The following is a 52,239-nucleotide window of genomic DNA, read 5'->3' on the forward strand; positions in this document are numbered from 1 at the left end:
CTTATATAGCTGTTCTTTTTTTTTTTTTTTTTTTTTTTTTTATGGTCTATTCCGAATATATGGATTGTGCTTAAGATTCAAAACTATTTTTTCTTTTTTTTTTTCAGACAACTTTTAAAAGCGGTGGGTGGATGTGTGGTTGAGTTGTAAATTCAGAGTATTGGGGCAATGATGAGTACAAATTTCAAAGACTTCAGTCATTTGCAAATGCATTGTGTTTGTTAAACAGTAAACACTGTCCAAAACCCAAAGCCCAAAATTGTTAGAGCTTGTGGAAATCCAATGGCCATCTTCAACTAAAAGCCTTTTTATTCAAAATAGCTCCATTAAGACCCTTAACATGGTTATTGACAAGCAACCCGTACAAGCTGGTGAAAAATCAACCAAACTAGAATTAACAGAGCAGTGGAATAATACCCTGTGCGCCTAACTAACTTCAAATTTCTTCCAAGTAAAATGCTCAAGTGCTGAGGTTTTCCTGTCAACTCAACTAAAAACAGTTAAGCCTGAAATTTTTACACCACTCGTACATCCTTCACAAAGCCCTTGCGTTCGGACCAATTATTACTGAAAGAAAATGATACAGCACTCCTCCAAATCTCAAGATGAAGCTACTTTCTTGCAGTGATTTTCAATCCATTCCATTGTAACACTTTTTGGCCTTTCAAGAGGCAAACCAAGAGCTCGGTCCCATATCAACTGAACCAAAACAAAGGAATATATTAAAAAAGTTGAAAAAAAAAGGTAACAATTAAGTGTTAAACTAGGAGGGGAGAGAAAGAGGAGAACCTGAGAACCAATCCCAATACTCCTTGATACACCAAAAAGAACAGTGAAATATCTGTCCACAATTGATTATGAAGAACATTATCATCTCAAAATAGTAACAGCTTCAGTATATCATGGACAGTCACAAGAAACAACATAATAAAGAAGAACATGAATTATCATACCTTGCCTCAGTCAAACCAAAATAGTTCAACAGAACTCCACTGTGAGCATCTACGTTGGGCCAGGGGTTTTTAACCTACAAGCATGGCAAATCCCCAGATACAATCAGCATTAGATTGCTCTTTGGCTTGATAAGAGAAGACAGATATAATAATTGTGTGACATCCTCAGTTTCTCACTTGGATTTAATGACAAAGATCCTAGTTTCCAGCAGAACAAAAGATTTTTCACTTTTGGTAAATGAAACGTCAATTTTTCAGAGCAATATAAATGATAGCAGCATATTTCCGTGAGGGATAAAAACTAAAGATTAAGTAATCCTCAACCACCAACACTAGTGAAATATTTTATGCACATAGATTAAGCTTATTAAATTACCTTGCCCAGTTCAGTAAGTATGGGAGGCACAACTTGATAAAGCTTGGATACCTGTTAAAGTAATTGCTAAGTTAGCTCATAAAGGATTCAATTACAATTATGATCAACAATGTGCCAGATAAAGGCACACCCTCACTGTGTGATCAGGGTTATTCCTACCAGCTGGAACAGCGGATCATCAGGCAAGTGCTTCAATGCAAACTCCCTCTGACATTCGTATCGTGGATCTGTTTTACGCAAAACTCCGTGTCCGAAACCAGGAACAACCTGAAATATGAGAAAAAGAGGGGACAATTAGAGACGAGAGTATTAACAGTTCATCAAACAAAGTTTTAAAACTAATTTGAAATAGTGAAGATTCAAGAGGTGAAAGCTCATTTTGCTTAGGGAATGAAAACACAAGCTAAACCAATATATGGGGTCCAAAGAGGTAACTTCCTTAGCAAGTTTAAGAGTTCTGCAAGGATCACAGGGCAAAACAGTCAAACTACCTATTTTATGTATCTATTCGATGACAGTGCTGAGTTCAGTAGACAAGTTTTGACAGGATTGAACGATTTAACCATTTTCTGGCAGAAGATGGCAATGAGCAAAGATGCATCAATGCTACTAGATAGTAGCAAATTGTAGAAGGAAAAGAATAATTAAATTCATGGGTAAGAACCAACCATGTATGTTAAGTTCAAGAAAAAGAGAGAAATAATTATTAAGATTAAACTAAATGTGGGTCAAATTTCAATTCATTATTAGGTTACAATTGGTGGCATTACCTTCCCACTGTTTAAGGTTTTCCAGACATAATCTTTCAACTCCTCAGTAGTTATGTTCTCTCCACATTCATCTACCACAGATTTTATCCAAAGCAAAACTTCCTGCAACCAAAATAGTGCAATATTGTAAGGGCAAAAAAAAAAAAAAAACTAATAAGACATCATTGAGCCAACAAAAAAAGTTAAGAAATTACAATTTTGAACTCCACAGTTGCTAAATTGAACAGTCTACTAAAATTTCAACACCCAAAGACTAGCGGAAGAAAAATTAATCTTTTTTATTTTGAAGTAGGTTGTGTAAACAGTAGATTCGTGACAACAATAGCAAGAGAACTATTGGATGGCTGATTTGACAAGGAAGTCTATCACCAATGCGAGCTTCATTAACAGAACTCCAGAAAGAGTTCACATTGGTTGCTCTTCAATCTGTATCATGCAAAGTCCACTTACACTGAGAATATTACTATTCTGCCATCAGTGAACTACCAGTATGATAAAATAGAAAACAGATAAACACCATTCTTCTGGGCATTTAAAGAATATAGATCTGCACAACTTCGAGTTAAATCCAATATTAATATAATTGGATATTACCACACAAACACGCATTAATCAGCAATGCATGCATAAACATACATGTGCATGTGCACATGTGTGCTTCTACATTCCCACTGCAGCACCAAGTTGAGTGCTAAACCCAAATGATTGGACCTCCCATAAAGTGGCTGAGGTTTGGTAAAGCTCAGTTTACTTCAATACCATCATTGACTATAAAGCACAAAATGTTTTGGATACCATAATGTAAATTAAATCTTCAGTACGGACTCATTTCACATTAATCTTTAGAAGCATACATCATCTCAATACAATAAACTTAATCAGATGAACAAATCATAGCTATTTTTTTCTTTTATAAGAAACAAATCATAGCTAATGCTTTTAGAATAATAGACACATGGAAACAACAGAACAATTGAAGATGTAATACCTGATTAGCCAAACCATGGAGTGGGCCAGCCAAACCATTTAATGCAGCTGCAAATGAAAGATAAGGATCTGAAAGTGCACTAGCAACCTGTATTCAGGGTATCGGTTAAAGAACATAAATATCAGCATTTAATGGGAAGAAATATCAAGTTATGGATCAAATAGTCACATCTTTCAAGACCAAATGATGTTTAATAGAATTCTCATCACTGAAATAAAATAATAATTATATGAGAAACCAAAGAGCTGATCAAAGTGCTTAAAAAAAATATAGGGTAACTTACTAGGTGTCCAGTGTGAGCACTGACATTTCCACCTTCATGATCACTGTGATGCATTATTACTTAAAAGTCATATAACTCGAAATCAAAGTAACAAATTATTTATGGTCCTAGGAAGAGAAATTTATACAAACCTATGGATGGTGACATAAAGCCTCATAAGCTCATGCATTTTGTGGTCGTCAAAACCCAACATGTGTGCAAAATTTGCACCATAATCCAGAGAGTCATCAATGGGTACTACTTTTCCATCCTTATATATCCTTCAGAAAGACAAGAATGAATTAATCCCAATATTAGTTAAGACAACTCAAACAAAATCTTATATAAGGAGCAACTACAAAAAAACAGATATGGACATCTATTGGTGTCAACAGACTGGTAGCTGCAAACCACAGGGGAAAGGAGAGAAATAATGCCAACAGTCAGTTGTCGATATTGTACATAAACTTAAAAGAAAGTTTCACAAATTTAGATTAAATGCTGTTCTAAAACATGCACAAATCACAATGTTAAACATATAGCTATAAGTAACATGTAATATGCTTTACCAACCTTCGATAAACATAGGAAGCTACTACTGGCAATTGTGCAATCAAACTAAGTGAATCCTCATAAGTTGGCTCCCAGTACCTAAAAATAAATAAAGTTAGGATGCCTAAAAACTAATGCCAGATTGAGTTATACAAAAAAATAAAATGCCAGATATAGTTCCAAAAGCAGAACCAGTACATAACTTACATTGATTTTGGTATCCCCTTATCATATGCCTTCTGGAATTCACTCTGAACCTGAAAACAGTATTAAATAATTGGAAATTGTTAGTTGCATCCACCGGCAGAAACTCAACAAAGCCAGTAAATGAGTATAGCCACCCTTTTAATGCATTATTTAATTATTTTATTTATGTAGACAAGATTTCATTTTCCAAAGAAAGAAATACAGTCGATAAAACCCAAAAGAACACTCAAGCTGCATTGATGCTCCAACAGAAAATAGTGATTTATAAAATGTCTTTCAAGTTATTTTCTTATGCAAATACATCCTTATCTAAGGAAAAGGTTAAAAAATTTGTCCCACTCCTTTCCTATTTCACACCTAGAAGCCCAAGGTTCTACTAAAGACAAACCAAAAGGTGCAAAACTAAATGCATGAACACAGTCACACCAAAATCTGATTTATCGACAGACATGACTATTCCAAAAAGCAACTGCAGAATGACTGAAATATATGACTATAAACAACAATGCTAAGTAGTCCATTTACCAACCTGGAGGGCCATAACACCAGTTGTAAACTGAGTCATTGGATGTGCTGTAACAGGCAGAGCATCAATGGCCTTATACACATAATCTGCAGCCAAGAATGAAAACTATCTGATGAGCAATATTGCAGTAATAATCCTAAGAGTAAAAATTGAGTGACTACTAACAGAAGTGGTTCAATAAACCTTATGCACATAAAAACTTTTACGCTACAAGCATAAAAATAGTAAGTGAAACAAAATCTGCAGTATGGTAAGATTCTCACATATGTGTTGTGATTTTGGCTCGCTGGAACTTCCAGAGGGTGGTGGCTGACTGGTCGCCTAAAGGCAGCGAGCATCAGTTATTTTTCTGGGGCAGTTTTTGGCTTTCCTAGTTGGGTACGGAGATTGAAGGGCAAAAGGGAACATGCGCATAACCTTTCCTAAGTCCGGAAGGAGTTCTATTGTTTTTCTTTTATCTTTACCTAATTCTATTAGGACTAGGAATCCTACTGTAAGCAGCAAACCTATGTCTATATAAAGGTTGCTACAGCTCTAGAGAAAGTGTTAGAATACTGAAAATACTAGAAACAGTGTGAGACTAGAGAGAGAGGGTGCGGCAACACTAGGAGGCTAGGGTTAGGGTTTCAACAAGTTCTTGTAATCCAATTCTAAATATAGTGAAGCTGTGATTCTCTACGGATCACACGGGGACGTAGGCAAAGTTCGCCGAACCTCGAGAACAAACTTTTGGTGTTCCTTGTGCTTTCTTTTGCTGCTATATATATTGTGTGTTTGTTTGCTAATTAGTCTAACTCTAGAATACATCTAAGACAAGGCTAGAAGGTGTTTTTCACTACAATTGGTATCAGAGCCAGGTTGGCTAGAAGGCTTGTGCGATGTCTAGAGGGGGTAATCGAAGCATGGACTTAGGGGATATAAGGCCTGCTTTGAAGCCATATGATGGCAAGGAGGATTTTACCGATTGGCAACGGATGATGAGAAACGTTTTGGTTCAGCAGGATCTTGATGATGCACTACTTGATGCGAGGCCTGCAACTACACCAGAAAATTTGTGGAGCAAGATTCTCAAGAAGGCCAAGAGTTCAATTGAGATTCATCTCACAAGATCCGTGAGATCTCACATCACAGAAGAGATGACAGCAAAAGAAGCTTGGGAAAAGTTGGAGAGTGTTTATATGGGCAAAACAGTGTCTAATAAGCTCTTTCTAAAGGATGAACTATTCGGACTTCGACTAGAAGAAGGGGGAGATGTAGCTGATCATATATGCAAATTTCAGAATTGCTTAGCTAATCTCACCAAGGTAGGAGAAGTGTATAAAGATGATGACAAGGCGATCATCTTGCTGCGATCTCTACCACCATCATTCAAGCACTTCCGAACAACCCTAATGTTTGGAAAGGAGACTCTGAAGCTTGATGATGTTGTGCAAGCCCTTCAGTCATATGCCAAGCTAGATGACTTAACCGATGGCTCTCAGACACAAGGGCTTTATGCCAAGGGCAATGAGAGGGGTCGGTCAAACAAGAAGGGAGAGAAAAACAGCAACAAAGGTAGATCAAAATCCAAGGGAAAACCAAAAGAAGGTTGCTTCGTGTGCGGTTCAATGGATCATTGGAAGAAAAACTGCAAGACTTGGAAAGATAGGAAAGCTAAGATGGAAAGAGACTCAGGTTCAGCTAGTACAGTCACCAAAGAAGAGAGTGATGGGGAGTTACTTTCGGTTACATCAGGCTCTAAGGCTTTCACAAGTTGGATTTTGGATACCGGGTGCACATTCCATATGTGTGCAATAAAGGAATGGTTCGACACTTACAAGGACAGCAGCTGCGGAGATGTATTAATGGGAGATGATTCATCATGTCCTATAATTGGGATTGGCACTATTAAGATCCGGATGCATGATGGAATAATAAGGACTTTGGGGAATGTCAGATACGTTCCTAGGCTAAGGAAGAATTTGATTTCTTTGGGAACCTTAGACAAGGCTGGGTTTAGTTTTTGTTCTGAAGGTGGAAGACTCAAGATAATCAAAGGGTCACTTGTGGTAATGAAGGCTGACATTCAACAGAATAACCTTTACAGGCTCATGGGAACTACAATAACAGGTGGAGCAGCTATTTCCACAAAGAAGAATGCGGAAGATAAAACTGAGCTTTGGCATCATCGACTAGGGCATATCAGTGAGAGGGGTTTGCAAGAATTGCACAAGAAGGGTCTTCTAGACGGTGCAAATTATTGTAAGTTAGATTTCTGCAAGTATTGTGTTCTCGGAAAGCAAGGTAGGGTTTCCTTCAAATTTACAAAGTCAGATAACAAAAGCAAAGGAGTACTCGATTATATTCACTCGGATGTGTGGGGTCCGGCTCCTACAAGATCGAAAGGAGGATCCAGGTATTTTGTTACTTTCATGGATGATTTTTCTAGGAAGGTTTGGGTCTATTTCATGAGGGAGAAATCTGAAGTTTTCACAAAGTTCAAGGAGTGGAAAGCTGAAGTTGAAAACCAAACAGGGAGAAAGATCAAGTACATGAGAAGTGACAATGGGGGTGAATACAAGAGCGATGAATTCTTAAGTTTTTGCAAAGAAGAAGGTATTACAAGACACTTCACAGTTAAGAAGACTCCGCAACAAAACGGGGCTGCTGAAAGGATGAACAGAACTCTCATGGAGAGAGAAAGAAGCATGAGATTTCATGCGGGTTTGCCTGATAGTTTTTGGGCTGAAGCCGTTAATCATGCAAGTTACTTGATTAACCGGTCGCCATCAAGGGTTCTCGAATTTAAGTGTGCAGAAGAGGTGTGGTCTGAAAAGCAAGTGAATTACTCTAATCTTAGGGTATTTGGCTGCAGCGCCTATGCTCATATTCCAAGTGATGAGAGATCAAAACTCAAGCCAAAGTCTACACATTGTGTATTCTTGGGGTTTGAGAAAGGAGTGAAGGGTTTCAAGCTTTGGGATATTGTTGCTAACAAGAAGATAATCAGCCGAGATGTTGTTTTTGATGAGAAAACTATGCCTCTAAATAAAGAAGAGAACAAAACAGATGGGAAATTGTTTGGTGCTGAAACAGAAGCAACTGAAGTACCTCTCACCAAATCGGTCGTTGATGAAGACATTCAAGCTCGGGTGGAGCCAATTGAGCAAGAAGAAGATGGTTATGGTGATGAGGAAGAAGAAGAGCAGCAGCATCAAACACCAATTAGAAATCCGGTGGAGCAGATTGTGCACTCCCCAATCCGCAATCCATCCCCACGAGTTCAAGCATCTACTCAAGTACCACCTGGATTTCAAAGGAGCATAGCACTTGACAAACCTAAGAGGGTTACAAAACCACCACAGAAATATGGTTTTGAAACGGAAGAGGTTAATTATGCTCTAAACATTAGTCAAGGAGATCCAACTACGTATCAAGAAGCTATAGCAAGTGAAGAACGGGAAAGTTGGATAGGTGCTATGTCGGAAGAGATGGAGTCTATGTATAAGAACTCTGTCTGGGAGCTGGTTCCTAAACCCAAAGATCGAAAGCTAGTTGGATGCAAGTGGGTGTTTAGGAAGAAAGATGGAATACATGAGCTAGAGGCCGTGAGGTTTAAAGCAAGACTCGTGGCCAAAGGGTACTCACAAAAGGAAGGAGTCGATTATGATGAGATTTTTTCACCAGTGGTTAAGCATACTTCAATAAGATTGCTCTTAGCAATGGCGGTTCAGCATGACATGGAAATTGAGCAAATGGATGTGAAGACGGCTTTTCTCCATGGGAATCTAGAGGAGACAATTTACATGGCTCAACCAGAAGGCTTTGTCGAGACTGGAAAAGAAGATTTAGTTTGCAGGCTTAGGAAGTCTTTGTATGGTTTGAAGCAATCTCCAAGGCAGTGGTACAAGAGGTTTGATTCTTATATGCTGAAAATTAATTTTAGAAGGTGCTTATATGATTGTTGTGTGTACTATCATGTATCCAAAGATGGGGTTATCATATTGCTATTGCTATATGTGGACGACATGTTAATAGCTTGTCAAGACAAGTCAAGGATTAAAGACTTGAAGGCTATGTTGAGTAAGGAATTCGACATGAAGGATCTAGGGGCTGCACAAAAGATCCTTGGCATGGAAATTAAAAGGGATAGAGCTGCAAATCAGATTCGGCTGTCACAAGCCAAGTATATTCAGAAAATTCTGGAAAAATTCAACATGCAAGACGCAAAGGCGGTCTCTACACCTTTGGCAGCTCATTTTAAAATAAGTGGGCAGCAGTGTCCTAAATCTGAAGAAGAAATTGAAGAGATGAAGAAGGTGCCCTATGCTAGTGCCGTGGGTTGCCTTATGTATGCAATGGTTTGCACACGACCCGACCTAGCTCAAGCAATAAGTGTAGTATCCAAGTATATGTCAAAACCGGGAAAGCAACATTGGGCTGCAATCAAGTGGATTTTTCGATACTTAAAGGGTACAAAGAGTCATGGTATTTTGTTTGAGAAGCAAAAAGAAGAAACATGTGTGTTGGGGTACGTGGATGCGGACTATGCAGGAGATTTGGACAAGAGTAGGTCTACAACGGGCTACGTGTTTACATGTGCAGGTGGACCAATCAGTTGGAGAGCTCTATTGCAGCCAATTACAGCTTTGTCAACTACAGAGGCAGAGTACATTGCTTTGGCTGAAGCTGGAAAGGAAGCTATTTGGCTCAGTGGTTTGGCAAACCAAATGGGAATCACTCAAGAGTCTGTGAAAATAAAATGTGATAGCCAAAGTGCCATTTATTTGGCAAAGAACCAAGTTTTTCATGGAAGATCCAAACACATTGATGTGAGGTACCATAGGATCAGAGATTGGGTGGATTCAAAGGAGATTTGTATAGAAAAGGTGCACACAAGCAACAACGCTGCAGATTTTCTTACAAAGCCAGTGCCGACAGAAAAGTTCAAGCATTGCTAGAGCTTAATCAATCTTGTCACTTGTTAAAGGTTGAGATGGAGCACCTTCTCACTTGAGGTGCGTTAAGGCAAGGAGTTTTGCCAAGGTGAAGGGTTCTTGGAGGTTTGTTCGAGGTTACTTTCAAGACTATAGGATATCTCGAAGGTGCAGCATTCATGGCTTTGGTTCCAACTCACCAAGGTGGAGATTGTTGTGATTTTGGCTCGCTGGAACTTCCAGAGGGTGGTGGCTGACTGGTCGCCCAAAGGCAGCGAGCATCAGTTATTTTTCTGGGGCAGTTTTTGGCTTTCCTAGTTGGGTACGGAGATTGAAGGGCAAAAGGGAACATGCGCATAACCTTTCCTAAGTCCGGAAGGAGTTCTATTGTTTTTCTTTTATCTTTACCTAATTCTATTAGGACTAGGAATCCTACTGTAAGCAGCAAACCTATGTCTATATAAAGGTTGCTACAGCTCTAGAGAAAGTGTTAGAATACTGAAAATACTAGAAACAGTGTGAGACTAGAGAGAGAGGGTGCGGCAACACTAGGAGGCTAGGGTTAGGGTTTCAACAAGTTCTTGTAATCCAATTCTAAATATAGTGAAGCTGTGATTCTCTACGGATCACACGGGGACGTAGGCAAAGTTCGCCGAACCTCGAGAACAAACTTTTGGTGTTCCTTGTGCTTTCTTTTGCTGCTATATATATTGTGTGTTTGTTTGCTAATTAGTCTAACTCTAGAATACATCTAAGACAAGGCTAGAAGGTGTTTTTCACTACAATATGATCATTCTAATAAGTAACCAACTGAAGCAAACAAAACCACGTCATAACCACTTGGTCTTTCTTATTAAACAATATAATATGATTCTGAAACTATTACTCAGTTAATCAAATTATGGCCAGTGAAATAGAGTAATATAACTATATAAGCTATTGAACCTGGAACTATGGCACGACTCCTCAATTCCTTGGATAACGCATCCACTTGCTCTTTGCTTGGTACCTATGGCACATAGGCAAGGCAAAAGGTGTGTTTAATTTTAGGATACACCAAAACTACCATACACAAATTAAAAAATAATAATAATGACAATAATAAATAAATATAAATAGTATGCTGGTACATGTTACAGCCTTATAGGCAATTTATATTCCTCCAGGTTTAACTGTGACATTCAACTGAGTCTACATCTTCTAGAAGGACCAGAAGGTTTATACAGAGTCACAGATATCTTTTATGGCTACAGATTACGTTAAATTGACACTTTGTTTTCTTTTTTAAAAGTTCATTGTCAAAGTACCATGTAATGGCATATCCCTCAAACGAAAAAACATACCTTTCCTGTTAAGAGTAGCCACAGAAGGCCCTCAGGCAAAGGTTCACCACCAGGCTTTGCAGCTGGCAATACTTTCTGGCATTCTGGAATTGACAAACCCCTAAAGCGAATTCCCTACAAAACAGCAGCCAATATATCATATTACCATAATTATGTCAACTAATTGGTAGAGTGATGAAAGAAATTCCCTTATTCATAATAATTCATGGAATTTCAAGACTGAGTAACTCAAATATATTCAGACCATTATAATTCAAATATATACCTCATCTGGGTCAAGTAAGGAGGTTTCCCACAGCAACCCTGCCATTCCTCTCATTCCGCCAATTACCTATGCAGTAAAATGTGAATCCAACAAAAATAACACAATATGATTACATCACATGTTAGTTCAAAATTACAAGTTTACTATATTTAAAAAGAAATAAGAAAGATCAGACTGAGATTCACTTCTTTTCCCAGTACTACAAGCGTCAACTTCTTCCATTCATAACAAAGAGGAATATCTCATAAATATAATTCAAAAGAAAAAGAAAAAGAAAAGATACTTTACCATATCAACAGTGATATTGCCCAATTGAACTTTTCCATGTTCTGCCTTCAGTTTCTTCAGACGTTCCTGTAATTACGAAATATATTGTGATAGTATACAAAATAAACTTATAACACATTCAATATTTAAGTATAAGATTTCCTTCATTTCGATCTTGCAATTCAAATTTCTAACTGTTTGAACTGAAATAGACACGACACAGAACCTCTTATCTGAACTTTCACCCACAACTTATTCCTATTGTGAAATGCAACTTATTCCTATTTTGAAATGCACTACTTTTGCAGCAGATAGAAGGCACTGATTCACTAACCCATTAAGCCCAGTCATCTCAACAAGCAAAGAATGCACCAAAAGGAACTAGCTCAAAGTACATAGACATATTGCATTATTTGTATTGATGAAACACAATAAGCAACACTCCGCATCAACAACATAACCTAGTGCTCTTGGCGCATGAGAAGGGGTGGCAGGAAAAACAATATAAGAAAAAGAAGTTCTTGGTACTTTAATTTTATGAATACTAGTAGAACAAACCTGTTGTTCTGGAATCAATTCCTTCAACTGAGAACGAAGGTCCTGCAGGGCAACACAATGATGGTCATAAAGAAGCTTTGATGTAGCTTAAACTGTAATTTATTTGTATGCATGATTCATCATATTCACACACTAGTAAATTTACATAAATGTAGCTAAAAAATATGACATAGGCTGCAACATGTTTAGGAAAAAACATCGAGTGGCATGCGGATATATTATAATGCATGATAGCTACAAAACCAAAATAGCAGGCTAATAATAGGACCAGCCAAAAGCAGATTATAAGGCAATAAATATATAAAAATACAAAATCTATAGAGAGAGAGAGAGAGAGATAAGAACTCACAAGATCTGAGGAGGTCTGCGTTTGAAGCCATCTGACGGAATCTCTGAGACTAGACTGTTGGCCCTGCAACATACATATATACATACACAGTAACATGCATTAGCAAGCAAAAGCAATCACAATCACAATCGGTTCCACAGAAAGAAAGAATTGCGCTGAATCTAGAAACATCCATATCTCTGAATTGCGATAAAACACAGAAAACTTACAAGACGAGAACGGAGCTTGGAAAGCGCGGTGACACTCCTGAAAAACACCATCGCCAACTGCAGCAATGTGGTATCACAATCACAATCCCGTATTAAAATTCCAAGAATACAAGAAAAGAGATCAAAGCCTAAAGCCTAGGGTTTGCTGAGAGAATGTACAGAAAGAGATTCCAATAAAATCGCTGAAAAGGGACGCACAGAGTCAAAGTCAGAGAAATAAGGCCGTGATGTAAACAAGTACAGGTGGTACTCAACGGAACAACTCCAACAACCAATTAACCAAATCAAACGGAATATATACCAAGCAAAGTCAGAGCTAAACAAGTATTAAAATAACAATTATATGCTTTAAAATAATTAATCCCAAATCCTAAGCTCTAAACTCTCTGAAAAATTTGTTTCCTTTTTTTTGGTCGAAAAATTGAATTGTTTCAAAAGTGGAAAATAAATGGGAAAAGTTGGGGCCATGAAAGAGTTTGACATCGGCTCGGACTATTCAATAAAATTTTATTTTATTTATTGCTTGGTCATTCTATTTATATTATATTTCAAAATAAAACTTATTAGTTTTAAAAGATTTATTTCCAAACGTGAACAAACTAACAACAATCTAAATTTAAATAAATAAAAGACTAATATATTATTGGATCATTTACAAATAAATTAATAAAATTGATGAAAATTTTAATATGTATTAAATACTCATACACCTGACTAAGAAAACAAATAATAATACTTATAAAGATACATTATAGTATTAAAAAGTGTTATTTTACAAAATTTTCTAATAAAAACAACAATTAAAAGGGGAAGCCTTTCTTTGTTGACGAATGACGACATATTCTAGTGGTGGATGCAAATGCCAGGTGTTAAAATTCTTGCTTTCTGGACACATGGGCGTTGCGCGTGCACTGCCAACCACGTGTGGCATGCCGTTTCAAGTGTTTAGCTATCAATATTAGATTATCAGCAGTAGGTGTCTGATGTCTTCTCTGCTGTCGGAGCATTCAACCCCATCAGCCACCTTCTATGATTTTATGCTTCCAATTCTTTATGATAAATACTTCATTACGTCTTTATGCTTATTGGCTATCATAAGCTCTAGACCATGTTATTCACCCAAAAAAGAAAAAGGAAGCTCAAAATCATGGGATATTTATTGCATGGGAAAAAAACATTTAAATGAGCCATTTACCTATTTAATTTCCAAAAGTGTAGAACTACGTGTGGTTAATTTGATCTCACAAAGGGTACGTAGGCAATCTAGAACCAAGTCTAGACACAACATCATCCCAAATCAACTCCCTCGTTCAATTCAACAAATTCACCAAACACTTTATTCAAATTAGTCCCAATTTTCTAATAGGTCAGTCACTCATTGGAAATCTCAAATCTAGAACTACAAGTTGGCTTGATCCTGCCAGGGGTACGTAGGCCACTTGGGATCTATCTAAGTGAAGTCACAAATCCATACACTCACACATTTCATTAAATGATTTCAGTTTCATTATAATTGGAATCAAAGAGTCTTCACTTGTACCAAGAGATTGTAACTAAGAGATGCACTCTATCTTAAATTGATTGTACCCTATATAATAAAACTTTATTCCCTAAATGAGTACAATGAAATTATGTTAGGTAATATAATTATAAATATATATATCAAATTTTTATTCAACAGTCTTATTTAAAGTTACAAAAGGAATTAAATTTTTATTTAATATTAATTAAGTGACAAATTTCTTCCTCATTAAGTGGTCATGTGATGGGCATGTGATAATTTTTGGACGAAAATAGCAACAAACATGATGGAATGAACCACTAAGACACAAAATAAAAGTTAAGGGTGTAGAATGACCAAAAATAGAATTCCTATCTTGAACAACACGGCTCAAAATTCACGTCATTTTGACACAAAAATCCTTAGATTAATTTTTGGAAAGGCTTAGATTAATATTCTTTAAATTGCTAGGATTAAATATGAGGTAACCATTTATAAAACAAACATTAGGAAGCAGTGGCGGATCCAGAAATCGAACATCATGGGGTCAAGATATTTCTGCAAACACCTTGAAAGGAATCACTATCTTTTCTCCTTCTCTCTTTTTTCAGACATTTCTTCAAAAATCTTGCCCCTGCAACTCCACCAACATCCATGAGTTCAAGGGGTCAACCAATTTCCTCAAGCTTAGGATTTTTGGGTTCATGGGATCAATTGACCCTGTTAATTTCTAGGATTTGTTATATTGGCTATTTTCCTTGTCAAAACCTTTGTATTTAATTTTATTAATCACTCACAAGCTCTAGGCTAGATTAAGGACAAGTTCAGCTATATTGAAGAAGTCAAGAATGAACAAGACTCAAGGTATACTGCACTTCATTCAATTCATGAAAATATCATTTTTGTGTCCATTTGACTAGTCATAAAGAACAATGTTTTTCACGTACAGTGGTTGATACAGTGACAGACACTGCAGTGGGGCCATTTCGGGTTTTTCTTTTAAAGCCCATTTCATTGAAAGCTCATTCTCTGTTTTTTACTAAACATACATGTGCATTGCACATGACTTGGTTCCCCCACTGTATCAATCAGATCTGATTGCATCTTAGTCATTCACGCCACACACTTACACACACCTCAGCACTATTCATCATCTTCTCCATTTCTGATTTTTGCAAAATAAAGCAAAATTCGTTTTTACAGCTCCTCATTCCTATCCTTAGTAATACTAGGATACCCCTCTAGGACAAAAGGAATATGCCCCTTATTCGTCTCTTGTGGACATCCATTGATTAGCTTCCACGTGGCTCGGGCAAACATGGAAATGGTGTGTGTGTGTACGGGTATAAGAGATATTTGGTTCAGACTTTTTGGTGGGTGTCTATGAGCATTTTTAGTGGGTATTTTCGTGTGTTTATGCCTGGGTATTTTCGGGGTGAGTGCTCATTTTTATCAAGTTAGAAAATGTTCATTTAATTAAAAATCAAAATGATTTTCTGAACTTGTTTGTTTCATCTAAAATTCTGAATGGGCTTGAGTGTTTAAATCTTTTTATATATTTTTCAAACACATTCATTCTAGATTTTAGTTGAAGGATTCAGTATCAACCTTTTCATGCCTCTAGCTTGAGAAGGTTGATCTTCTTTTTAAGAATCCAACATTGGCATATCATGTTTATACATTGATGAATCTACTGGGCTTGGTGTGAATTGGTGTCATGGGTTGATGATCTTGGAGTTGGAGCTGCCTTCTTCATGAATGACCAATTGCCTTGCTTATGGAAGTTGCACAAAGGGGTAAGAAAGCTGTCACTTAGTCTAGGACTTAGTGATTGAGCTTGTGTGCTGTGTGCTCCCTTTGTATTGAACTTCTTCTTTAGTGGATTGCTTGGTCAGCTGGAAAGACCCCCAGTTTTTAACCGTTAGTGGTTTTCTGGGTGAACAATCGTGTGGCTTGTTTGTGATTTGTTTCCTATGTGTTGCTGATTATTGATTCGAAAATATCTTCACAAGATCACACACTTCACTTTAGCATGTTAACTTAGACCATGAATGCTAAATGAAAGTTTGTTAAATCTGTCCACACACCACTTTAGTTGTTGATAGCACTGAGATGCCTACATTGATGGATCCTTTGAGTGCATAGGGTGTCACTCAATTCCCTGGTGTGTTCTGACTTGTGGTATTTACTGAAGTTGGTTTGATTTTACAAGTAAATATGGAGTTTCAGATTTTAGTTACTGTATCGTCAGAGTTGTGTCTGTTTGACTAGTTCCTGAATAATCATATAAAATAAAAATTGAGGTCCGATCACTGAAAGTGAATTTAATCAAGTTAATTGAGTGAATAGATCACCTAAATTAAACTCTTAGATCCCATTGTGGATCTGCCAGTATTAGGAAGTATAATATGACAACATTTCAATACTATTTTTCATTCTCTCTCCTTTCTTTTAAAATTCTTTTTTCTTTCATTCTCTGCTTGATTTGGGGTTTTTATCCCCTTTCTCTCTCCCTGTACACAAGCGTATTTCTTTGGTGAAATGAGGCATGTTTCTCTCCATTTCATTTTCATTTCATGTTATTGTCTTCCTAACTTAATTGTGGAAATCATGTCAACACAAGAATCCTACAGACAAATACATACCGCAAAACCAAATTAATCAAGGATCACATCTTCAGCATAATAAGTTACCACACATGCTATTAAATTTGAAACTATTAACTATGGGAAGTTTGACCTTCTTCCTCTTAAATTTCAAAAGGAAAAAACCGAACAAATGCATGAACTCTGTAAACATTTTCAAAGAAATAACATTAATAGATGTGATCACTACATCAACAAAGTTGTGTTGTATGCTAATCCTTGTTTGTTTCCTAATGAATATGAAGTTGTGGTAAACTTTGGGGTTGCTGGAAGCAAATTAAATATGCTATTTAAGTTAGGGAATGATGCTTGGACTCACACTAAAAGCATCAGGCAAGATATGATACAATTCAACATTCTTGCTAGCATTTGAGGCTTTATTTATTGCTTATGCATCATCTTAACATTTACTAGAGTGATCCAAAATCGCAAAATTTGTTCTCATCTCTAATTTTCCTAAAACATTGATGATGACTTCCTTATCAAGATAGAAGTTAATTAAACAAAGTTTTGCAATAGTTATAAAAATAGTTCAATACTTAATTTCTCCACTTGGAATTGTTCAACTCTAGATCTTCTCCTTTTAAATACTGATTCATATATGTAGGTCACTACATTTCTCACGTACTCCAATTCATCTTCTGGTTCATTTGCATATCATTCTTAACTAACTTCTTTATCATGAAAAACTTCATAAAAGTATTCTCTATTATCCATATTTTTTTAATGTTAATTTTTGTTTTGTAAGAAAGTACTTCATAAGTGATATCTTTCATTTTGTAATTGGAGGATTGGAGGGAATGATAATTGCATAAATTTTATAATCTATTCCATTTTATGTTCATCTAGTTCAGCTAGTGTAAAAAAATATTATAGGAAAGGCATCTAGTTCATCATTGCTAGATATTTCTTTGAATATCAATAAAAATAGAGATTCGAATTTTTGAATATATGAAATCTGCTAGATTCTATAATTTTTTTAAAATTTATTAAAATCTTAATTGAATACTCTTTTTTGATTTTTTTTTGAGTTGGAAGAGGGATATTAAATATATTGTGAGTAAATATAAGGCCCAATCCTCGTTTAAGCTCGGGCATACGAGAATCAGCCATCCATTTTGTATTTGTCTGCTTGCTACTGGCAGTTGCCAACCGGCCTTTCGATGTTTCGAAAAGAGAGAAAAGATCATGGCCAAAAAAAAAAAGAAAAGAGAGAAAAAAAAATGGAAAGCTTCCAACAGACAAATTTAATAGAAGCCCAAGAGGCAAGAACAAGGTCGGTTCGGTTTTCATTTATATCTTATGCTCTCCTTTCTTTTTCATCAGAACTTGAACTTGTGCTCTCTGCTTTCACCACCCATTACCACATAATCCGTCTTCTGCTTTCAATTGCTTTATGCTTTTGTGGTTTCAAAGACAACCATGATGAAGCGTCATCTATTCAATTTTGCCCACTGCCGTATCGGCTTTAGAAATTTCAATTCTTTCTTGGTATCTCTTTCTCTCTCTCTTTCTCTCTCTCTCTCTCTCTCTCTCTCTCTCTCTCTCTCTCTCTCTCTCTTATTTTTTGTTTCTGATAATGAATGAATATATAATGTTTGCGTGTTGGGTGCTCGATTTATTTGATCAACGAGGCAGGCCACCCCACATATATTTGCATTTGTATGACATTTTACATTTCGCATGAACTTTAGCTTTGTTCCATGTTTGCCAATATAGATAGCTTTGTGAATATTGAAAATGAAGTTCCCAACTCAAAAGATTTCTCTCACCAGATTTGTATTTTCTATTTGATACTACTATAAAGTTTCATGAAACAAGTCCAGAATTTTCATGTATTAAGTTGATCCCCATTGGGGGGTTTCCCTTACCCAAACGGGTCTTGAAATAAAATAGGATTTCAGCTTTATATATAAATATAAGTGGACATTTTCTCCAAAAAACTTTTTGCTAAATTCCTCCCTTTTTAGCACTTTACTTCTGTAAGAACCAGTCTTGTTGAACAATGATTGATTTCAAGTTCATCATGTCTCTTGCGTTCAATCTTGGGGTGAGTATCACCTTCTCGTGGAATTATATTTGATTAGCAATGTTCATACTTTTTCTTAGGTCGACTTTGAAACTGGGTCGTGTTCCACATCCAGAAATAGTGATGCTAAGAGTTTACTTCGTCATCAACTGAATGGATTCACACCAAGGATGTATGCAACCTCTTGTGCTAAGTTGTCAGAAGATCTTCAGATATATAACCCTGTTTCTGAGATGTTAATTGATTCATTTGGAAGGCTACACACTTTCTTGAGGATCTCCTTGACAGAGCGATGCAATCTGCGATGTCAGTACTGTATGCCAGCAGATGGTGTGGAACTTACTCCCAGCCCTAAAATTCTCTCGCAGAATGAGATTGTACGGTTGGCAAATCTGTTTGTAAGCTCCGGAGTTAATAAAATCCGTTTGACTGGAGGGGAGCCAACCATAAGGAAAGACATTGAAGACATATGCTTACAGTTATCTAACTTGGATGGATTAAAAACACTGGGGATGACCACCAATGGAATTACTCTTGCAAGAAAACTTCCCAAGCTGAAAGACTGCGGGCTTACTTCTTTGAATATTAGTTTAGACACATTGGTCCCTGCAAAGTTTGAATTTATGACCAGGCGTAAAGGGCATGAAAGGGTTATGGAATCAATTAATGCTGCTGTAGACCTTGGATATAATCCTGTTAAAGTATGTTTCTTCTTCTCAAATTTATACTAGTATATTCTCACTTCTGGAATGTTTCTTTTGATTATTTGTTTATGCAATTTATAATGTTCTCTATTCTCTGTTGATGGGGTTATGATTTTCATACTATTATTTAAGGCTTTTGTTAATGAGAGGTTATAATAATGGTATAGAGATAAATGCATGCTTACATTAACACATTCTCATGCACAAGTACGATTCATATGGGAATATACATGTCTGTATCTTTATAAGTTTTCTGTGCCGTTATTCAGGTAAATTGCGTTGTGATGCGTGGGTTCAATGATGATGAGATATGCGATTTTGTAGAGCTGACACGTGAAAAACCGATTAACATTCGATTCATTGAATTCATGCCTTTTGATGGAAATGTTTGGAACGTTAAAAAACTTGTACCCTACTCAGAAATGTTGGATAAAGTGGTAAGGTAGAATTCTGACCGGTAATCCTACTACTGGATTTCTGAATGCTCCTTGTATATAACTTAAGTCACTTATTATTAATGAACAGGTAAAACAGTTTCCAAGCCTAAAGAGACTTCAGGATCACCCAACAGACACAGCCAAGAATTTCAGGATAGATGAGCATCTTGGTGTTGTTTCTTTTATCACATCAATGACCGAGCATTTCTGTGCTGGTTGCAATAGATTGCGACTCTTAGCTGATGGGAACTTCAAAGTTTGCTTATTTGGTCCTTCAGAGGTGAGTAATCTGCCTGTTTGTACTTTGGCTTATTAGTTTTTAGTGGAATTTGAGTGAGATATACGTTGTCACTTCACATCGTCATTTCCAGTTCTGATCATGCATGCTGTCATGGACTATTAAGACATGCTTACTTTCTGAGGATCTATGCATTCATTATCTTGGTTCAAGTTATCTAAGTCTTGGATAAATTTATGTTTATATTTCTTCAATATGTCAAGTGCTAAGTTTGGGATAGAGCACCATTGATGCAGGACTAGACCAGGGAAAAAAAGAGATTATTTTGCTGGGTAGCTGTTCACACACAGTACCACTGCAGTAGCATTTTTAATTAGGATTTTGTGTATTTTGTGTTTTTTGACTGTTGACATTATATTTATTTTAAGGGATAGGAATTAATTTTATTATGGATTCAGGTTCTATCCTCTTTTAATAAAGACCTAGTATTAGACTCTTTTGCTTTTCTATTTCTTTTGAGAGTTTCCTCTAAGAGTTTTTTTCATTGTTTCCCTTTAAGAAACATGAGCTTTAACAACATCAAAGCATGAATGTGTGTCATCACACTCTCCTGCAAATCAATTGAAAATTTCAGAACAATATGCTGAGAAACACGAAAGTAGAGAGTCTGGGTCTTTGTGCAAGATTCATCTATCTGTCTGCTATATTCCTAAATCTTATCTTCAATCTTCAAGGCTTATTATTATCTCCTTTATTTTTTTAGTTTGTTTATTCATGTTTGCTTTAAGTTAGAGCATGAATGTATGGGAGCTTGTTCCTTGTGTCTTCTCAAGGTTTACGTATAAATCTTTTGTACTTTGTCCCATCAATTTGGTATTTAAAACAATTTTTGATGCAATACAGAATTTTTAGCCAAAAAAAAGGTATTTACATGTATATATATGTATGTTGTACATGAGTAAGTGGGTCAGGGAGGGTCCTGTCCATATAAATAGGGTTGGGCATGTATGGGTAACAGTTCTTTGCTCCCTACGCAGCTATGTGCTGGGGAGCAGCCTCCATGGGTAACAAGCTCATATCTTTTTTGGCCATAACAAGCTCATAGCTTAAGTGAGTAAGAAATGCGTAAATTGATAATTGTGATTTATGGAGCATTCCCATTTATGACCCACCTTAACCTGCCCAGTTTCCACCCATATTCTAGTTGGCCACTTATTCACGTATGTGCTTATAAAGGAGGTTTAAGTAGACCAGAATGTTTAGTATTAAATAAGCTTTCCTTGAAGTCTTGTGGATTATATTTGAAATAGAAATTTTGGACAATGCTTTCTTGTTATTCATATTAGATGTTTACTTTGCAGGTCAGCTTAAGAGATCCCCTTCGTTGTGGTGCTGACGATCATGAGCTCAGGGAAATAATTGGGTCAGCGGTATGTGTATCACATTTTTTTCATAATGCCCTATGCTTCAAACATGTAATTGCTTAGTGTTGTATATGATTAAGTTACATGTCCTGATGCAAATTTAGCTTTCAAGCTTTCCTTGTATATATTTTGAGGATTTCTCTCATGTGTGCTTTAGGTGAAGAGGAAGAAAGCTTCACATGCTGGAATGTTTGATATTGCAAAGACAGCAAATAGGCCTATGATACATATTGGTGGCTAATGCTTGGTATTCCCTCTTTTTATGAAAATTTTTATTATCAAGCTGTTTGAACAAATTATTTATAGTCTGTTTACTTCATTATTATGGTGATAAAAATGTGTCCTGCATTAATCTAGTGAGATATAATCTAGTAAGTGGTCTCTGCAGGTTCTGGGAGTATATGCATGTGGAGAGCACAAACAGGGCTATCGTGTATATTGTTTTGTCCTTGCTATCTCATTACAGAGGGATCAGAACATGTTGCTGCCTATTAATGCTGTGTGTAAGCGAGCAATGAGATATCACAGCCAAATCTTTGATTGACCACATAAAAGCTCTTATTGTTGTACTTTGTATCCTTCTGATCCAAGTGTTAAATTCATGCTGAGAGAAACACTTCCTTTGTAACCTATTTAATATTGGAGGAATAAATAAACAATTTTTACTACAACCTATGCTCATACTATGATTTAAACTTGTATGTTATAAACCATATGTGCCAAATTCAATTCATTGGCTGAGTTATAGCTTCTTTTTGAACTTGCCAATAAGGAGAACTCACTTTCTGGTTAAAGCAATAGGCTTTTTGTGGTTTGCCAATATCGTCTTTTACTGCAAGACATGTGAAGACAAATTACATACTTTTGAGACACTTCTTAACAGAGCAAGTCATTGACTTCTCCAGCCTATGCATTTGTGGAGCAAATGGGACTTGTTTGTTATATAGGTAGTTTTTTGAGTTTTTTGAGAAATTACGGAGAGAGAGGAAAACAAATTTAAACCTCTAGCCAATATACTACCATGAAACAAACATTAAATTAGAATGAAACTTTAACAATCCAGTTAGAGAACCCCTACACCAATGGCCACTTCCCATAAATGGTCAGAACGACAAAAAAGTTCAAAATTGACCAAATATTCTTCTTCTCGTAGTACTAGAGTAAGCTAATCCCCACAAATAAACCAAATCACACTACCCTAATTCCTCCAAATCTCCACTCTCGGATCATTCTAGTGCATTGGGATGTGCTGTGAGCAAAAGAGTGAGGAAAAAGTGTGACCGAATAAATGCACTATATATTAAAACTTATTTGGGTGTTCAACCTTCCATCCTACAAGTCTACTGCAGTTAGTATAAGATGGTAACTCTAATCTCAACTTGTTGAGCCTTCCCGTCCACCAGTATCTCCCCTATGTCCGCTGCAACAATAAAAGTGTGGCAGCTTGACTCGACCACAACCCCTGCAACCAAATATCGTTAGACATCAAAATGATGTTTTTCTGTGTATCAATATTTGAAGATTTTTATTTCTATATACACACAATTATACAACATGCTGGGTTTAAAACAGGGCATTAAGTGCTGGATTTACATAAACAGGAAGAGAACAAAAGAACACAGGAATTCTCACATTTTTCTGACATGCGATGATATAATTGTTCTTTATTTAATAATGAAAAAAATGAGCCAAAGCTTTAGAATACCTCTGTAATAAAACGTAAACATCTAAATTTGTTCAATTTCATGCTTTTTTAGTCAATTTGGGTATTATCATTTTTCAATGATTTCGTAATTTTTTTGTATTCTATAGAAGCCCCTAACAAAACCCTCTTATCCAATGCTCTATCACCCCACTAATACAATGGACATAAGCTTGACAATCAGAATTATTTCATCTGCTCACCACATTAACCACAAACTTCAATTGTTATAGAAGTGCCAGAATACAAGTCTTTTTTCTATTGTAGCCCAAAAGAGGATAAAAAATAATTAATGAAGTAGTCCACCAAGATTCAGTTGTTTCTTTAACACAATAATCCAAAACTAAATTATCAGTAACAATTTAAACATTCAGCTAATTGCTGAACAATACTCATTATAGAAATGGAGAAACATTTTCGGAATAATATCTTGACTTCCCCATCAAAATGATAACATAACTTAGAAAACACTTACTTGCATCGGATTATCACCGGAACAGGTTTCAAGGCCTTTGGACCATTTCTTATGCCTCTCTTGTGGGGAGAAGTCTGCACGGTATACAATTTACAGCTTGTAAATGTAAGATATAATAGCACAACTAAAACAAAAGAGGAGATATTAACACAATGAAAACAGAAAAGGGAACCAAATTTCAGAATAACGGTGAAAATGAGCCAGGTGATGAAAAACATATGCAAAAGATGAGCCACAACTGTATGGAGCATTCAGGCAGTTGACAATTACCTCCAAGAAAAACTATGATAATCACAATGGTCAAAGAGAATAATCCAAAAATGATCATCCATACCAGAAATTCAGAAAGTGGAAGTCCCTAATGTAAATAAAAGAAATGTTTATAAAGAAAAAAACCAATTGCAGACAGTAAATAAAAGCTACTTGATAAAAAAAATAGAAAAAATAAGTAAATTTTAGTATTTTTTTGGTAAACCCTAAACCCTAAAACAACCATATACCTTTCTCTTGGGGACAGCCATGAGGTCCATGGATCCACCAAATGAGAAACTGGGGAACCCGAATCCGACGCTATTATCCTTCTCTGGCACCCGATCAAACTCGGGCAGAATGAACGGTGCCGATGCGTTCTTGCGTTCAATGGCCCCAGCCAACGGCGGAGGCATGGCAGCTATGTGGGTGTGGGCCCACCTCCTGATGCCCAAAATGCAGTCCATGTTCCCTCTGCCGCTCCTTAGCATTGCCATCCTCCACGCCATTTGCTGCTATCACTTCAGCTCAGACCAAAATACAAACACCATATAGTGAGTGAAAAAGAAGTGTTGTTAGAGTGAGATAAAATGGGGTGCGCACGGGCCGGAAACATAATTAATTGAAGGCTTATTGAGGTCGGGGTGGGAGAATTTTACTTTTAGGGGCAAGTGAAAAAAAAAGAAGTTAGTTTTAAAGACCAAATCTACGGATAAGCCCTAATTGAACATGACGTATAATTATTAAGATTTCACAATATTATATTGAGAAATTTTATTTCATAATTTTTTTAAATACTAACTAAATTTTTTTTGACTCTCTCTTCAAAGTTTACTTTTATCACAATTTTTAGTGTGAAAGGACAATTATACCCTCATATACATACCAAAATTCAAATTTTTTTCACACTCTCTCCTTTTCTCCTTCCTTCCTCTGTATCTCATTCTCTCTGCACCACCTACGATGTCGTTGCCAGCCAACCAGTCAAATAGCCTTTAGCGATGCCTTCTCTCCTTCTCTCTCCCCTATCTCCTTGTGCCAGCAGTGCCGCTAACCAAACCCCTCCTCATCTCTATATCTTCTCTTTTCTCTATCCTCCCACCATTTTCTCTCTTTCTTCTCTGTTATCTCTCGAATTTGTTGGGAAATTGGGGGATGATTAAAATCCAAAGCTTGAAATGTGCAACAACCCAAGATCTGCCGCCACCTCCGTCTCCAATTTCGAGAATCTGATATGAAATTTCAATTCAGATATAATACCACAGAGAAATTGGAAGAACTTACATTTTATCTCTAATTTTTCTGCATTTGATTGGACAATTATACCCTCATATACATACCAAAATTCAAATTTTTTTCACACTTTCTCTCCTTTTCTCCTTCCTCCCTCTGTATCTCATTCTCTCTGCATCACCTCCGACGTCGTTGCCAGTCAAGGTATTAAATTTCAAAATTTGCGGCAAAATTTTGCCGAAAATTTCATTTTTTTAGAGTTCCGAAATCGAAACACATGTTTAACAATTTTTCGTGAAGATTTCGCCGAAATTTTCGAAATTTACCGAAATTTATCAAAATTATCGAAATTTTCCTATTTTTTATTTTCTCAAACTTTACAAATTCACCAAAAATAGCTCAAGACTCTAAATAATTCACCGAAAAATTATACGGACTCGTATTGATGAGCACTAATTTCCTATGACCTCAAAATAGTCAAGTTGATTTAAAAAAAATTATGAAAAATCCTACTCTCATAATTTAATTCTAAAAAAAATAATAATCGCCAAATTCTTGAATTTTCATTTTCTAAAATTCATTTTCACACAACTAAGCTCTAGAACCACAACCAGAGGTCTAAGTTAGTTAAAATAAACTTAAAGAAATTTCTAATTCCTTTAAACAAACTTTAAAACAAGTTTGAAAAATTTAAGTAACAAAATTACCGTAAGCCAAAATTTAGGTTGTTACACTTAGTGAAGACAAAGCTTGGCTGGATGAGAGGCACGAGAAAAATGGAAGGAAAGATAAAAATAAAAAGACTGAAGAGAGAGGCACGGGGAAAAAAAGTAAAGAAAAAAAAAAAAGAGAAAAAAGGAGGGGGGGGGGTTTGGGGCCTTTGGGCAATTGAAAAAAAAAAGTTTGAGATTTCGTTGAGTTATTTTAAACCTTAAATGGTCTAAAACCTAATATCCTAAAGAATATAGAGTATATAGGATTTAATGTATAAATTATAGAGTATAAAGAGTATTAGGGTATATATAGTATATTGAGTATTAGGGTTTAGATTTTAGTGCATAATTAAATTATACAATATAAAGAATATACTAATTTTATTTAACAGTATTTGCTCCAGAGCGTATTATATTCACCTTATATCACATGAAACTTACAATATAATTTGGTTTCTTCAATGTTTTTTAATTAAAGTAAAAAGTAATATATGTAATACATTCAGTAACTATAATATTAATTGTGATTAATATTATGGTATTTGAGCCTAATTATATGGGTTTTAATAAAGCCCAAATAAGATATAGAATTAGGTGAAGAGGTATCATGTACATGGCAGGAAATCTTTGATGGATAGGTTTCTAGCACGTGACCTCTATGTAAGACAAGGTCCTTGCTCTCACAAGTCACAACTTAATCAGTTCAATTGTCTTGCCCCCACTACTACAATTGTATAAATAGACAACAGTCAATAGACAACGGTTCTTATTTTGTCCGTTATCTTAATTTAATACACAACGGATTTTAATAAACTGTTATATGAAGGTATCATATCCAATGCTATTTGGTCGGATGAATTTTCTTAAATTATTAAACACAATAGTTTTAAGTAAAACCGTTGTGTTGGACAAGTTACAGAAAAATAAAAAAATTTGCGGGTCTTTGTATTTGACAAAATACACGCCCGCGTTAATGAAAAAAACCATCGCGCCTTTAACCCTTCAGACAGAACACAGACCTCCTCCTCCTCGTGCCCTCAAACCCAGACTTGCTTCTTCCCAAAACCCAGACCTCCCGCACTCTCACTTTGCTCACTCTTTCTCTTTCTCTCTTCTGATTATGGCCATCACCCATCACCGTCCCTCACCACCATTGTGTCGCCCTTTCACCACCATGTACGCACTCGTCTTCTCATCACCGTCGCCATGGCTGCACACATCTTCTTATCATGTCGACTCTCAGTCGTTTATGCCTTCTGAAATCACTGGATTTATGCTATCCTCCAACCAAATCACACAAAGATTTGGGAAAGCTTGAAACCCTAACCCTAATCTGGACCATTGACTTCGCTGAGCTCACACTGGGCTTTCAGGTGCTTTTTCCCTCACTTTACTCTTTTGTTTTTCCTCTGTGCTAGGGTTCTCACATGAAGTTCTTGATTATTTCCTCTACGTTGCTGAATTTGTGTTTTGTTATCTTTTTTTTTTTTCTTTTTTTTGTAATTTTTTTGTGGGTTTACTTTGGAGGGATTTGAGGTTAGATTCGTTTGTTTTTTGAGGTTGATTCCTTTCATGTCATCTCTTTTTAAAATTTTCTTGCTTGGTTTAATCTCATGAACTAGGATTTTTAATAGGAATTTTTGTTCTTAATTATTATTAATTTTGTTCATTAACTGTTCTTAATTTGTATGATTTTTCTCTGTCATTTTGTAGAATAACAACATAAATGTCATTGTGTAATATGTGTAATATCGATCTCTCTGTCTCGGTCTCTGTTTCATTTGATTTGTATTCCTTGATGGGTTTTGATTGATTTGTTGTAATTGAAGTTGAATCATAGCAATACCCATCTTTCCGGGTTACTATAGATTTAGCCACTTTCTGAAATGTTTAACTGTGTCATTCCCCATCCTTTGCTTGTCGGAATTAGAGAGGCAAAATGGATTCAGAATTTTAGTTCTCCAAGAGTTGAAGAAAGATTTCTGGTCAACTAAGTCATATAGTTATGATGAACTCTATGTTGAGTTAATTATTGAATTCAAGACTCTTTTGTTATCCTTTCCCTCTTGAATTCAATAGTTATAATTTCTCTTTAGGGGTATTCATCAGTCATCACTCTAAAAGAGTTGTATAGAGTTCTAGTGGAGCTCATGTATAAATTTAAATAAATTTAGATCATGTATAGATTGAGATGAAGTTGACATTGTTTATTTACAATGAATAAATTTGAGCATTTATTTACAGGGCTTCCTTCTCTTTTGCTTTATGTAGGAGAAATTTCCAGGAGGGGGAGGAAGAGATACCTTAGAAAATGCCAAGATTTCAAAGGAGGGCCTTGTTACCTCTGCTAAGAAGAATGGTGGGCCTTGGGAAAATGGTGGCGAAGAGTTAAAACCATGTTGGTCTAAGCCAGCTTTGGGTAAGATTGCTTTACATTTTGAAGTGACTGATAGTTTCATGTATTGTTTATCACAGTCCTGTGTTGCCTAATTCCTTTCTGTAAATTCTTACATGTTACCTGGTTGGCAGATGATGTTGACCAGACGGAGGGGTTTGTCCTTTTCTCATTAACAAATGGCCCTGAATACCATGTTTCACAGGTATTTAAATTAAAAGTCCATTTAGTTGATGGAGTTATTTGGCTTTTATTTTTCTGGGTCCTCTAAACTGGAACTTAATCTTCCTGAATATAGTCTAATTTTTTTTTTCCCTAAATTGCAACAAATTCAGTCATTTCATCCTTTTGTCCATTGGTGGATCAAATGGTTGTTAAATATGATAGGAAATGTGTAGTGCTACTCTATGGATGTTGCATATCTTTGTAGGAAATGTGTAGGATGCCAACAGCACAGAATTTGATCCTAACACTAAGAATCCCTGTGTTATACTAATGCCTGAGGTCTGCATTCTGTGTTTTGAGATTTATGTTTCCGTGAACTGAACTCAGCGTCTTGCTTATTCATCTGATCTCTGTACTGTGTAAGTAGGGCTCGAAAACACACATGGGAGGCACCATGCGCCTTGGATCCAGGAGAACGTACTTCCAATGTACAGACTGCAAATCAGCTAAACTGTGAGTACTAACTTAGAAAGAGATACACACAATTGTTTTGTACATATATCTTAAGCATTTCTTTGATTTGAAACTGTAATTGTTATAAGAACCAAAGCTTTTGAGAAAATGTATTGATCTGCATAGATCAATCAGTAATTTGATGCACATGAAAATCAGAGAGTACCAGCATGCCAAATGAGATGCCTATGTTGGCTAATCTTTTGCAATTTTCATTTGTTAGATATGGAAACAAACGCTTCATTGATGAGAGACATCGGCACAGATATGAGGTATGTGGCATCCCAATGCGATTAATTGTCTTCTAAGGTACTATTATGTCAGGAGGACTAATTCTGTTGGATTCAGGTGAATCCTGATATGGTAACACGCCTTGAATTGCCATTAATATATTTCACAGAGTCCACTTAAAATAACAAGAAAGTTGTTTTAACAATCAAAAGCTGAAACTATGGATTTTCAAAAGCCAATGGTTTTTTTTGTGTGATCCAACTGCTGCTAGTGGTATGTGGGGTTTTGACTTTTGATGCTCATTACATTATTGCTTCATTCTTGTTTGTGTGCTTAAACTAAATAAAGATATTCAAAGTGAATTTAACATGGACATTCACTGAGAACTTATACATGCTATGCATATCAAACATTCACACTGCTTTGCTTTGATTTTTTTTTTTTTTTTAAAGGGACCTACTAAATCACAAAAGGAAATTGAAGAGAAATATAATTAAGTAGAGAAAATAATTAAAATAGTTGATGACTAGCTATCAGGAAAAGTTTGTTAGTATGAAGTATCTTACTTACCTGATCAACTTTGCATATGATGAGTATCAGTATATTGGAGAAATGCATAGAAGGATCAAAGTGAGATAAATATCTGTATAGCAATTGCAAAGAAATATAGACACAGAGAAATACAGAAAGTTGGATATATATATTGAAAAAGGGAAGGCTTCTCAAAGAAGCTAGCTAACCATTGGTCAACTTTCTCTTTGGATTAATTAATACTATCATTTATGACTATCATGTATCAGTAATGTGTAGGAAATGTGTAGTACTATTATGAGTAAGGTGACAATTACTAAGAGTCTGATAGACATAAGAATTTTTGGGAGTCCTCTGTTGCTATTGTGCAGAAAAATAAAATCATCTTAGTACCAAGACGATCATAATTAGGAAAAAAAGAAATTAAGATTTTTGGTTATCTCTTTTTCCTAACTTCCCAAATTTTCTAGGCAATTTAAGAGTTCCATGTATAGGTTTTTTAGGTATGTAATTGACTGAAATTGTCTTTGGGATTCTCATTTTAGTTATGCTTTAATCTCTTGTTCTACGTTTTTCAATTAAAGTGAATTTCATGTGTGCTTGAATCAATAAGAACAGATACAAGATTTGGATTATTTTTGGACTCATTAGTTGCTGCAGTCTTCATGCCTATAGGATTCTTTGGTGGTGTCAAATTATGCAATGAATTATGTTAGGGATCTGCAAGAAGTGAGTGGTCAAGGCAATGCCACTGGTTGTAGGCTCAAGGTAGCAGGTGTTGCAAGCATTACACTACTTATGATGTTGATAATTGGAAAGGTGTTGATTGATTGCACTTTGATACAAAGGTATGTACACTGACATTTTCAAAGAAATATTTCATTTCAAATACTACTTTTTCACCAATAAAATGTATGAGCGGCAAATATTTTCATGGTAATTTATTATTGTGTCTTACAGTGACATCTTGATTCAATGAGACAAATCAATACTACCTCATTATGTTTACAGTTCAATGTTAAACTATACCAGCATTGCATTGTCCGTATGTCCCTTCCAACATTGATACACCTATTCCTTATATTGTTTGCATTAAATCCAAAGAAGGTGAAATGACTCATAATCCTCAGTTCCCTACCTGTAATTTCTGTATGCCTTTTGCAGACTACAATGACTTGATGGAGCTCACTGAGGAAATGTTGAGTGGTAAATCAATACTACTTCATTACTAGCTTATTCCTTATATTGTTTTTCATTTAATCAAATGAAGGTGAAATGACTGAGTACAATGACTTATGCAGACTACAATGAGTAGATGGAGCTCACTGAGGAGATGTTGAGTGGTAAGGCATCATTGATGCATGTCTCCAACATGTGCTCGTAGGAAGTTTGCTAACTTGAATGAGTTATAGATATCCAACTGTAACATTAATGATTATGGAGTTTCTTCTTTGAAAGGTATTCCATAGTTTTTCTAGTTGTCAATGCATCAATAGTTTTCTGCTTCTCTCAATTTCTGTTTTTCTTATTTGCGTGTGTACACACACACACATTCAAACACAATCATAGACTCTTTATATATGCAATTAGAAGAGTAGGATGGTGACACTACTTACACACTGGCTATGATAGAGAGAGAATCCAACTTTGATGCACTACCATCTTAGCTCAAGCTGTAAAGGAGCAACAACTGCTGATGCTCCTATTTTTAGGAGTATTTCTTATTATTATTATTATTATAGTTGACAGTACTAAGAGAAAATAAAAGGAAAAAGCCTATAAACAGGAATTTTTCTAAGGGAGAGCAAGGAAAATCCAGCATCCTATTTGACATTATCATACTGTTTTCTTTAGGGTATCAATTTGCTGGATCATTTACGTTTATCCCTCATAATGTTTGTTTATCTTTACCTTTCTAAGACTCAGTTGCTCGACTTTCATTTGTGCATGGCAGGCTTGAACAAGCTTAATATGCTGAATTTAGAGGATGCAATGTTACTGCTACATGTCTGGAATCTATTTCATGTGTTCTTTCTCTTTTATGTTTTTTGCTTTCTAATGATTCTGTTAATAGCATTGATAATAATTTTTAAGACTCAGACCCCGGGTGTTGATGTTGCTGCTGTGAAGGTTTGCATTTTGGGTTGAATTTTATTTTTAATTAGTACTCCATTTCTGCCTTGTTTCAGTGGGAGCGGAGGAAGGACAACACTTATACCCAAGAAGCTAGATATCAATGAAGTCCGGGCTAAATGGGCAAACTTTGTGGGGTAGTATATGTAGACTAATGTTGGATTATTGCATATATGACACCTTTTTGACTTGATTTTGTAGGCCATGTGTTTAGTTAGACTAGCTTGGAGTATATATATATGATTGATTACTTTGTTAGATTAGCTTGGGGATATTAATGATTGATAGGCTAGCTTTGCTGGATAATACTTTTGATATATGGCAGCAATTTGGTAGATTAGATTGATGCTTGATATTTTGGAAAGGCATATATGGAGGGTTTTTGTGTATGGCATGGTTGGTTTTGTAAATGGAATTGGGTTAAGGCATATATACAATTACTATCTTGAAATATCTTATATTATTTAGTATTTTATAAATTCCAATTCTTTATTATTGTGAATGGTATTTTGTAAATGTATAATTTATTAGGAATGTTAATTATGATGGGAATCAATTTGGAACAATGGTTGTACCAAAACAGTCTATCTCATCAGATTGTGCATTTTTGTTTATAATTGCATTGTGGTCAAAGACAATTGGGAGCTTCTTAAAACAGATGTAAACAGGCACATTATACAACCGTTTTTCGATCAAAAGCGTGGTCTATACCCTTAACTTACAATTGTTCAATATCAGAAACCATTGTCTAATCCATAAGCATACCATACAAACCTTAAAAAGCCATTGTGCTAAATGCCTTCATACAACAGTTTCTAACTCAAAACCGATGTACCAAATAAGTATATACAATGGTTATATGGTTAAAACCTGATGTTTTTAATGCATTCATACAACGGTTTCATGTAAACAACGTAGTATGAAAGACCTATAGACATGGCAGTATACCTATTTTCAATAGCCTACACAACGGTTATTAACAATAAACCGTTGTTTTAATGGCTATTTCACCTCGTGTTTCTACCTAAAATAGTTGTAAAACCAATTCTTTACTTAACATAACCGTTGTTTAACATATATATACACATCGGTTTTTAAATATAAACCGATGTTTAAATTGGCACTCAACAACGGTATCTTCCAAATCATTGATTTTAAAGGTTGTATATACAACGGTGGTACATCTATAACCGTTGTGTAGGTGCACCAGGACAACGGATTTTATCCGTTGTCTATTGGGGGTATGAATAGACAACACTCGATTAGACGACGGTAAATTATAAACTTAGACAACGGTGAAAATCCGTTGTCTGATTGCTATTTTGTAGTAGTGCCCATTGAGAGATCGATAGATCATATAGAGCATACAGACTGTTGGAGAGAGTGGAAGATCTTGTCTTGCCTAGATCAAACCCGAAGGAGATGGCTTCATCATGTATGTCTTTATTTCATGGCTAATAACATGATGAATCTGATTGAACATGTATGATCGTGTCTCTACCTCTATGTAGTATAAAGAATTATTCGATTTGTTAGATCTAACAATTTCTAATCCTCTCTGTCTCTGTCTCTGTCTCTCTCTCTCTCTTATTTTCGTATTTGAATTTAGATTGATGTTGAGCTCATATTTGACAATGATTTATTTTTTTGGTGAAGGAAGGATAGTGTTGCATTTGTTGTGAAGGATAATTGCATTTTTGGTGAGGTATGTGTTTAATCTATCTTTTAGTTAAGTTTTTGTATGATTTAGTATTTAATGTTTCATATATAATTGTATTAAATTTTTGAGTGAATTAGTTTGTATGTTAAAATTAATTATAAAATTGATTAATTAATTTGTATGTTTTTATATGCTAAAATTTAATAGTTTGTTTGTATGCTTATATGTATATTGTTAGATTAATTATAATTTAGTTTGTATGTTACATTTAGTTTAGTTGTAATTGCAAAATTTCCGATGACGTAGTCCAGCACTCCTCGAGTACTGGGTGAGGTCATGTGGCACGAAGCGCTTGTGCGAAGTTATCAATCGATAACTTTGTACATTTAACTAGTCGTGCGAAGTTATCAGTGGATAACTTTGTACACTAAATTTAAATTCACCTTAGACCCGTTCGAGAGTCTATTGGACGCGCGCATGGGCGCTTGGCGTGACTGCGCTCCAATATGATTCTTGAATTGTCCAAATTACCCATGGACAGTTTGGGAGTGCACAATTATGTGTTGTGGTTAGCGGTTCATGTGATGTGGATTAGTTAGTTTGTTAGTTTTTAAATATAAAATTTAGTTTAATTACAAAATGTAGATTAATTAGTTTGAGAAATATAATTTAGTTATAAGGTGAAAGGCGATGGAGTCAGCTCCCAATGATGTAGTTCAGCCATCCTCGAGTACTGGGAGCCCCTCTATGCCACGGAGGGCTCGTCGATCTCACCGCTCTAGTCAGGTCACCGCTTCCGCTTCATCTACTGCCACGTCATCCACTGCGACGAGGGGACCATGTAGTGGGTTGAAGTCCTCTCGGATCGTGCGCAGTACTGGGGCGCGGATTCCAGTCATGTGTGTGCAAAACGGCCGACGACCGTTAGATCCTAACGTTGACAGTTTGTTCTCGCATGATGTGGGGGCTATTATTCGTGCCGAGTGCGCCATGGTTGCAACCACTTGGAAAAAATTGCCGGCAGAGATTCAACACAAAGTGATCCGCTCCATCTCAGTGAGTATATAGCTCAATAATTAATTCAAAATGATAAATTTGATCATTCATAACAATCTAATATTTTTTTCAGGTTAACTTTGACATTCAAATGGATGATCCCCTCACTGTCACGTACATGACAGATTTACTCATCAAGTCCTACAGGCAGTGGAAGCACGAACTACACGTGCATTTCAAGGGATTTTCGTCGGCAGTTGAGGCATTGGCGAACCCCCCTATGGAGTTGGTAGAGCGGTCTGACCAGTGGCGTTTTTTGTGCGATCATTTCATGAGTCCGTCGTTTTTGGTACGTTTTATCATCTTAAGACTTTAAAAAATCGATTATTGTTTTGTTATTCTATTATTGTATACATACACTAACATATTTATAATTTGCTTAATATTTAACAGAAGAAGTCGGTCGCCAACGCCAGAAACCGGAAAGGGAAGCCGTTTAACCATCATAGTGGTCCGACGCCCATCTCATATCGAGTGGAGTCGCACGTCGGGTACGTCATTATTTAATTTAATACATATATATTCTTTAATATTAGTTGGGTCTTTGACAAAATTATTTTCTTTTTCAGCGTGGTTCGCAATTCCCGGAGATAGATACTTTCGGAGATATCTATGTTCATCCCAGTTGTGATGCGGCCAAGGCAAAACATGTTAGTTTTTTATATTTTAATTTTTTTCACAATTTTTTATATTTATTTTTCTAATTGGTTACTTGTATATATAACATTTTGAAGGATGAGATGGTGGCCAACTCGAGAATATATTTGGAGAGCTTGGCCGAGCAGCACCCTCCGGGTACTCCGTTGGAGTCGATTCCAGTACCCGATCCCGATGTCGGACTTCGTATTATGATAGACTCACTGGGTGTTAGGCCCGGTAAGGAAATACGCGGCATGGGATATGGGCGGATTCGTGATGTTCGATCCTCGTCTTCGTCTTCATCTTCGTCTCAGCCATCTGCAGTCGTCGCAGGGTTGTCTGCTCAAGTGAAGAAGTTGCAGGAGGACTTACGAGCTGAGAGAGCGGAGAAGGAGGCGTTGTATGCTGCATTGACCAAGGCGATACCTGGGTTTGTCCCGCCACCATCTTCTCATCAACCTCTGTCAGATATGAATGATGATGATGCTACTAGTTTAGAATAGATTGACTATATATATTAGGGTTAATTACTACTTTGTATGGATATTTTGATATATAAATTTATGAATTTTGTTTTATATAGTTTTTGAATAAAATTTTTTTTTAAATATTAAATTTAAATATATAATTTAAATAAAAAGAATAATTTTTTTTTTTTTTTAAAATGTTTGGGCGACGGAATTTTTCGTCACCCAAAGGGTGTTTGGGCGACGAACAAAGTATTCCTCGCCCAAAGCATGCTTTGGGCGAGGAATAAGTGTGTTCGTCGCCCAAACCCTCTTTGGGCGACGAAATTTGTCCGTCGTCTAAACATGCTTTGGGCGACGAATTTTATGTGTTAGGAGACAAAAAAAATCCGTTGCCCCAGGTGTCTTTGGGCGACGAAATTTAGAAGTTCGTCACCCAAACTCTTGGGCGTCACATTTTGGGCGTCCAAACGCTCGACGAACGCATTTCGTCGCCCAAACGTTTGGGCGACGAAACTCTACTTTGGGCGACGAATTTCGTTCCTCTCCCAAACCCTTTTTTCTTGTAGTGCATGTTGCCACCTTGCTTTTTTGTTTCACTTCAAAATCACCATCATGCTTAATATTTTTCCTTTTATTTCCATGCATGCATTAGGAGCTAGCTAGGAAATAGATAGTCACCTGCAAGGTCAAAGGAAAAGAACATGCCATTTATTAATGAGCTTGAACAAAATGTTAATACCTTGTAAACATACCCAACTTTCTTGAAGGTAAATTGTACCTAGCTTAAGACATTTCTTTATAAGAAAGTGTTTTTCCTATTTGTCTTTTTGTACTCTTTAGATGGATTTCTAAGTGACTATTTTACTGATCTTGCACTTAAGGAATATCCACATTATATAATGAATGGTGAACTAAAATTGGGCTTGCAAAAAATGGTGCAACATGTTCAGTATCATTAGGTGGAGGTGTTGCTGCATTTATTTTTAATAGTCTTTTGTACATCCAGTAGTCTAGTTTTCCATAAAATGGGGTTGGGGTTCGATCATGATCTCATGAATTAATGCTAAGATGAATTGATTTGGCTGCATTTTTTCATATTGACATATATCTCAGGTAGGGCTATTGTTGGAATATGTGTGTCATAAGTTCTGCAATCTCATATGAGTAATAAACCGTTGTCTTGATGGGCATTAGATGTCCTTTTTCTACCTAAAAGAGTTGTAAAATACATGCATTTCGTACTCTTACCCGTTGTGTAACATGTTTTCACACATCTATTTTACATATAAATCGTTGTCTAGATAGGTACTCAACAACAGTTTCCTCTAAACCTTGGGTTTTTAAGGGTGTATATACAACGGTTCGATACTTAAAACAATTGTGTTACGATAAACAAAACAACGAACAAAAGCCGTTGTCTATTGGTACTCCAATAAACGTCAGTCGATTAGACGACGGTATTTGGGGACCCTAGACAACAGTTTTTACTCGTTGTCTAATACTCTAATGGGTTTTTTGTAGTAGTTATAGTCAGCCCTAATCAATCTTGCAATTTGCAGTTCAAATAGCTAGATCTCTCACTATGCTAGCTATAAGTTGGAAAAGTCCCTGACTTTGGGCGGTGTATAGCATAAGTCAATGATAAATAATAGCCTAGCTAGCTCTAAACTTTTTTATTTTTGAGTGAGTGCGTGATATTGAGAATTTGGGACCTCATCTGCTATGCATATAATGTACTTAACCATTAGAGGTATAATTAAGTCCTCACATATATAGCCTCTAAACTTGAACAATATATTACTTTATAATATTAGTATGTCATGAGAATTAGAAAGATGGTGTGTCTTCATGCAATGGATATGATTATTGATAATTTTTTTGTCTTTCTAAGTAACTTGGTGCCTTGGTGGTGACAAATTGACACAAATTCTCAAGTTTAGGCCTTCTACTCTACTAAATATTGCTTGTTAAAGCATGGACGTCAACAGAGTATCTTTTCATAATAACTGATCACATTAATACTCCGCTTTCTATCTTAATTGAAGTCGTCAAAAGTTTTATTATCAAATCCCAACTATTGATTATGGTATATATATATGAATTACATGTAGTCTAATTGTTTTTGTTAGTGGATATTCTTGTTAGCTCAAATCGTGTCTTTTGATAATGTAGCAATAGCATTCACCAAATTGTTTGTACCTTAATTAAAACCCAATGCTAATTAATTGGTGCTGCCAAACATTAAATTAGAATGAAACTCGATCAATCCAGTTCTAACCCCTACTCCAATGGCCGCTTCCCATAAAGTAGGAATCAAAAAGTTCAAAATTGATCAAATATTCTTCTTCTTGTAGTACTAGAGCATATCTCCACTCTCGGATCGTGTAAGTCAGGTGCAAGTCACGTGGTCTGTTTTTAACGGAGGATTTGACAGAGGTGACGGAAAAACCCAAACTGATACAAACCCAAAATATATGTCCTAAACTAACACAAACCCAAACTGGTGTCCTAAACTAAAATTGACCCCTAAGTACGTGTCCTTTTTGAAAATTTTTCCCTCAAATATTCTTCTTCTTGCAGTACTAGAGCATATCTCCACTCTCGGATCGTGTATTGGGATCATGGGATGAAAAAGTGTAAACGAATAAATGCACTATATATTAATACTAATTCGGGATTCAGTCCCGGCCGTCTAGGGAATTAAGAAAGAAAACCCAAAATTCTTTTTTATTTAATTAAAGGCAGAAAGTACGAGAGTTAATTTGAACCCTGCCCTATATCACAAAAATGGAAATTCTGTAACAAATACATATACGGATCGATCCCACATCAGAAGGAAAAAACAGGAAAAACCTAGAGGGAAATATACAAGGGAACCATGCATACATCACAAGTCACATGATCACTTGTGGAATCAAAATGAAGCTGCTAATTAAAGCATGATAATTAATTAAACTGCAAGAAGAATATATATGCAGGAGCGAGCTAGAGTTTGCAAAGTAGTATTGCAACTGCCCAACACACAAATAAGAAAGAAATTAACAAAAAGTAGTACGTGAGCATACAACTAAAAATTATATATATATATTAAGAAACTACACTCCGGATCTCTAGAGTAGTACTACTACTGATCATGATGCATTGATGCATGAAGTGAAGGAAATCCATTACTTAAGTACGTCTTCAATATCAAAACCATATTCCAAATCTGAGAAACCATCCAAGAAATTACCATTATTTATCTTCTGAATCTGATGGTGATGATGAGTACCTGAACCTGAATCTGATGATGATGATGATCTCCGCATCATGTAGTGATCTTGTAACATTTCCTCCTTCAATAATATTCTCTCATGATCATCCCCATTTTGCAATTCCTCCATTGATTTCTTGGTTGGTACTGTTGGTGTTGATGTTGGTGAAGTCCGTAAGATTGTTTTGTTGTCATCATGAGGTTTTCCAGTGAGATTCTGCACCAGTTCCCGGAAGTTGGCCACATCTGTCTTTATGATTTCTGGTGCAAATACATGGATTATGCGAATCTTTGGCTTCGTCGACGACGTCGTCTTTGATATTATATGTGAACCTTTGTTCATACCCTTTCCCATGCCCACTTTAGAATTAGAATTAAAATTAGAAGCTGATGATGAACTTGGATTACAGGATGATGAGTACTCATGTGGCACCTTCATCATCATCTTTTCCATGGACTACTACGTACTCAAGCACTCAACTCTCTCTATATGTATAAGAGCAGCAGATGATCAGATGTGAAGTGTTGAAATTGGATTACTGTGTTTGAACAAAGAAGCCACAAGACATGGGGGTTAATTTATATAGATAGAACTTGGAAGAAAATAGCACTATTAATTAATAGAACTGATCGAATTGAAGTAGCTAGAAATACGTACTATGGATTCCGAGAAATTGCTGCAGATTTTGAAGGCAATTAAAAGCAGTAAATTGTCCTTTGGAATTAGCAAAGATTAGATGTACATGTTTGTATTCCTAGAGTCAATGTGCTATAACAACTTCATAATTGGGCCCTGACACTATATAATTTGTTAAGTACGTAATTCCATTTGTCAACTAATATATGATCAATTAATTTATTAAACCAATCCTTGGTTTCCATCTATATAATTATTATCGATCATATATATATGCATATATATAGACAACTGGATATATATGAATTTTTTATTTTAAAATTTAAAATTAATTTCGTGTAGCTTGATCAACTCAATCCTATATACTAGGCTTGATTTGTTTTTATGAATTAACTTAAATTTTCCTTTTTATGTGTGTTATACATTTGCATAGATGCAATAGAGTTATATATTTCGCTTGCGTGTCCAAATTAAAAATAGTACATGGCTATATGTACTAATTTTAGACGTTCTACTTTAATTAATATTTAAAATATGCGGCAGATTGCAGAGGGTTTAAACTAGGTATATCTAAAGCTTCACTAATTATATGCTACTAAGGGCCGGGGCTAATATTAATGTTAATGGCACATATGCACAATTAATGTGTACTCTGTACGATCTGTCGATCGAGTGTACCGAAGGAATAAAATTTCGAGTTTTGAAGAAATTTCGATGAAAATTACGACGAAAATTTCAAAAATTTTTAAATTTCTACAAAAATTAGACAGAAATGACGGAAATTTTGAATGAAACTTTACCATATGTTTATTTAACATATTATCTACTAAATTGATAAAAAAACATTGAAGAAACCAAATTATATAGTAGGTTTCATGTGATATAAGATGAATATAATGCACGCTGGAAACAAATACTGTTAAATGAAATTAGTATATTATTTATACTCTATAATATGTACACTAAACCCTATATATTTTATAATCTATATTCTTTATTGTTTAGGATATGGTTTATGATATTAGGGTTTAGGCCCTTTAGGGTATTTTAAATTATTTTTTATATAGAAATATATTATAGTTTACTAGTTTAGGGTTTAAAAACAACTAAATGAAACTTCAAAAATGCCAAACGAAACCCAAACCATTTTTTTTCTTTACAATTGCCCAAAGGACCCAAATCTCAATCAACCCTAAACCTTTTAATTTTTTTTTTCTTTTTTTATATTTTTTTTTCCTTTTTTTTTTCTTTCCTTCCTTTTCTTTTTTTCTTTTCTTCTTTTTCTTCTTTTTCTTTCCTCCCTTTCCTTTCCTTTCCTTTCCTTTCTTCTCCCCCCGAGTCTCCAGTTTCTCCACTGTTCTCTCTCTCTCTCTCTCTCTCTCTCTCTCTCTCTCTCTCTCTCTCTCTCTCTCTCTCTCTCCCTGCTGTCGCCCCTTGTTGCCCTATGTCGCCCCCCTGTCGTCACCTCTTTCTCCCTCATCTCCCCCTGCCGTCACCCCTTGTCGTCGCCCCCTTGCCATCGCCTCTTTCTCCCTCAATCTCTCCCATGCCGCTGCCCTGCCCTGCCGCCACCCCCTCTTTCTCCCTCGATCTCCCCCCTGCTGTCCCCTGCCACCGCTCCTTTTTTCTCCAAAAACCCAGCCTTCCAAAGCCCAAAACCAAGTCTGACCGGCAAAATTTCGAGGAAATTATCCCGAAAATTTAACAAATATGAGTTTCGATTTCGATACTCCAAAAAATCGAAATTTTCGGCGAAATTTCGGCGAAATTTTTGAAATTTAACACCTTGAGTGTACCACAAATGCAATTATGGGGTGGCATGCATGCAATTTTGAATTTTGATCCTCCGATCGTACTATACAATTACATTCATGCACAGTAGCATTGCAGTTAATACAAGTCTACAACTTAATTAAATCAGCAACACACCAAAGTTGTGACAGATATATTCCTGTGATGCCCTAGCTACCTAGCTAGCTAAGCTAAGATAAGATAAGAAGACCCATTCCTGGTGCGTGGCATGTGTGAAGATATATAGATAGCCAATCATGAGCTGCCTGATCAACTTCTGCGGTAACACAAGATACATTTTCAGTACCACAGGATTCCATCTATCTTCAGCCACACGGGATCTAGGTACAATATTCATATGCATTAATATGCATGTGTGTTCTGGGAGAGAGCTTTCTGTAAATTAATTAGGGTATATATATATATATATATATATATACAGGCTCCTTCTGTTGATGTATACCTCAACTTATTTATGTTGAGGTATGAACTTGTTGGAGCCCACACGAGTCGTTTTGTGTCGATCCGAACCGTTCAGTTTTTACATCTCCATAGATAGATCATCCTTGCAAAAAATTAGCCAAATCGGAAACCATTTGCCTATCTAACTTTGATAAAACAAATGGACAGTTTCATCGAAAATACTTGGTTCGTCCATTTATTTGATCAAAGTTAGATAGGCAAATGATTTCCGATTTGGCTAATTTTTTGCAAGGATGATCTATCTATGGAGATGTAAAAACTGAACGGTTCGGATCGACACAAAACGACTCGTGTGGGCCCCAACAAGTTCATACCTCAACATAAATAAGTTGAGGTATACCTCAACAGAATTTATGTGTATATATATATATATATAGATATATATATACAGGCTCCTTCTGTTGAGGTATGACCTTGTTAGGGCCCACACGAGTCGTTTTGTGTCGATCCAAACCGTTCAATTTTTACATCTTCATTGATAGATCATCCTTGCAAAAAATTAGCCAAATCCGAAATCATTTGCCTATCTAACTTTGATAAAACAAATTGACCGTTTCATCGAAAATATTTGGTTCGTCCATTTATTTGATCAAAGTTAGATAGGCAAATGATTTTTGATTTGGCTAATTTTTTGCAAGGATGATCTATCTATGGAGATGTAAAAATTGAACGGTTCGGATCGACACAAAACGACTCGTGTGGGCCCCAATAGGGTATACCTCAACATAAATAAGTTGAGGTATACCTCAACAGAAGGAGCCTGATATATATATACATGCATATGAGTGCACAGTCTAGTTAATATTGTTGAGAATATATTCACAAGAATTAATGTAAATTGCGTTATAATCAACCTATATATCATGGCCAACTTCTAAATCTCAATGAAGATGTGGAAACTTTTTCTTCAATATTTATTATCAATTAATTTTGAGTTGAATATTATTTTCTATATAATATCAAAGTGAATAATTAATCTATTAAGAATTAACAAAGTTCTCAAAAAAAAAATTGTATAAAAAACAACATAATATCAAGATCAACATACAACGCGCTCTAATATCATCTAATATAAATAATTCGAGTTAATTCCACTTACACCCGCTGAGGTTTATCGCATTTTCACATACTCCCCCTGGGATTTCAAAAATTACACATACACTCCCTGAGGTTTCAAAACTATTACATATAACCCTCTACAAGAGAAAAAAAATAAATAAACAAAAAAGAAAATATTTGTATTGAGGTTGGATCTTACACCTTAAGTAATCTTATTAGGCCATTTAACCCCTTAGCATGCTTTTTTGCATAATTTCTCATCATTTTTCGTCTCATTATAGGGGGTTATATGCAACAGTTTTGAAACCTCAGGGGTGTAATTTTTGAAATCCCATGGGGTATATGTGAAAAGGCGATAAACCTCATGGGGTGTAAGTGTAATTAACTCTAAATAATTCATATATATATTTAATTCAAGTGACGCTACGTGCAAAAAATTATTATTTAGTACTGTACGCAATCTTTGTGCTATTATCATTTATCAAGGTCGAACTAGTTGGAATTTTGAAGTGGCTCTCCCAATTTAGTAGGCTTGGCGGTCGTGCGTACGCATGTGGGTGACTATATTTTAAGGTCAAAGGATCAAGTGTTGGTTGTGGGATGGTGAGGATTGTGGATGATGCTCTATATATGCAGATCGAGATGACCCAAACTAATTAATTAATGTTTGTTGTATATTTCACAATTTATCTTTTAATTAAGTACTTTCAATCAAAGTGTTAAATTTCAAAATTTTCGGCGAAATTTGGCTGAAAATTTTGATTTTTTGGGGTGTCAAAATCGAAACCTATATTTGATAACTTTTCATGATAATTTTGTCGAAATCCTCAAAATTTTCGGCGGGTGAGATTGAGGGAGAAAGAGAGGACTTGTTTTGGGTTTTGGAAGGCTGGGTTTTTGGAGATAAGGCTGGGTTTTGGGAGAAAAAGATGGTTTTTGGAGGAAAAAAAGGGTAGCGGCAGGGGGGAGATCGAGGGAGAAAGAGATGGTTTTGGGAGAAAGAGGAGGGGGCGGCGGCAAGGGAGAGATCGAGGGAGAAAGAGGCCGGCAGGGGGGAGATTGAGGGAGAAAGATGGGGCGGCGGCAGGGGGCGACATGGGGGAGATGAGGAAGAAAGAGAGGAGGGTGAGGGTGGGTTGGTGATGGAGATGCAGAGAAAAAGAGGGATAGATGAATGAGAGAGAGAGAGAGAGAGAGAGAGAGAGAGAGAGAGAGAGAGAGAGAGAGAAGAAAAAAAAGACGTGGAGAACTGGAGACTCACGGGGGAAAAGAAAGGAAAGAAAATGAAGGGGAAAAAAAGGAAAGAAAATTAAAAAAAAAAAAAAGAAAAAAAAAGAGAAAAAAAATTAAAAGATTTAGGATTGATTGAGATTTGGGACGTACCTTTGGGCAATTGTAAAGAAAAAAAATGATTTGGGGTTTCGTTTTGGAGTTTCGTTTAGTTGTTTTTAAACCCTAAATCAGTAAACTCTAATATATTTCTATATAAAAAATAATTAAAAATATCTTAAAGGGTCTAAATCTTAATATCACATACCATATCCTAAATAATATAGAGTATAAATTATAAAATATATAGGATTTAGTGTATAGATTATAGTATATAAATAATATACTAATTTCATTTATTCATTATACTAATTTTATTTAACAGTATTTATCTCTAGCGCGCATTATATTCATCTTATATCACATAAAACCTACTATATATTTGGTTTTTTTAATGTTTTTTTATCAATCTAGTAGATAATATGTTAAATAAACATATATGGTAAAGTTTCATTCAAATTTTTCGTATTTTGATAGCAATTTTCGTAATTTTCATCTAATTTTTGTCGAAATTCCCTTGAAACCCAAAATTTTATTCCTTGCTTTCAATATATATTATTATATATTATAGTTGCTTAAGCAACTTACTATAATATTATATATCAATATCTCTTTCTATGGCCAACCATATATGCTTTCTAAATCAATTCTATTGATTAATTAGCACCCTTTGAAATAAAAAAAGGTTTAATTAGAACTAAATTTTCTATATACATATCCACCCTCATCTACTAGTTGCTCTAATATATGTGTTTTAACTAGTTTCTTATATATAAAAGATTGATTTAATGATTGACTTTACATATACAATTGATTCCAAGTTTCATCAAGTTGCAATCTGGACTGGCACCCTTCAGTTTCTTAAATTTTAGAAGAGGAAATTACAGATTTGTTTCACTTACTTCATAACTAGTTCAGTTTTGATCCATTATTTTTTTTTTAAGTTTAGTTTTGATCCACTTATTATCTAACTTGTTCGATTTTGATCCTTTCCGTCTATTTTGGATGAATGCCATTAATTTGAGGGGCAAATATATAATTCTCTCATAAAAATTTTCTAAAAAAAATAAATAAATAATTAAAACAAACCACCATCTTCGATCCCCAGCCCTTCACCCCCACCCAGCCACCACCTTATTGCCCTCCCAACCTTCTCTCTAGCTCTCTCTCTTCCCCTCCCTGACCTCTATCTCTCTTTCTCCTTCTTTCTGCCTCTCATCTCTCTTTTTTTACCTGATTTTTAAGAGATGCCACTTGCCATTTGATCCATTAAGATTCAAGCCAAAAGTGTGGGACTGAACAATTATAGGCCCAATCCAATGGCCCATCATGCACAAGCCCAAGATGGCCTGAGCAAACTAAAACACTTCGGCGAATAAACCTTTCGGCTATACCAAGCCAAAAGGGTTAATAGAGCATAAGGCCAGTAATGCAATGCCACGTGGACTTATAAAGCTGTCAAAAGCTGGATTGCAGCTGTCAAAGGGATAAGTACCAAAATTCTAAGTTTGTTCAGAACCACAAGTGTGTCAACTATCCAAGGGAGGACTATCTAGGGTTTTGGTATTCTAACGCCAGTATAAATACCAAGTTTCAGAAACAATTGGTCTCTCTCCAACAACTCACACAAAAATCCAGATCTATTTCTGAAAATTCTCTATCAAAATGACTTGATCATTCATTTTGTCTGCTCACTTGCTACGTTTGTGTTAAATGCATTGATCTCACTTCTTCATTGCAATCTCTTGTTCTATTTAATAGCCTTATTTATTATTCTCTTCCTATATTAATTTTAGGAATTAATGTATTCCTTTCTGGAAATTGAGAATTAATCAAGGAAGCATTTATTTTCTCAATCATTGAGTATTTATTATCAATATTTTTTTTTTTTGCTTGAATCTTATAATCTCTATCCATGACCTGAGATTCCAATGAGCACTTTTGTCAAATATGAATCCTGAGATAGTTAAATATTCCTGTAATTTTGGTTTATTTACTTATTTACCTTATTAAATCACTCATCAAGAGCAACATGAACTCATTTTGAATAGACAAGTTTAGCACTTTAGAACTTTTATCACTCAAAGTCCTGGAATGCCCAAGCATAAAAAGAACTAGCTAGTACAATCGTTTGATCCACTTCACTGTTACTTTATTTTCTACTTCATTTTTAGATTGTTCCAAGTACATTATTACTTGGTGGCACGCCTTTTACCCCAAACTAACTAAGTGATATGGACCCAATTGTAGCTCGATCCATGAGCAAAGCATTTTTGTCCATAACACTCTTTCTGCCTCTTCCTTTCTCTTTGCCCGCCACCAGCACCCAGCCCCACAACCCAACCTAACCCAGCCCAAGCTTAACACCCAGACCTGTGAAAGAGAGAAAGGATGATGAGGTCGAGGAGAGGAAGAGAGAGAGAGAGAGAGAGAGAGAGAGAGAGAGAGAGAGAGGAGGTCAGGGAGGGGAAGAGAGAGAGAGGAGAGATAGAGAGAGAGAGGGGATGGGTTGGGAGGGGAAGAGGGTGGTGACTGGGTGGGGGTTGGCAGGAAGGGTTGGGGAAGATGGTGGTTTGTTTTAATTTTTTAATTTTTTTTGTTTTTTGTTTTTTGTTTTTTTTATAAATTTTTTTTGAGGAAATTACATATTTGCCCCTCAAATTAATGACATCTATCCAAAATAGATGAAATGAACCAAAACCAAACAAGTTAGATAATAAGTGGACCAAAACCGAACTTAAAAAAGATTATAGACCAAAACTGAACTAGCTATAAAGTAAGTGGACCAAATCTGTAATTTCCTCATTTTAAAATATAATTTTTTTTGGTGACAAAAATATGGTGTTTTGGATAAAAAGCTAGAATTCTTTGCATGATTATAATATTTACTTGAGGCTTGACAACTGCATTACCATTATCCAGAATTTTACATGTAAATGGATGATTGGCTGCTCCTGCTTGGGTACTAATTAGAATGAGGGGTGGGGTTGCTAATAGCAGCAACTTCAACCGCCATTTATAGCCAATTTGATTAGAATAGCAAGAAAACTTTTATGTTTTCTTTTTTTGTTTGGCCGGAAGCTAGAATGTTTTTTATAACCACCTACCGACTCTTGAAATCTATATTCCAACCACATTCTTTATTTTAGGGTTTTAAGATTCAATAGTAATATTACCATTGATGCATAATGAAAGAAATAAAAAATGTTGAAAAAATCTCGCTCCCATATATGGTGATTGTCATATAATTAACAGTCTTCTACCTGGCCAAAATGAAAAAAAAAAAAAAAAAAACAGTCTTCTAAAATTTCTATTTTGCAGTTGTGCTTTAATTAGTTGAGTGTTGTTTTCCTTTCTGTCATTTCTATGTAATTAAGTGGGCAAGTCCTTATGTAATTGAGTAGCAGTAACAATCACAAAACTTTGGGGCTTTTGTTGTGAGAAAATCGGTGAATGGGACGGGTATGAAGTGAAATCAAAAGGTCTCAACATTATTGTGTCTCATCTAATTTTTTATACGCTAATTATTGATGACCCTCCACAAATCTAACATGGGATTACATATATGACTCCAATCTAACAAATTCGAAAAAAAAAAAAAAATCTCTAACGCATAAAGATATCCCAAATCATATATGAATCTAATTATCTACGAATATGGATTTGATTATCTACAAATCTAAGGAGTATCTTTCAGTTTTTAATTTTAGTAATAACTTAAAAATCATAAAATTATATTAAAGAAAATCTTGAGACATGGGATAGTATGGTTTGAATTAACCGTGTAAAAATAAAATGAAAATATATAGAATGCAATTCAGATTGCCGATAGTTTCATATATAATTATTAGAGTACCTTATATATTATTCGAGTTACATATCTAATTTTTCTTATTTTAAAGGGAAGTAGGTGTCGCTGTCTAACCCAATAGGCTAATATGGATTAAAATATTTGAGCGAGAAAGGGATGTTCTTTAATGAGGAAGGCTTTACCTTGAGCTTGTGGGGAGACTGTCGAATGCTTCTATAGCCATTTTATGTGGCAAACAGAACATATATTTCTGAAGGACCTTTGGAAGCAACTAAAATACACCTTGTTTTTTGTTTTTGTTTTGTTTGGAACTATACACCTTTAGATACTTTTACTTTTTTTTAAAGTGCTAAACCAATAGCAGACTTACCGCTTACAGGAGGATTACGCGCACTTTTGAATTTCATTGCAAGTTTGCAACTGATTGTTTTTCTTAGCATCATATATATTGCAAGTAATTTTGTTACAAATTCGAAATCAAAACAAATTTATCGTTCCTATTGCAATCCATCCTTATTTTTTATGAAAAAAAAAAAACACATGTTTGGTAGAAGAAATTGACATTCCATTTTAAAATGGTTTTCTATTGGGGCTAGTCGTGGACCGCTATATTCTTTAAAGGGATTTTATTAACCATCTTTTAATTACTTGATAAGATCAACTACCTAATGATGTTGTTTGACATTCTTTTAAAATATGTCAAAAGTTTTTATATAATGACCAAAATTTGATGGCTGTTCCTAGCTAGGCCTTGATTTGCTGGCTGCTGGCTGCTGGCTGCTGGCTGAGATTTAATTTGGCTATCTTTTTTTTTTGGTAATATCTTTAATTTGGTTCAAATTTAAGCCCCCTTCTAGTTAATAGAAGAATATATATATATATACAAAAATCCTCATATATATGTATCACATTGTTTAGCTTCCTTAGTTAACTTAAAAGATTCAAGTCCGCTCTTAGAATGAATTGAACCTGTTTAATTGGTCTCAGCCAGCTATATATATACTTAATTAGGAGAAGGAATCTATCAAGGTTGGAGCCAGAAATTTTGGAAAGGGGCTAGCTATACACCTTCAAGCGTAATGACTTTTAAAAAACTTTACACAAATTAATAAAAACTATTTTTTTTTTTAAATTGAGGTTATATATTTAGTGTAATATTAATTTCAAAGAGTTATGGACTAAATAATTGGGCTAACTAACTCTTTATTGGGTGAGTTACATATAAACTTTTGAGCTACAACATAATATAGGTTATTTTTCATAGAAGCTACCTGAGTTACAACCCATGGTAGCCTATACGCAGCTCCGCCCCTGACACCTATCCTAAGAAATTAACATGCATGATTGCAAAATGCAATTGACTTAAGAAGAGTGAGGGAGCTGATTACTCATTTAATCCCACTCGCGGCATCGGATATTGTAGCGAGAATATGTGTTGGACAATGGTATTTAGATTGATTTATTTTCTCAATTTTTTTCTTAACATACGTGATTATTAATTTCACATTAAATTCTACTACACCATTGTTTTTTTTTTTTTTTTTTGGTTAAGCTTTAATTTGAAGCCAGGTGAAAAATTAGTGGGCATATTATATACCGCATAAGTTAAGAAAAGAAAGTGATTACAAGTTTACAAGTATTGAATATTGAAAAATAAAATTTAATTTCAACTCAAGCTCAAGGCCCACTGTGTATAAGCTAGGGTCAATCACATGCATAAGGCCCAAACCTTCTCCTTCACTTGTAATCAGCCCATAAGAACAATAATTTGTTGGTTGCTACTTGGTCTTTGACTGTAATTTCCATCTCTCTCAGTCCCCCAAAACTGTGATTTTGAGGCTCATAGAGGATTGGATAGATGCCAGTGATTTGGATTGGAAAATCCGAATCCGACCGATTCTAATCCGAAAATTTCCAATTTTAGAACGTCCGAATCAAACCCGAAATCCGAAAATGCCAAATTCCGAAAATTCAGAAAAAGATTAGATTGAAATTGGAATTGAAATTGAAATGTATCTGTAAATTCCGATCCAATCCGAATTTCGATTCGAAAAATTCTGAAATTTTCCAATGGCATTCCCATTCGATATTTTCAAAATTATGTCAATTTATTCTGTATTTATATTAATATTATATCATTTATTTAGTTTTTTATTATATGTTTCATTAATTTGTTATTTGTTTCAAACATACACATACATATATATTAAAAAAAAAATAACTAATACTATTAATATAAACATATATATTATAAATATATGTGTATCATAATAACATAAATGCTAATAAAAACACCTACATTTTTTGTACGTGTAATTACTAATTTTTTTTTTTTTTTCACTAATAACAAAAGGCAACATGAAGATTCCGATTTTTTATCTAAAAATTAATTTGGGTTATCACGGGCTTCTCATGAGTTGGTCCGGCAAAGTTGATCATGAGGACAAGGAATAACTTTGTTGCAGATGGCATTCCTCACTTAGACCATTAGCTTGATTTGTGTTATCATGGGCTTTTAAGGCCCCTCCGAATTGTATTTCTAAGGATAAGGTTGTTTTGCTAGACCCAGGATGATTGTTCGTTTCTTATGTGTTTGGGCTTCCCCCAAATTCAACAAATAGAAAAATGGAAGTTTTTTCTTTTATTTTTGTTGGTTACAATATGGAGCAATCCCACTTTCACATTTACCCATATAATTCCCCACATCCCAATCCAACAGTCAAGTATACAAAATGTATGAACTTGATTGGGTTCAGGCTTCGGCCCTTCAGGGGCATGAGAAGAAACAACTCTAGTAAGAGTAAACCACATACATTCTATGTTGAGTTGCGTGTGTGTTTAGAATTTTAGATTAATGATTCGATCTCTTTTAATTATAAAAAAATTAAAAAAGGCTAAAAAGCCAAGATAAAAAAGACATGCTCAATTACTTACTTGAGCTCAAAAATTCAGCTGTAAGAAGCACAACAAAGCAAATTGCGATCATAAGTATTGTTGATGTGGATACGTACATATGTTGAAACATTAAATCAAAGAACAAATGAATATCGCTCAAACTTTGACAAACATATTTAATCAAGTAAATGATGGCACTACTATATACTAGCAATCTTGTACAAAAGATTAAAAGCAAATGGAGGCTAATTAAGAAGCATGTTCATGACCGCGGGGCATTGAATTTTGGTGGCAGGGAGAGTAGGGCAGGTCCTTTGACGAAGGAGATAGCTCACCGCCGGCAGGCAAGTCAGCAAGGACGGCGAGCATCCGACTAATACTAACAGAGCGAGCTGGTTTGAAGCTATGCGATTTGTTCATGTTTGTCTTGGAGAAGATGTTTGATGAGTTGGAAAGGATGAGATATACCAGACCCTGAACCAGCACAAACATGCCTCCCTTCAACAGCACATCTGCTAAGCTGTTTTCTAACATCATGATGAATGGATGATGATCAATTGATCTGCTTCAAGTTTCAATCAGACAACCTTCAGTCTTGGATTGTATACAAAGGTACGTAGTGAATGTTTCTTTTTCTTTTTTTTTTCGGGTAGGAAAGTAGTGAATGAATTGCATACAAAGGTAGCTGAAATATATATAGAGATTAGAGAGGGAAGCCAATAGCCATGCATTATTAAATGGGGGCACTGAATTTGGAACAATGAAGGAAGCCAACTTCTTTGACTTGCCGTCTCACTCTAGAACTTTGCTGACGTGGTTGCAATGTTGACCAAGCCAATCCATTATACAAACATGTAGAGTCGCAGCTTTTATCCATTCCACGGTCTTTCCCATTCCTAAGCCATCAGTCCAACACGACCTGGACCGAAGGATCGATTTCACAGAATAATTTTTCCGTCTACAAGATAAAAGGACAATACTAACCAAAGAGAGGAGGCGGATCCTTTTTTGACGGACTTGGTCAATTTGTGCATTAGTTATCAAGTATACTGTGCATGTAGACCCCGCACTCATCGTTATCCTCAAGTGGAAGTGTCCAACATCATCATCACCTAATTTGTCAATAAAATAAATCTTGAATGAATTGCATGCATAGCGATTTTATGTGCATGTTGGGATGTGTTTGTTTGATAATAGTTAGAATAAAAAGACTGAAAAAGCACGTGCATAAAATGCGTTATAAAATATAAAGAATGTTGCTTTACGCCTCTTCAAGAATTGCTTTAACGAACGATGA

At 35.4% G+C, this 52,239-nt stretch overlaps 5 protein-coding genes across 9 annotated transcripts; 2 read left to right on the forward strand and 3 right to left on the reverse strand.

Moving 5' to 3' along the window:
• Window positions 1-291: 291 nt before the first annotated feature.
• ATCS (Citrate synthase family protein) lies at window positions 292-12,878 on the reverse strand. 2 transcript variants are annotated; one of them, XM_086235420.1, is made up of 20 exons: window positions 12,740-12,878; window positions 12,542-12,598; window positions 12,333-12,395; window positions 11,984-12,025; window positions 11,447-11,512; window positions 11,159-11,224; window positions 10,894-11,007; window positions 10,496-10,559; window positions 4,638-4,720; window positions 4,109-4,158; window positions 3,923-4,000; window positions 3,502-3,630; window positions 3,371-3,413; window positions 3,088-3,174; window positions 2,100-2,201; window positions 1,489-1,596; window positions 1,330-1,380; window positions 954-1,027; window positions 790-841; window positions 292-699 (listed from the first exon to the last, which is right to left on the reverse strand). In XM_086235420.1, the coding sequence occupies exons 2-20, from the start codon at window positions 12,590-12,592 to the stop codon at window positions 601-603; spliced, it is 1,422 nt and encodes a 473-aa protein (XP_086091546.1). In that variant the 5' UTR covers window positions 12,593-12,598; window positions 12,740-12,878; the 3' UTR covers window positions 292-600. The 2 variants fall into 2 exon arrangements, with proteins under 2 accessions (XP_086091546.1, XP_086091547.1); XM_086235421.1 differs by having other exon boundaries at window positions 12,701-12,757.
• A 5,091-nt stretch (window positions 12,879-17,969) lies between these two features.
• On the forward strand, window positions 17,970-22,190 carry CNX2 (cofactor of nitrate reductase and xanthine dehydrogenase 2). The gene is made up of 7 exons (XM_086236988.1): window positions 17,970-18,178; window positions 18,797-19,417; window positions 19,690-19,857; window positions 19,946-20,137; window positions 21,457-21,525; window positions 21,677-21,766; window positions 21,908-22,190. The coding sequence occupies exons 1-6, from the start codon at window positions 18,110-18,112 to the stop codon at window positions 21,758-21,760; spliced, it is 1,203 nt and encodes a 400-aa protein (XP_086093114.1). The 5' UTR covers window positions 17,970-18,109; the 3' UTR covers window positions 21,761-21,766; window positions 21,908-22,190.
• A 324-nt stretch (window positions 22,191-22,514) lies between these two features.
• LOC147292244 (uncharacterized) lies at window positions 22,515-24,540 on the reverse strand. The gene is made up of 3 exons (XM_086238193.1): window positions 24,197-24,540; window positions 23,697-23,770; window positions 22,515-22,981 (listed from the first exon to the last, which is right to left on the reverse strand). Exons 1-3 carry the CDS (start codon window positions 24,452-24,454, stop codon window positions 22,894-22,896), a joined length of 420 nt encoding a protein of 139 aa, XP_086094319.1. The 5' UTR covers window positions 24,455-24,540; the 3' UTR covers window positions 22,515-22,893.
• A 2,364-nt stretch (window positions 24,541-26,904) lies between these two features.
• On the forward strand, window positions 26,905-32,286 carry LOC147292245 (uncharacterized). Of its 4 annotated transcripts, none has more exons than XM_086238252.1 (9): window positions 26,905-27,264; window positions 28,163-28,310; window positions 28,421-28,491; window positions 28,879-28,964; window positions 29,188-29,236; window positions 30,402-30,574; window positions 30,857-30,932; window positions 31,028-31,184; window positions 31,916-32,286. In XM_086238252.1, the coding sequence occupies exons 1-7, from the start codon at window positions 27,121-27,123 to the stop codon at window positions 30,903-30,905; spliced, it is 720 nt and encodes a 239-aa protein (XP_086094378.1). In that variant the 5' UTR covers window positions 26,905-27,120; the 3' UTR covers window positions 30,906-30,932; window positions 31,028-31,184; window positions 31,916-32,286. The 4 variants fall into 4 exon arrangements, with proteins under 4 accessions (XP_086094378.1, XP_086094379.1, XP_086094380.1 ...); XM_086238253.1 differs by having other exon boundaries at window positions 31,028-31,069; XM_086238254.1 differs by having other exon boundaries at window positions 30,891-30,932.
• Window positions 32,287-51,023: 18,737 nt separating this feature from the next.
• On the reverse strand, window positions 51,024-51,607 carry LOC147292246 (uncharacterized). Its single transcript, XM_086238170.1, has one exon. It carries the CDS (start codon window positions 51,477-51,479, stop codon window positions 51,192-51,194), a length of 288 nt encoding a protein of 95 aa, XP_086094296.1. The 5' UTR covers window positions 51,480-51,607; the 3' UTR covers window positions 51,024-51,191.
• Between the last annotated feature and the right edge of the window lie 632 nt (window positions 51,608-52,239).

The sequence above is a fragment of the Dryas octopetala genome, chromosome 3 (assembly GCF_963921425.1).
Source record: "Dryas octopetala chromosome 3, drDryOcto1.1, whole genome shotgun sequence".
NCBI lineage: Eukaryota > Viridiplantae > Streptophyta > Magnoliopsida > Rosales > Rosaceae > Dryas > Dryas octopetala.

Coding starts and splice junctions, on each gene's coding strand:
- ATCS (XM_086235420.1), bottom strand. CDS start 12,592: ATGGTGTTTTTCAGGAGTGTCACCGCGCTTTCCAAGCTCCGTTCTCGT. Junction 12,396..12,541: donor CCAAGCTCCGTTCTCGTCTT/GTAAGTTTTCTG, acceptor TGTATGTTGCAG/GGCCAACAGTCTAGTCTCAG. Junction 700..789: donor GTATTGGGATTGGTTCTCAG/GTTCTCCTCTTT, acceptor GTTTTGGTTCAG/TTGATATGGGACCGAGCTCT.
- CNX2 (XM_086236988.1), top strand. CDS start 18,110: ATGATGAAGCGTCATCTATTCAATTTTGCCCACTGCCGTATCGGCTTT. Junction 18,179..18,796: donor GAAATTTCAATTCTTTCTTG/GTATCTCTTTCT, acceptor ACTTTTTCTTAG/GTCGACTTTGAAACTGGGTC. Junction 19,858..19,945: donor CAGAAATGTTGGATAAAGTG/GTAAGGTAGAAT, acceptor ATTAATGAACAG/GTAAAACAGTTTCCAAGCCT.
- LOC147292244 (XM_086238193.1), bottom strand. CDS start 24,454: ATGGCGTGGAGGATGGCAATGCTAAGGAGCGGCAGAGGGAACATGGAC. Junction 23,771..24,196: donor TGGCTGTCCCCAAGAGAAAG/GTATATGGTTGT, acceptor TATACCGTGCAG/ACTTCTCCCCACAAGAGAGG. Junction 22,982..23,696: donor CCGGTGATAATCCGATGCAA/GTAAGTGTTTTC, acceptor ATTTGGTTGCAG/GGGTTGTGGTCGAGTCAAGC.
- LOC147292245 (XM_086238252.1), top strand. CDS start 27,121: ATGTCGACTCTCAGTCGTTTATGCCTTCTGAAATCACTGGATTTATGC. Junction 28,492..28,878: donor CTGAATACCATGTTTCACAG/GTATTTAAATTA, acceptor CTGTGTAAGTAG/GGCTCGAAAACACACATGGG. Junction 30,575..30,856: donor GATTGCACTTTGATACAAAG/GTATGTACACTG, acceptor CATAATCCTCAG/TTCCCTACCTGTAATTTCTG.
- LOC147292246 (XM_086238170.1), bottom strand. CDS start 51,479: ATGATGTTAGAAAACAGCTTAGCAGATGTGCTGTTGAAGGGAGGCATG.